The sequence below is a fragment of the Astyanax mexicanus genome, chromosome 6 (genome assembly GCF_023375975.1).
Source record: "Astyanax mexicanus isolate ESR-SI-001 chromosome 6, AstMex3_surface, whole genome shotgun sequence".
Lineage (NCBI taxonomy): Eukaryota > Metazoa > Chordata > Actinopteri > Characiformes > Acestrorhamphidae > Astyanax > Astyanax mexicanus.
Window position 1 is genome coordinate 22,969,390 of NC_064413.1, and position 72,089 is coordinate 23,041,478.

General features: G+C 38.3%; 3 protein-coding genes across 7 annotated transcripts; 1 reads left to right on the plus strand and 2 right to left on the minus strand.

Moving 5' to 3' along the window:
• Positions 1-908: 908 nt before the first annotated feature.
• On the minus strand, positions 909-31,043 carry ppp4r1 (protein phosphatase 4, regulatory subunit 1). Of its 4 annotated transcripts, none has more exons than XM_049480029.1 (20): positions 30,995-31,043; positions 25,378-25,422; positions 23,542-23,626; positions 22,917-23,023; positions 21,958-22,100; positions 21,222-21,368; positions 21,011-21,118; positions 20,630-20,695; positions 19,982-20,140; positions 19,528-19,658; positions 18,670-19,424; positions 10,657-10,799; positions 9,796-9,891; positions 9,341-9,526; positions 6,527-6,688; positions 6,217-6,317; positions 5,243-5,363; positions 3,908-4,036; positions 3,275-3,416; positions 909-2,047 (listed from the first exon to the last, which is right to left on the minus strand). In XM_049480029.1, exons 1-20 carry the CDS (start codon positions 31,026-31,028, stop codon positions 1,884-1,886), a joined length of 3,024 nt encoding a protein of 1,007 aa, XP_049335986.1. In that variant the 5' UTR covers positions 31,029-31,043; the 3' UTR covers positions 909-1,883. The 4 variants fall into 4 exon arrangements, with proteins under 4 accessions (XP_049335986.1, XP_049335985.1, XP_007236052.3 ...); XM_049480028.1 differs by having other exon boundaries at positions 23,542-23,677; XM_007235990.4 differs by lacking the exon at positions 30,995-31,043 and adding an exon at positions 25,612-25,816.
• On the plus strand, positions 30,071-43,394 carry vapa (VAMP (vesicle-associated membrane protein)-associated protein A). 2 transcript variants are annotated; one of them, XM_022673910.2, is made up of 7 exons: positions 30,103-30,299; positions 35,561-35,713; positions 36,464-36,567; positions 37,140-37,220; positions 40,891-41,061; positions 41,976-42,155; positions 42,324-43,394. In XM_022673910.2, the coding sequence occupies exons 1-7, from the start codon at positions 30,242-30,244 to the stop codon at positions 42,483-42,485; spliced, it is 909 nt and encodes a 302-aa protein (XP_022529631.1). In that variant the 5' UTR covers positions 30,103-30,241; the 3' UTR covers positions 42,486-43,394. The 2 variants fall into 2 exon arrangements, with proteins under 2 accessions (XP_007236049.1, XP_022529631.1); XM_007235987.4 differs by lacking the exon at positions 40,891-41,061 and having other exon boundaries at positions 30,071-30,299.
• LOC103040072 (protein APCDD1-like) lies at positions 43,153-56,155 on the minus strand. The gene is made up of 5 exons (XM_007235991.4): positions 55,525-56,155; positions 54,015-54,192; positions 52,692-53,220; positions 46,392-46,713; positions 43,153-44,527 (listed from the first exon to the last, which is right to left on the minus strand). Exons 1-5 carry the CDS (start codon positions 55,580-55,582, stop codon positions 44,088-44,090), a joined length of 1,527 nt encoding a protein of 508 aa, XP_007236053.3. The 5' UTR covers positions 55,583-56,155; the 3' UTR covers positions 43,153-44,087.
• Positions 56,156-72,089: the final 15,934 nt, after the last annotated feature.

The following is a 72,089-nucleotide window of genomic DNA, read 5'->3' on the forward strand; positions in this document are numbered from 1 at the left end:
CTAATGATTATTTTTGTAGTTAACTAATCTAATGATCATATTTCGATTAGCGATTGTCAGTGATTATTTCTGCCACCCCCTTAATTACTGCAACCTGTGAGATTGGCTCCTGTTTAAATGCAAGTTTCACCTCACCTGCTCAGGTCTGCACACTTGTGAACGTCACCCTTTTCACTAGTCTTAAAATAAAATATAGGAAATTAGGTTTAAATTGGAATATAAAAGGTAAGCTAATTGCTATTCGAATATCTGTGTGTAAGCTAAGTAAGTGAGCAGCTCTTGCTCCTCTGCCATTGTATTTGTTTCCAGCACGTTGTGTGGTGAAGTGCTGTTACAAACAATTACTCGACACTGAAATTTGTAGTATACAAAATGTTAATAATCGACATTGTCGCATGTATCAACGAATTTTGCAGACCTCCTCATAGGTGCCAGGTAGTACAGCAACAGTTACATTTGTTATATTTTATTATTCCTGAACCTCACCAGGAAGTGAAGCTCTCAGTATTTCGTTAACTAATTAAAGAGATTGTAGTTTAATTTTCTCAGGTCTGGCTCCTTCATGCGTCCCTTTTGAGTTCCCTTCTAATGTGTGGGGCATTCTAGTCTCAGGTAGTTTGTTTTTTTTAGCAAATGCATGTTGTAGAGATAGTAAAAGCCATTCTGATATTGTTAGCTTTGAGCTGATTCAGCTTTGCCAATTGTATCAGCCTTACACACAGACACAGCCTGTTTAGGGGACTAAAAAATGTGGAAAATTTTGACATTTTTCAGTACATGAAATTGCAGTAACTAAAAATAAGAAGCAATATTAAAAAACAACAACAATGTAATAATTCTACTCATCAATGTGGATTCCACAAAACCACTGGCCAAAGGTAAGAAAGCACCAGTTAAAAGCAAGAAACTGCATCTTAACTTTTATTGTGGACAGGTTAGAAGAACATTATATCACAATTCTATTCATGATCACTGATCAAAATGAAAAAAAAGCTGATAAGGATATGTACAGTACAGGTGATGTGTAGCATAGGTCATGATCAAGCATTTCATTTTCACGTTAAAATACCCCAGGGTTACAAGCGATGTGTGACAACCACACCATTTCAATACAGAATTTCCACATACTAGGCAAAATGGACCGCTTGTGATTTTGGTTTAAAAAAACAGTTTCTTATCCATTGAGACATGGACCCCTTTGTGCTGGGGGAGCTCCGTGTCCACGGGTACAACAATGTGCTGCACTAGACTTTAAAACAATGGCGGCTCGAGCCCTTTGAGAAGAAAAACCTTGCTTTGTCATTCGGCAGCTCCCAGACTGAGCTGAGAGGGGAAGGCTGAGGCGGTTTCACACTCTCCACTTTGAATAAATCTGCAGCATATGAGTCGCTCACTCTGTACAGTATCAAAACAGAAGAGAAAGAAGATAAAATGAGGGGAAACGCTCTGTGCTACAGTCTTTCCCGCTGATGTTGTTTTGTGAAGCTGAGAGTTACTGGCATCCTGCTACAGATGAGAAATGATGAAGGTCCATCAGTACGAGAGAGTAAAGGAAAGAGAAAAATCAAGGTCACCCACTGTATGATTTGAGATATGTTGACATTTTGACTGCTTCACTGTAGGCCGTAGATGTTTTTGACAGCTCCAGATATTCAAGTATTCTCTGGTTTTAAGGAAGACACTTTTAAGGCTTCTGTGGCAAAAGAACGCACGTAAAAACTTTTATTGTAGTGAGTTGCTCTCAGAGGAATTAGGGCTGGTTGACGCTTTTCCCCAAGCAGATATTTCTCAGTCTTTGTGCCCTTAGTAGAGGCCAGTCCATGCCCCTCAACCACCACCAAGTATGAAGCTGGGGGTGATGTGCCTGTGGGTGCGCATATCACTCAGTAGGTGGAGGAAGTGGTGCTCATGGCATCCTCGTTGATGCGTGTGCTTCCTGGGTGCACGCTGGCAAAATATTTGACGTCCTTATCCAAATCCATCTGCAGAGCCACTAGTGTCTGCTCCAGGGCCTCTTGGTGCGAGTTGGCTGAGTGTAGAAAATATTCTAAAAGGACAGAAAATAAGGTTTGAAGTTTTTACCAAACCTAGCAATATAATAGTGTTTTTTCAAGCATAGGATCAGCAGTCATGGGTTTAAAGCTCACCTTCCGTCGTTTTTTCTTTCATTTTAAAATGTCTAGTTGTGGTCTCTAGTATGAATGAATGACATGTGAGCCGTTTTTGTAAAAAAAAAGTGCTCAGGTGTCTCTGTATAGCTCTTTTTTAATGGACTGTTTTAGGGATGTGTCCAAAATGACCGGATTCCAGCTTTGCTCATGAATATTCATACATGCAAACAGCATGCAAATATCTCTCCTCTGATTGGCTAGGAGCACTGCGACGCCCCTCCACCGCTCTGCCGCTCACTGCCTCCCACCTCCTAACTGATGAGCGGTGATGTTGCGTCGCTTCAGCTCCGCCTCTGGGAGTTTCTCGAGCCAAGGTGGGCTGGTCTGTGAGTTTCTGCCTACGTAGGCAGAAAGATAATTCAAAATTCACCCGTTTTTCGGAGGGGGGGAGGGGGGATTTCTTTGCTTAGCTCCTGCAGACAATGGGGGCTGCAAAACAGTTTAATGTGCAGGTGTACACATTCAATTCGGAGAGACCTACTGTATTCCACAAAAAACAAGAAAAATCGGATTTTCGCGGAAGGTGAGCTTTAACTGAGTACCACAAAAAAGCCACTTTTTAGTCCAAGGCCCAATCCCATTTCTCAAACAATCCCTTATTTTTGAGTGTCACTCTTCTCTTAGGAACAGAGTTACAAAACAAGTGGGACAAACATATGCCACAAGTTTTGTCAGCATTTCCAGTATCAGCTACCTGCAGCTTGCTGTTTGGAGTGTCCCTTTTAAAAATATCAGTTTGGAAGGCCATGTAACCCTACCTGTCTATCCCTACAAGAATGAGGACACCCTCCCTCTAAAGCCCAATTTATATTTCTATTTCAAACCTACGCTGTAGCCTACGTGTATCCATGCGTATGGGACGGGTCGCGAGGCCTGGAGACCAATCACAGCTGCGCCGGACGCATAGTTACATTTCCAGAGAGGTGCACGTCAAGGTACGGCGTAGGTTCGATGCTGTATTAAAAATTAGGCTTAATTTAGACCACATTCACACATGTTCAGCTACATTTAGCACTAAATAATCTCCCTCCTTTCGCTTCTTCAAGTTCATGGTTAATACAAACAACTTCCCCTTTGAAACTACTGAATTGACTGGGACTAACCTCGCTCCACCAGGCTCTGGCGCAAGGTCTTGGCCAGCAGCACGCGGACATTGGGCACAGGGTCAGATGCCAGCTGCAGCAGAGGAGCCAGCAGGTGCTCAGAGAACTGCTCCAATGCAACACAGTCCTCCTCTATAGCAAGCTAGAGAGAGAAAACCGAAAGAAAGGGAACAATTGTAAGAGAACAAAGTAGAGCATAAAATAACACTCAGGCAGCAGCACACCACAGACACCACAGAAGGAGACACACACTTGCAGCAACATTTCATTTCATGTGGCTGTTTTTACAAACAAAGGCTCTCATTTTTGTTCTAATAACCTGAGCTTCTGACAGGCTGCTGTTCGGAGACACAATACTCCCTCCAACACACTGATGACACACACTGGAGCAAAACTCCCCAGCACTGACCATATGGCAGCAATGCTCCAGTTTCAACCATTGTTAACTGGTAATTTGTCAATAAGGGGTGTGTGTGTCTTAGTGTGTAACAGAGCACATTTAAAACACAACGTGCTAGTCATATAGGTCAAAAAAAAAAAAAAAAAAGATTTCATGAGAAAACTCTTATCTGCTGTGTAACTGCAGCTATAGACTGTTTAAGAGAGTGGGGTTGTGCAGCAGTTTAACCTTACCTGACATACAAAGGCGAAAGCTTGGCGTCCTGACCATTTTGGAGAGTGACAGAATTTATCCACCAACTCGCCAAGGAAATCCGCTAGCAGCGCAGGGCATGTGGAAAGCTTTCTAATAATCTCACTGACCTGAAAAAAGAAACAAACACAAATACAAATATAACAATTATTTTTTTCACACATAACTTGTGAACGAATCTTAAGAACTGATGTAAATAAGAGCAATATATTATGCCCCAATTTAAAGAAATTCAAAAATAGATGAGAAAACAATGTCATTGACTTCTATCAGTCTGGAAAAATTTACAAAGGCTTTGGGCGTCCAGCGGACCAAAGTCAGAGATATTATTCACCATGGAATAAAATTGAATGCTGGAACACTGTCAAACCTTCCCAGGGGTGACCAGCCTACAGAAATTATTATTCACCATGGAAAAACATGGAACGCTGGTGAACCTTCCTAGGAGTGACCAGAATACCGAAACAACAATACCGAACAACATTTAAGAACTGCAGGTCTCACTTGCCACAGTTGAGGTCAGTGTTAATTATGCAATAATAAGAAAGTGACTGGGCGAAAATGGTATTCATGGTAGAGTTCCAAAGCAGAAAAAACTGCTGACCAAAAAGAAACATCAGAACATCATACTGAATGTAAAACTGAAAACCTTGCTGTGATAGATAGACAGAAATTCTGCTGTCTACCAAAAAAATCCTGAAGAAGAATGTCCGGCTATCTGTTCATGACCTCAAGCTCAGATGTACTTGGGTTTCATGCTGAAATGGTGACAATTCAAAGCACACAAACATGTCCACCTCTTTAAAAAAATTAAGGTTTTGGAGTGGCCTAGTTAAAGTTTGATTGAAATGATGTGTCATGATCTTAAAAAAACAGTTCATGTTAAAAAAAAACCCTTAATGCATCCGCACTAAAACAATTCTGCCAAGAAGAGAGGACCGATATTCCTCCACAGAGATGTGAAAGACTCACTGCCAGTTATCGTTAAAGCTAGATTGCAGCCGCCAAAAGTGGCACATCAAAGTTATTGGGTTTTGGGGCAAACACTATTTCACACAGGACAAGTTTGGTTTGGATTGTTTTTTTTATTTTTAATAAATTAAATTATACTTTTAAAAGTGCTTTTTATATTCACTCAGGTTATCTTTGTCTAATATTCAAATTTGTTCGATAATCAGAAAAAATATCAGTATGAGGGAAAAAAAAATCAAAAACAAAAGAAATCTGTAGGGGGCAAATACTTTTTTCACCCCGCTGTGTATACATCTGATTTAAATACAAACGGAGAATGACTTGCATGTCTGTGCCATACTTACCAGTCTGTACGAAGTCCACCGCACAGAGGAGACTCTGTCTGTGCATAAGCAGAACGCCAGAGGCCTCAGGTAATCATACACATCCTGCCCACTATAAAGCTCTAACAACAGAACTAGCTGCCTGTCAGACACAAAACACACACACATTTATAACTTAAACAACTTATACCATAGTGCTACAAATAGAATCAACATTAAATTTCAACACTGTATACACCATACCATTGGTCAAGACATCTGTTTGGTTTATATGTTTATGTGCTCTGTTTAATCAAACACCCAGTGTTTGTCTTTAGGTCCTAGTTTTGTATATATCTGTAAACCATTTAGTCTTTAACTGGATATTTAAATACAGTGGTACAAGTGGTAAAATTAGTGAAACGGTAGATTATACTGTTAATGCTAACAAAATAGTTTCTCAGCTTCGGATACAAGTCATTTCGGAGTGTCATTTTGTGTGTTAAGCTAACAATTACAGTTCGAAAGCATATTCTACTTAAATAAGGGTGTTTTTACACATTAAATGACCTGTCCAGAGTGTGCACAAAAGGTTCATGTTTGCCATGTATAGATTTAGTCCAGTTACATTTGATTTCACAATGCAGTTTAGTAAGCAGACTAAAGAGCGGTGCTATATCCTGTCATTATCACATTAGTGGGCTGTAAGTCCCTATACTGGACACTGATTGATTTGTAAAAAGTTAGGGAATAAACCTTTGCACAAACAGAAATTATATTTTCTGATATAAGGGTTATTATATGACTGCCTTGTGCCTTCATTTTATATAAATGCCTAAAAAAAAAAAGTATGTACACCACAGTTGACGCATCATTATAAACATAAAAAGGTATTGACTGCAGTTACAATTTTTCTTGACAACAAGAGGAACAATCAAATAAATTTGAGACAATCCTGTCCTAATGATAGAAACTCTGATATAAAACTAAATCAACATCATATAAAAAGGTCATACTCTGCTAGCTCTGATCTGAATCTCCAGTTCCGGCTGTTGTCTGTGACCAGGAACTCCTGCAGTTGGTACAGGTACTTCCGCCTAGTTTCCTGATGCAGCAGCTAAAAAGAGGAAGAGAATGAAATGTGCTGAGTTAATACCTGTGCACTTTGTCTGTGACAGCACTCGGAGAAGCGAAACTGATCCAAGCACACCAGAACAAATCTGCAGAATAAACCTTTACACAACAGAAGTGATACTGTACTGAGCAGACAATACTAATGCAAAGCCTGGCAGCTCCAACGTTCCCAACAACAGCGTATTGACTGACCTTTAGAAAGTCGTAGAGATGTCGGAGGACTCCTATGCGCACCTCATCCAGGTCTTTTAGAAAGCCATTAAAGATGGGCACCAGGTCTTCAGCAGTCAGTTGGTCGCCCAAAATCAGTGCCAACTCGTGTATGGAGAACGCAAGTGTTCTCCTCACCTTCCACTGAAAGGAAAAAAGTAGGGCAAAAGCGAACATAAGGATAAGAGGAAAGGAAGGCAAGAGAAAGAGAGAGATGAAAATTGTCAGTGGACACAGGGCAAAGTATTCTGTAGATAAAATTCAAACTTAACAAAATAAGATTGCAGTATATAGCATTTACTGAAAAATCTAATTGCAATGTATGACTGTTGCTTTTTCCCCACAAAAAATGCAATCTAAGACATATGTCTCTAATTAGATGATTTTGATCAGATATCATTCATTGGTTAAATATTACAGCAGCTCTGTGCAAGGCTCACTGTAAGGGCTTTCTCTAGCTGGCACTTGGTTGCAGATGCCAGTATCATTGTCTACTTTGTGTGGTGGCATTTTGCAATACTATACCTGACACTCGTTTTTGTAGACTGTATAAACGTAGGAAGTAAAAACCACGCCTTTTAACGCAATCAGAGTAAAGACCCTTAACACCACTAACTGGATAGTCCACTCGAGAGTACATCACTCAACTTACACAATGTTTTAAGTGTTCAAAGTGATGGGGTTTTTAGTGTTAAATAGGCAGCCCAGTTGTGTTTCCACTTTTGGCCCCACAGTGCAGTTCCACATGTAAATTCCCAGGCTGGTGCTCAGGGTTCTACAGTGTTTTAAATGTGCCTGATTACAAAAAGTAAAGAACATTTCATCATGAGAGACAACACACAGAATTACACAGCAGCCCTGCACAAAGGTACTGTGCCATCATGGCTCACCCTCTGTTTTGGTTCAAAATGAATTGCTTTATCACCAAACGTTTGTTTTCATAACTGCATATCCTGGGAGAAAAGTAATATGAATTATCATCAAAGATAAAGACTTTCGGTTTTGATTCATTACACTTCTTGTCAAAATGCTTTAGCAAGCAAGTTTAAAAAAAGGATCCAACTACTTTCAGTTCAAAATGTTCTCTTACTGCCACAAGAACTAGGCTTTAAGCCATGCATTAGCAACATATTATACAATGCCCCTTTGCTATTCACACTTCCCTATCACACAGAGTGCAAGAAATTACGCAAAATATCAATAGCATTTCTTACAAGCTCTCAAAAGAAACATGAATATATGTTTTGTAACAGACAACATGAACTGTTGCTAATACATTTCTTCAATGTCAGCAGGACCAACATAAGCCTCAAATCGATTAAGGCTTCCAGTGAGATCGCCTAAAAAGCTTATAGATGGGATTATAACAGAAGCTCCCAGTCTAGAAATGCAGAACACATTGGCCTTGCAAATGTCAGCAGGAGACCAGATAGTGACGTTAAAGCATAACAAGAAGTGAAGATTAACCTAATATAACCTGAGTCACTGTACAGCCTCCCTCTGTGAAACCAGACCCTTCTTCTACAGCTGCAAGAACAACAGGTACATACAGCAGTGTTCAAAATCATTCAGCCCTCACAGCAGTAAAGTGTTTTAGCAAGTTTAAAGCTGATATCTGTGAGCTTGGGGATTGGGGGATTTAGGGCCCTCTCTGGTGAGAATGGGAAATTGCATGAGCATGTGGACGAATCATTTTAAACTTGGCCGGTGTGATGCGGTCTTCCAGGTCCAATTGCAGGTTATGTTCAGTCAGAGAGTGAAACTGCGCAAGTCAAAAACTACTCTTCTTTCGTTTCTTTGTTTTTACTATGGGTGAATAAGATACTGAGCTCTGAGTTTCCCCTTCTGAAGTCTCCATTGCTCCAGGAGTCACTCGTGTTCAGTAAAACTGAGCTGAATCCTCATTTAGAGGCCTTAATGTGATGTCGGTACGTAAAGAAGCGTGTCGTGGCCGGAAGAACTCCCACAAAAAGAGACCTGACACCCTAGTTTTCAGAATTAATATATAATAAGGCTTAGCATGGATGGTCATTCCAGCATACTGGTACCATTAATACAATATTTTGTCCCTTCTCCACTCAGAAATGCTTCTGCTTTCAGTTTAGAAACAAAATGATATGAACTGGGACTTTTTCTCTCAAATTTTTTATCGAAATCACAAAAAAGAACATTTTTGGTATGTCAGAAAATAAAATTGTAATTTAATGTTTCATTGTGAACAAAATAAAACACGAAATGTTAAACTTGCTAAAACACTTTGCTGCAGTGGGGGTTGAATACATTTGAACACAACTGTACAGCAATACTAATACACTTACATGTATAATGTGGCCTATAAAGCCAAGATCAGAGCAGAAGGGCAGCACAACTGAGCAAAAGGGCTAAGCGACAAATTCGGAAGTCAGAAACAACCACACCATTTGATCTTTAACCCAATGGGTATCAAACCCACAACCCAATCATCAGTAAACCAGTGCTCCAACCACTCCACCCCCCCGGCCACACAGCTTAACGGATGTGGGACCTGAACCCACACAACTGTGTGCTCCACCCACTGACCCTGAAAGATGGAAGTCATAACAATTTTTCACTAATTTAATGCTCTTCAATCTAGTGTATTTTTGGCTACGCAGTTAAAATGTGTGTACAGACATAACAGCAAGCATGCTTGAAAAAAAAGAGACTAAAACAATGTACAAAATAAAAGCAAAAAACTATGACCGAATTACTGATATACTGTGACAATTAAGATGTGCAATTAAATTGCATTAGAAGGGTTTTTATGATGAAGCTTACCTGCATATCAGAGGCCAATGTCTCAAAGGTGTCTCTAAGGCAGTGCCAGTTCTGGCGGCCTAGTGTGAGAGCCACACCAGGCAGGCTGTAGGCACAGTGCTTGGCAATCTCCATATCCACAGTCTGAGCTCGTGAAGGGTCCGTCATAGACAGGTACTGATCCAATAGTGCTTGAGGGACCACATCCTACAGCATGCCACAGAGACAAGACACTTGCTTTTACATATTACCAGTAATATCTTGTTAAATCAAGCACAGGACATCCTAAATTAATCACAAGTTCTTGATGAGACGTTATGTAATAGCACATGTCTGATGTGTGCTATTAGAATACGAATTACAAAATGGGCTCAGAGCACATGCATAGCATTTATTTCACTGATCAAAAAGATGGTTGTAGCTGAAAGCTTTGCCTGGAGTAATCTCTAAATTATGCATCTGTGTGAATGTGTTACCTGATGCTTTGATTTTTTTTCCTCTTCTGCACTCATGCTGCCATCACTTAACTCTGATTCGTCACCGTGACTCACTTGTAGAGCAGAATCTTGGCCCTGGAATAGAAATTACCTTTTAATTACAGGCACGACACAGAAGACTAAGGGCATGCTACCTAGCTTTACAGAAAAAGAGGGTTTTTAAGTAATATTCTAAGGAATCCTGGAGTATTTTTATATTTAGTAATAGTTTAATAGTTTCATTAACAGGCCTGATACAAAAATTAAGTTATTTACTTCTTGTAAAACATGTACATGACCTCAATCATGTTTGCCGTCCTCGATATTGTCCATTGTGTTTTTCTAAGCAGGGTCAGTCTATTGTTTTAAAAGGTTGGTTGGCTGGTTGGTTGTTGGGGTTTTATTCCAACTTCTGCACATATTTGGCGATTTGTGGCATACACTTGGTTTTATATGTCCAAAAAGAGCAAAGTTGTTCAAAGGTTATAGCATAATAAGGAAAATATTTTTCACTACATATGTTAAGATGCGATAAGAATTTTAGGATCTTCCCTGGTTTTTTTTTTTTTCCCCAAAAAAAAAGTCTTTTATGTTATTTTCTTGGTAGTAAGATTGTCTTACATGGTTATAGGCAGGACAGTCGATGAGGATGTGTTTCATTGTTATTGGGAAGTTTATTTTAAAGGGATTAATTGCATTTTTGCTATCTACATTATTCAAAATTGTATAAAACCAACAAGATGATGTTTTAAAAAAAAAGATATATCCATTAGTTATGAACCCTCTACACAATATGAAAGACAACAGAGTCAAATCAGGTCAAAAAATGAAAACAGCTATAAGAGAGAATGCTTTATGTACCTCTATATCAGAAGAGTCAATGAGAGGGACGTGGTGTGAGCTGAAGGGGTTGTCGTGGGCCTGCCGAGGCTCCAGGAAAGCATCATCAACGTGAGTGTCCAACGAAGTGGCTCTCAGAGCAGCAGTCAACACATCTACTTGTGCTGTCAAACACACATTTGAATAGCAGAAGATTAGGCCAAACTGAATTAAATTCTGTACATATATATTACACCATACTTCAAAAGATCTAAGCAAGAAAGTCTGCAGAACATGTTTGAAAACTACATTTTCTATAAAATAAAATCAGATTTTTACAGTACATCCCAATAAAAATAAATACACTGCTGATATTGAATTCTGTGTTCAGGAAACCCCAGTCAAATTGTGCGGAGTTATGGGCTGAGGTTGTGCTGCTGATTGCAGGTCTGAACATGACCTGGCTACCTATGGGAGTGGAAAGAAACCTGTGATTAACACAGATGCCTTCTTGTTATGTCACATACAGGTATGCAATGTATGTGTTGTGTAACACAATGCTACGACATTCAGCTACACACAGATAAATGTCTGTCTGTGTAATATATTTCAGCACAGTCAATGTGGCAATACATATTACTAAAGATGTTTGCTGCAAAAAGAAGAAACAAAATAAATAAATAAATAGATTAAGCACTGTGATCCAACCGATGCTAGGAAAGGTGAGTAATCAGTTGCAGCAGGTGAATGCAAGTGTGACTGTATTCTAGTTTAAACGTAATCTACTTTCAAGTGTCCTATTGGTGGCACATGACAAACTCATTGCCATCAACAGTAAGTGTACATATATAAAATAAAAATAAATAAATACATATTACTAAGGTAGCCAGTCCTATTCAACTATATTTGCAGGAAAACTAAATACACCTCAGTTTATTTTGGCAAAGGCAAAATAACACAGGCTACACACTTTTGATCAGTCTATCAATTACTTGTGGTTTTTATATAAATCACTTAAAATGACCATGAAATCAGTTTTGCTGCAATTATGAACAAAAACATATTTCCTTTCATACAGCAGTCCCCTTGAATAAATTAATTTCTTTGAAATACATTTGTTATGCTAATGCTATCTATAAAATGAAAATGGAGACTTAAGGTCCTATTAGATAAGAATAATGAACACAAAAATGTATTTGTCTTCTGATTAAAACACAAGGACATAATACACAACAACTCTACATAGTCTGCGTGCATTGCCATGTGTTTTTATTATTATTGTCTATATATTTATGCAATTATATGTATTGTATGTATTTGCCTGCTAGATTGCCAAAACATTTTTCCATTTATTTAAAGACAACTTTCCATTTCATAAAGTAAATTTATGGACAATATTGATAGATATGTCTCTAAACTAAAATAACTACAAGTGAAGTAACTAAACTTGTTTTCTTTTAAAACTGCTCTTGACCAATATCTGGGTTATATATTAGGCAATAACTAAACATTGGGTCGTCAATGTCAACACTGAATGGCCTAATCACTGGATGACTGGCACAAAGCATCTGAACAGACAGCATCATCAGAGGCTGAACCATCAGAAAGGCAACTAAAAATATTTTGAGAGTTTTGATGATGATAAAATTTACAACGAAACATTAAATTTTTAAAGTGTTTACAAAACAGTATACTGTAGCCCACTCCTAAGGGACCCAAAATGTCTCAAAAAATGTCCCAAATGTGAAAAGCACATTATTTTTTTCTAGAGGAGAGATACAAAACCATCAATGAAAGTGAAAGAATAACACAGATTGAGGGAATAGAGAAATACTACCAGAACTTAAACAAACTAACAAGATTAATCACTAGCCTTTTTTTCCAGATATAGGAACGCTTCATCCATTAGTTCTGCATGTTTGAAAAGCTGTTTTTGAGCCCTAGGGCGGTCCATAGCACCAGTTGGGCCTCCTGAAATGGCTGGTCTGGCGTTTGGTTCAAATGGATGGCAGGTATAGAGGCTATCAACTTCTGGTGCCACTTGTGGGGTTGCAGGATTGGCTAATTTTGTAACGTGACTGATTTAGCTTACTGCATTACCTTCTCTTTTCAAAAAAATTCTGCCTACTAAAACCTCACTTTCATAAGACTGCTGGCATGAATGAAAATCTTTTTTCTTTTGTATGAAAGCAAACCAGTGATAATGAGCCTCTTCCCCATATGAGCCCAGAATCAGTCCTGGGTGTGAAAACGCAGACTACTAGGTTATGAAGCATTATGCTCTTTGAAGGTCTTGTAGAATGGGCTGTTTCTGTGGCACTACATTTATATCAAGCACTCTATTACCTTCAAAGCCTCATGGATTAAGGAAGGCGCAAATGTGAATCTACTTTATACAGGAGATGACTTCATGACAAAACATGTGAGAATATTTGTACCACAAATCCCATTTTACAACCATTGTATGACCGCAGGACTATTACACAATCAAACCACTCTTTAAGGGCCGGGACAGATTAAAAATCTCTTAACCCTCTGGTTTCCAAATCCTGATCCTACTCTAGCCATGCACATTTTGGTGTTTAACCCTGGTACCAACACCTGACCCAAATATCCTGATTAATAAGCCCTTTTTGAGCTGTTGTGTGCATGAATGATCAGAAGAAACTCAAATGTGCAGGACAGGGAACTGCAAAGAATCAGGAACCCTGCCCCAACCAATTAACGTATTAGTAAGTGGTTAAGTAAGTGGTCCACATTTTAGTTTCTCACTTTCAGTTTATCGTTTCTGTTCACATAACTCAAATATTCACTTCACAATGCTTCCTGAATAATTCATAAGAATTGTTAACTAATTCTCAAGACCAATAACAGAATAATAAGCTTCAGGATCAATAAAATAACACAACGGGGAACCCCACAGGGCACGGTGAGAACGCTTGAGTGGGGGTGGGGGCTGTAGTCATTAGATCCATGGCAGAGAAACGTATTAGCCCAGCTGCAGCAAGGAGCTGATGACCTCGTGCTGTTTGCGACTCAGCAGAGATAAAGCAGCACTGTTGGATAAGAGAAAAAAAGAAGCACAGAACATGGTCTTCCTTCATCACTAACAGCAGCAGTGTGGGGAAGCTCCACGGAGTTTAAATGTATTTACATTTCTCTGCACGTTCCCCCTCCTTTCTTTTTGCCTCCAAACTTCACCTTTAATATATATATAGTAAAAAGCATTTCTTATACCATTTATGGGCATTTGTACACAACAAAAATAGATTTTTATTAACTACAATAAACTACATTACTCTAATTTATCTTTTGTTCCAGCTGTGGTATGTCAACCCATTGTCAAACAGTTTCTAACACACCCTCTTCTATTCACTGTTTGCCCAATTTCCCAAGTTCATTTCCTTCCACCAGAAACAAAAACACGTCAGTGCCTGACTGCCTCAGCCATTTTAAGTCCCTGATCAGGAACTGCTTCTGAAATCCATTTCACAGGCTGAGGAGCATAAGTTGCATCTGACTGCAGCAAACATGTAAAGCCTACACAAGTTTTAAGTAACACATTTTGGTGATTTTCTAAAGAGAAACTAAGTAATTCCTTGACAGAACACTCTCATGCATGATTATGCACTCTTATTAAAAAACAATTTAAAAAATCCAAAACGAAACAGCTGCATATAATACAAGACTTTAAATAGAGTGGGTACAGAAAGTATTCAGAACCCTTTATAAATTTCACTTTGTTTCATTTCATATTCCATAAAATAAAAAATCATTTTATTTCTCATTCTCTAATAGGCCTGTCACAACTGCAATATGGAGTTAGCGTACAATAAATGCACATGACTTCAATAATTTTTGATAATTGTGATATCATCTATTGTGTTTATTTGTATGTTTGTTCACATAAATAAGAGTTAATAGGATTTTAGCCAGTCATGCTTCAATAACTTTGACTGTATAAACAAAGACTGAACTAAAGTAGGTGAAGAAATAAGTATATCATTTCCAAACAAATTATAATAAATGATTAATTCAAGTTTTGTTCTCTTAAAAAGGTGTATAATTGCTTTTCTGTTGTTTTTTTATTATTTAGTTGTATACTATTCTGTTCTTATTATGTCACTGGCATTTAATAGTCTTAAAATTACAAAAATATTGAGTATTGCAATAATTTCTGGGACAATAGATTGTCCACAAAAAAATCATATTGTGACAGGCCTACTCATTAATGTACACTCAGCACCCCATCTTGACAGGAAAAAAAAACAGATGTAGAAATGTTTGCAAATGTATATATATAAAAAAAATATATATATCAATATGAAGTATTCAGACCCTTTGGTCAGTACTGAGTTGAAGCACCCTTTCAGCTAGTACAGCTATGAGTCTTCTTGGGAATGATGCAACAGGTTTTCAACCCTGGATTTGGGAGATGCTATTCTTCCTTGCAGATTCTCTCAAGTTCCGTCAGGTTGGACGGTGAATGTTGGTGGACAGCCATTTTCATGTCTCTTCAGAGATGCTCAATTGGGTTTAGGTCAGGACTCTGGCTGAGCCAGTAAAGAATGGTCACAGGGTTGTTCCTAAGCCACTCCTTTCTTGCTGGTAGGTTAACCTCCGGCCCAGTCTGAGGTCCAGAGCACTCTGGAATAGGTTTTCTTCCAGGATATCTCTGTACTTGAATCTTATTTCTCTGGTCTGTGTCCTTTTATGTCTTGTTTTGAGAAAAGGCCTCTGTCAGGCCACTCTACCATAAAGCCCCAACTGGTGGAGGGCTGCAGTGATGGTTGACTTTGTGAAACTTTCTCTCATCTCCCTACTGCATCTCTGGAGCTCAGCCACAGTAATCTTTTGGTTCTTCTTTACTTCTCTCACAAAGGCTCTTCTCCCATGATTGCTCAGTTTGGCTGGACAGCCAGGTCTATGAAGAGCTTTGGTCGCCCCAAACTTCTTTAATTTAAGGATTATGGAAGATACTGTGCTCTTAGAAACAGTGAGTGCTGCAGAAATTCTTTTGTAACCTTGGCCAGATCAGTGTCTTGCCAAAATTCTGTCTCTGAGCTCTTTGGGCAGGTCCTTTCAACCTCATGATTCTTGCTCTGATTGCTCTGACACGCACTGTGAGCTGTGAGCTCTTATATAGACAGGTGTGTGCATTTCCTAATCAAGTCCAGTCAGTTTAATAAAACACAGCTGGACTCCAGTAAAGACGTAGAACCATCCCAAGGAGGATCAGAAGAAATGGACAGTAGGGGTAAATCGAGTTACTCGATGAAAAAAAAAATCAAGTAATTTTCTGTGCCTCGAGTAATTGTTAATTTAAAAACTCAGATCGCAGAATTTTGCGGGGAAGCAGGTGGAGGCAGCAGAGGAGTTTTTTTTTTTTAATCGAATTGATTTTGCAGTAGAGTACTCGATTACTAAAATAATCGATAGCTGAAGCACTAACGGACTAATGAGTGTCACAGCAAAGGGTCTGAATACTTACGATCATGTGATATTTCTTTTTTTTATTATTCTTTTTTTTTTATATACATCTGCAAACCTTTCTACATGTATGTATTTTTCCATCAAGATGGGGTGCTAAGTGTACATTAATGAGAAATAAAAAGAACTTTTTTAATTTTACACAAATTTTGATTTTTGGCTGCAATGAAACAAAGAGTGAAAATACTTTCCATACCCACTGTTTATGTGCTACTGATAAGCACACAATCACTACCGGAGTTGGTGAAAATTATAACTGATATATAAACCACATACCTATACCAAATCAACTTCTAGACACACCAAATATCTTGTGATCCTGCATGTGCATGCAAACATGGACGTGGAATCTTTTCATTTGGGATTTTAAATCTGAAAATTTAAATCTAAAATGGCCAAGAATTTTAATAATAAATAAATATTTACAAAATCTAGTATTATAATCTTTAATACTTGCATCATTATAATTATATGTGTAAGATATATAAATCTCTGCCCAGCTTATGTCTTTGCTTGTCCTGTTACAGCTTTTTTTGTTTAGAACACTGCATAACCTGAGATACTTGACTCTACAACTGTAACTTTCATTTCTTGAGTCCATCACACTTGGGAAGCATTTGCTCTCTGCTCAACTAATCTGCTATTGGCCGAAGCATATCCACTCACAGATTGTGTTACAGATTATGTCACAGAAGGAGTCCCTCACAGTTTTAGTAGTTCAGTAGTATCACAGGGCCTGCAATAAGCTCAGGAACTCAATCAGAAGGTTCAGAATTGACTCACTATTGCTCTTACACTACCAGATTATCCACGCAACAAATACTTCCCGTCCACCTTCCAGCCAGGAAACCGTTTTAGATTGACCCTTTGTCAAAAGAGCTACTGCCAGCATGAATTCGGAATGTGCATTTGGTAGGTGTTCTTGTGAACACAAAGGGAATGCAAAGAACTTCATTAGTGGTCAAATCAACTGTGTAAGATCACAGAAATGATGTGTGCTGTGTGAAGCTGAATGCAGAAAACTCTCTTTCAATGGGATGTACGGACGTACAGATCACATTGTCACCACAAGCAAACAGACCGAGACCACATAATCTAGCGGCATCGGTATAATTGTTTTGGGCCGAACTCCAGTGTGATTACTGGTTTTACACTTGCTGAAATGAACAACACCAAAAGTGCAAAAGAAATATTGACCAAATATTGCTGGTGTGAAAACGCCCATAGAGTATACAAGAAGCATTGAGACCAGCTGATAGCATTCAATACGTGGCAGAGTAGCTAATTTAAAACCAGTTTAAAAACTATAAGGGACCCAGACCCATTTCTAATAACCAATACAAAATTCTGAATGAAATCAGTTAAATTACTGGAGCAGATGGTTCAAGTTCCTTTCTTATTGAAATAATGAGGGCACATGCATGGCTGCAAATATTGAAATTTTTATCTTTAGCAATAACCCAGCATACCTACTGTCCATAAATAAGGACACAATCACACTCCTGTAAGGATGTTTCCACATGTTTTAAAGGGTTGGTCATGGGCTTTCTCTGCTAGATACAGTAAGGGGACTAACACTTCCAGGAGGACAACAATATAGCTTGCCTGAAGAGTAAAACACACGGTACAAGGATTTGATTGTTTCCGAGCATGGACAGCCAGCTTTGAATCACACCACAGATTTCCAATAATATTCAGTTCCAGAATGCTGTACATGTTCTTCTACACTGGCTACACAGCATGAAGGAACCGCTTCCAAATTTTTACTGTAGGTAGCAAGTATTTGTCTTGGAATTTGTGTCGTGTGCGCAGAAAAAGCTTCAACTGCATTACTTTCCCATACAGCCTCTCCTTGTGCAAAGTGCTCTGAATAGTTGAACGATGCACAGTGACTATCTGCAGCAAGATGATGTAGGTCTTTCAAGTTGGTCTGTGGTTGACTATGACTGTTCTCACCATCCTTCGCCCCCGCTTATCTGAGATTTTTCATGGCCTGCCACTTTTCATTTCCTCCCTATGTTTATCACAATGGAAACTGACAGCTGAAATCGCTATAGCTTTTTGTATCCTTCCCCTAAACCATGATGTTGAACAAACCTTGTTTTCAGGTCATTTGAGAGTTATGTTTTGAGGCTCCCATGTTGCCACTCTTCAGAGAAGATGCAAAGAGGAGAAAAACTTGCAACTGGCCACCTTAACCCTTTGTGATATTTATGTAGGTCAAGGACAATGAGCTTCCCAACAAATGTTGTGTTCCAATAATTAGTGCTAAAGATATTCAAGCAATAAAACGACAAGGGTGGCCAAATATATGCACCTGCCTAATTTTGTTAAAATAATTATTTAACACTTTCTGTTAATCCTATAAACCCAATTTCACTTCTCAAATATCACTATATTAATCTGCTATATAATATATTTAACTGAAACTGCTGATCCAAACAACCAATGATTTATAAAGGAAAATCATGAGAACTATTAGAGGTGACCAAACTTTTTAATACCACTGTACTAAAGAAATTATAAAATCCAATGAAACGTAAGAAAATATAAAGTCCTGCTCACCTTTGACATCAGGATCATCAATGTGGGGCTCCAAGTTTTCAATAAGCTCCTCCAGTTGCTTCCTACCCAGAGCAGATGTGGAGGAGGCCTGGGAAGAGGGGCTGTTATTACAGATCTCACCGCTGTTGCACTTCTTCTCCAAAAGCTCCAGGTCAAGGTCTATCTGTGGGATTGGCGTCCTCCAGTAGTGGAACGAGTTAAATAGCTCCTGCTCCGGAATGTCCACTTTCTCCAAGACTGGGCTTGATAGTGAAGGGGAGTTATCCTGCGAACTGGGAAGTTCCACAGAAGCAGAGACCTTTTCTTGTGAGTCGTCCTCTGGCTGGGTGGCTGGGGCTGTGGGATCCTCTACAGCATCAGTAGAGTTTGATGGGTTTTCCTGTACTGTAGGGCTAGCTTCCGGCACAGACTGAGGTTCCTCTGCCACTGGACCTGGGTCTGGCTCACTTGACCCAGGAAGGCACATTGGGTTGGAGCTCTCAGAGTCAACATCGCAAAAGGACTCGTCCACAGGCAGAGCTTCAGCAACCTGTTCTCCTCCGCCCTCCACAGCTACATCCACACCCTCCTGCTCCGACCTGCACAGCTGACCCTCACAGTGCTCTTGAATACATGGAGGATTCTGTGAAACGCAGTCCTGCAGTGGGAAGACTACAGTTTTCTCTTGTGTGAGGTTCTGGGTGCTGTCCTTTGTGGCAGAAGATGTGGATGAGCCTGCAGAAGGGGTGTTAGTGTTTGGGGTTTTCTCACCAGCGCTGGAGAATCAATTATTGAAAAATTAGGTGAAAAAGAAACTGAGTCAATGTGGAATTAACAATAATATCTAAAATTATATAAAAATAAAATAAAGGTTTCTACCGCTTGTTCGATTGCTGGCCACTCCACTCAGCCTCCTCTGCCCCTTCTCTGAAGTACTGACCTACGTCAGTGTTTGGGCTGGCAAACGTGGAGATGAACTGGCCCAGAGACTGAAAAGCAGCCTGGCGCACCTGATGGGAGTAATTATGAGAGTAATTATCAATTAATTTAATGCAGCCAAATATTGATGCTCATCATATAAGGTATTGTGCATAGAGTCTTCATGAATAAAGCAATTTAGAAGAATAAAGTAACAACTTTACATTTAATCAAACCATGTAAAAACAAATAAACAAACAATTAAATGTAACCAGTTGAAGATCTGTCCGGATTCCAGCTAATAAGATCATATTTATCTAAACAAAACAAACCAACCAACCAGTTTGCCTGTTCCCATTCAAACCCAAACAAACATCCTGAAAGGAGTAGCCCAGGGGAGCAGGAAGTCACGCACCCAGCGGGAGGGATCACTGATGAGGTTGATGAAAAGAGTCGAGAGTTTGGTCCTGCGCACTTCCTGAGAGGTTGCTGAGGACACAGTCATGAAACACTCTGCACAGGCCTTCCTCACTCCCCACACGTTATCCGAGCAGAGCTGGAAAAACCGCGGCAGCTGCACAGGAAGACAGACATCCAGGAAAAACACAACAATGAGGTTACACTTACAAAATATTCTTTTATTTGCCATTTTTTTATTTCTAAAATACATTTCCATTCATATGCAGCAAAACTGTATTTTGAGAAAAAACAAATCCTAGAAAGCTAGTACAGACACTTGGGAATAGCAAACCGTAAAGATTTATTCAACTTTGGAGGTCTGACTGAATCTAGTGTGCATTCCCCCCCCCCCCCCCCCCCCCATTTATTTTCTGCAAACCATCGCAGGACACTAGTATTCACATGCGAGATTAAACCTTTTGGCAGATATGATGCCCAAAAATTGAGTCTGTTTGATACAGTAATCTCCCATAGTACAAAAAGGTTCTGTCACCAATCCAGTGACAGTTATGCAAATTGAACCTGCTTTAGCTACACTACCAAATTTAGAGTACAACCCAAATATTAACAAGAACATATACATATGACAAGAAGACATACATACCAGTAATTCTTCTGTTGCTTCTGATCCAACAACACTACAAATATCACCAAAGTTTGCTGCACACACCTATGAAGTGAAAAACAAACCAGATTACATTACTTGCACAAGTCAGCAGGCTTATAAGGACTTGCATTCATTTTAAGCATACAAAGAAAGAACAAATCATAGATAGTCACCAAAATAAATGCTACCTATTTGTTCATTTTGTTCATTTCAGGAAACAAAATAAAAACAACTTAAATCAAGAGAACAGCTTTTTGCATTGCCCCTAAAAAAGCTTTAACTATTTTTCAACTATAATGTTATGTAAATGGGATATGCAACCATTATCATGTATCATTAATGTATCTGTCAATTTGTTGCTGCAGCCCTAAAACCCACCTTGCGCACATGGAACATCCGGCAGTCACAGCACATCTCACAAAAGCGTGGGAGGAAGAGGCGCTCTGTGATGTCCTTTCCCACCATGGGAGCCATTTTACAAATAATCTGTTTTCAAAACATTAAAAAAGGTTTAAAAAAAATAAAAACATTTTTATTTAAATGCCTAAAAGCTGACAGACAGCATTCAAATCATCTTCTGGACACTTACTGCCATAGCCTCTGTCTTAACATCATCATTACTGTCTGGAGCGGTAAGGTCCACGAGGACAGGACAGACAAGATTCTCAATGTCTATTCGTTCTATCAGCTCCTGCTCTAGAAGCATCAGAAGGGCTGCCTGGCTCGTCTTCCTGACCTGCAAAGCAATAAGGAAAATAAAAAAAACACTTTCTTTTAAGAATATAGCTTGGCATGCCTGACTGCAGTAGCTGTGTAGCAGTACTTAGCTAAACTAACAGCTTATGCATCTACCTTTCAAATATTATAGTTCTTAGCTTACTGTGTCACAAGGCATCCACCTTCAGAGTGCCAACATGCCAGAAAAAGTCTCTTATCTGAAGCAGATACATTCAGTTATCTTGTATTTACCTCATATTTTCTGTAAACAAGCTTTATTTAGTGATCCCTTTGTTCAGACATTCTGCACTGAAGTAAGAGATTTGCAAACATCCTTTAAATGCAAGTGTATTTAGTGTATAATTAAACAGAAAAAAATCAGCTTTTTTATAGAAAATGTCCAAGTGTGTAATTAAACAAACTGAAGCTTTAAGAATGAAGTATGAAAAATAACATCAAAAACTATTTTTTTTTTTATCCAGCCTCTGATCCAGCAGCAGTGACCACAAACAGATAAACTTATTATTTGTTTATTCTTATTACAATGCATGTATGTGTAATGAAGAGCACACAAGAGACATAACTTCAAATGATGATTAGAAACTTACCAGGTTGTTCTGGTCGGCTAAGTATCTTACTACAATGGGCAGCAAATACTTTGAAAATGCGAATGGAATGGAAGGCCTGTTCTCTTGGCAGAATATGGCAATATGAGGAATTTGTTCCATAAGCTCTGCTCGAACTGTGGGCTCTAAGAGAACATGGAGAGAGTATTAAATATTAACTCAACAACAATTTAACAGTTTCACTCATTACCTAATAATCACAGGGCCAAAATCATGTGTCAAATGTCAATCACAGTACTCAGGGATTCACTGTACAGCAAAGTCCAGTAGGAATGTGCACTTTTCATATCCCTGCAGGTTTGGGTGCATATAATCTGGGAGTAAACTTCAAGGTGCACGAATGGGACATGTAAAGACATGCACAAATGACTGTGCACAAGTGCACTGTAGTGTTGATGTTCTGTCAAAGGTTGACTTAACTTTTTAATTAAACAAACATAATTTTGGCTGCAGTACAGATCTAAATAGAATATTTCTCCAGGCACACACAAAAGCAGCACAATGAACTTGCCCTGCACTCTCCTACAAGGACATCAAGCTATTATATGAGAACTCTCTGGGGCATATCCCAGAGGTAAGTGGATAGGGTCAGATAGCTAACCACATGTGCAAATCCTAAAAGCATGGGTCTTTAGATTTCCCATTTGAAAAATGGCAGCCTAGTGCAAACCCTTTAATAAGTCACACCAGGCTTATCAAACATTAATGGGCCCCCTCAGTCTTGGTGTTCTGCCAAAGGGGGGTGAGGGGTGTTGCACACTGCTTTGTTACACTAAACCCGAAACACAGTAAGGACAGAGGAAACTCTGAATACAATAGCATTTCTTAGGGTGATATACAACTAGTAAAAATCACACAGTTATACTTGTTAGATCAACTTAAGAAAAAAAAACAACAATAAAAGTATAAACTGTTATTTCAGAGTTTAAATCATGTCTCACCCGAGTCATCAGCAAGTCTGCTTACTCTCTCCAGGACTGCAATACAATCCCTCTCATCCTCACTAACTGCTTTTAGCGTATCCAGCAAACTCCGGGCCACCATCTGTCTGTGGATAAAATACTAATGAATGGTTGTATCTCATGGCAAACATCCTTTGCATACTAATGTAAAAATGATTGCAAACACATTATTAAAAATAACTGATTGGGCATTTGTGCAAGAAAATCTGATAATGTGACAGAAATTTAAGCCATGGTTTTCGCTCTCACAGAGCAGTCAGCTGGAAGTCAGCTCCCTTGTTCTATATCATAACAAAAAGTCATCACACAACTGTTGCCTGACGAAGTTCAATGATGTAAATTATCACTGTCATAAAAAAATTTTTAGTCTAAAAACAACTTTACCTGATAACTGATAAGTGAATATAATAAGAATTTAATTCAACACAATTTTGCAACATTTCTATTGGTCTAATCATCATAATATTTAAGCATAATATAATTGACATAATAGTCAACTCACATCAAGAAGTGTAATACAGCAAATATTGAGAAAACAAAAGATGTGCATCAGCAAAGAAATGCACACCAGGACAGTAAAAACAAATCTAGAACATTAGAGTACCTGTTAAATATGTTTTCGCTTGCGACGTATTTATCCAGTCTCCCTAAGGGTGTCAGCATCTCATCTTGCGATACAAAATCCAAGGCTGAAGGTATAATAATGACGTCAGACTCTGAGCTGTAGTCATCCACACCAACTATTAGAAACATTGGAAATATAATGAGCAGAACCCACCACCCAAACACACTGGCAGTGATGAAGCCCTTAAGCCGTGGATAAGAAAAGCGTGCACACCAACTTTAGCAAGAATATTTGGAGAGAGAACAGGCAACCTGGAATTTCTCCATTGCTTAGACTATTTTTAAATGTCTCTATTATTGAGGAAAAAGGCAAAATAGAGATGAGAAAATTCACATTAACTCCAATGTAAAGGCTTTCATGAAAACAGAAGTGGAAGCTGAGACAAGCTGCAGAAAAAGCTTCTTCAATACCATCACTGCATCCATTAGTAGCTAATGCCTTTCAAACAGCCAATTCTCCCCAAGACTAACCACTAGAAGATGCATAGCACCGATTAAAAGAAAGCATGTGTATATCGCCCTTTCACAAAGACGCAACATTAACAAGCAACACTATCCAATGCAAGTCCTGGTGACTCTACACTGCGCAATATATCATTTTCAATTTCAGTACTGCCATCAAAATATGGGCATATGCAATAGTCACAGTCATGCACAAAAAATATACAGTTAAAATGTTCCAACATTTTTGCTGCTTTATGCATTTAGAAAATCAGCACTCGTTTTCTCATGACATCTGCCCAATACAATTTCAATACAAAATTCTGCCCCAATCTTGTAAAGAGAGTGCATTATACAGTTCTTATGTCATGGGTCAAGTGTGTTAAGTGTTTAGAGACAAACACAAAAGAGAGAAGAAAACAACAGCGTGACATTTAGCTAAAGGACTAACTTTGTAAATCAATGCTTTAAATCTGAATAAGAACAGTCACGTTTATATTATAAGTAAATTAACTAACGTTAAAATAACTAGTTATCTAAGTTAACTAGTTAGTTAACGTCTTAAGTCACTGCGAGTTGACAGCTCCGTATTTCTAGGCGTTTAAACAGAGCAGAAACATAAAGAAATAGGAGGTTGTCAGATGTTTATTTGTACATATTAGCTAGTTAGATAGCTAACTATAATTATCTTCAGGTTTTGTTAAAAAAAAAAGTAGCTTGTAACTTACTCTGTAAATACACCAAAGAGCCTGATAATCAAGTTAGCTAGCTCGTCTGTTTAGTTGACTATAACTCAAGTCTCTTGTAGCTTAGCTAACCTAGCTCAATAGCTAGCTAACTATATGATAAACCCCCGAGTAGTAAGCTAGCTAACCTAGCTAGTTGTCTGCCCACGATAACTAAAAAAGACTACTTTAGTAACAACTAGTTTGTTTTAATAAGGTTGTTAGCTAGCAGCTAAACATTAGCTACAAACATTAGTTTTATAGCTTGGAAAAAATCTAGGCTAGCTAGCCGGCTACTTCGGTTGTGGCTGGAGTTTGAGGCGGCTCCAGCTCATTATAGCCAGTCAGTCTAACACTTAACCTAGCTATTAGACACTTAGTAGACATTAGAAAACGGAACGTGTTGGCTATTTAACACAAGACTTTAAACACATACACTCTCCTTCAGCACAGAAGGTTAAAACAGGCTGTTTAACCTGCACTAGTCAGACGGCCATGTGTGCCATTACAGGGCAGCGCTCACAGGCAAAGTTTGCACGGTGTCGCTCTCAGGCTAACGAGTGGAGTCACACGACAGCAGCTACTGAACAACAAGTAACTTATCGTTCACTCAGAGCTTCTTCACACGAACCGAAACACGGCCAACTTACATCCGTCTATCTCCTCCTGGGACTCGTCCTGAAGCAGCGAAATATCTGCAATAAAAACACACCAAACACGACTTTAGTCGCGGCTTCACTGACACACACACAGCGCAAGTCTGCACAAGCTAACCGGTTTAGCGTGTTTTCTTAATAACGCAAACAGTCTGTTTACTGTCTGCACAATTAAATTCTCCGCCGTGTTTAGTGTCGGTTATAACTTCAGTAGGATCTGAAACATACCCGCCATCTTGTCCTGGTCCTACATTTAAAAGTGATGTGTGCCGAAGAGGCAACAACTGGCGAGGGAAAGAGAAAAGCTAGGCTAGGCTAAGCTAAGCTAAGATAAGGTAAGGTAAGCTAGGCTAGGCTAGGCTGGGGTTGAGAGGGACCTGTGCGGCTCGGCAGCTCCGTGTGTTTTTTTACGAATGTTTTTTCGTTCAGTGTCAGTTCGCTCTGCGCATGTGCAGTAAAAGCTGGACATCGGCCCATTCGATGTTTGAACGGAGTATAAAGTTAGAAAAGTAGATTTACTGACTTCCCGCGGTTTTACAATGCGTTTACTCAGTTTAACTAAACCGTTCCTCCTTATTAAACCAAATAAACGCACTACTAACTTGTGTGAAAAGTTGTTGAACTGAGAGAACAATTTAGCTATTAATCTAAGGACAAGGGTGTGCTTACTATACAATGTATATTCAATATTCTACTTAGGACTGAGTGGTCTATTGCTATTTTAAAACATGTCTGTGTATAAATATAACAGGACACAGTCTGGAGCCATTTCTGTTTCATTCTTGCAGAAAGCCAACTTGTAATAAAATAAATTTGTCAAACTGGATTTGTCTCTATATACCAATTCATACATTACTATTGTTGGCCTTCAATTCATGGTAATTTTAAGGTTAAACAAGGCTAGTAAAAAATAATCAAAAATTACCTAAATTAAACGGATTTTAAAGAAGTGTGTCCAGTGTCTGCCAATTGTAGTAGAGTGACCAGCATTGCTTGGTCCTTTTCCAGCATACAAAAAATATGTCAGAAAATATTGGTTTGAAATATTGACTCATCATATGCTGATGATAAAAATAAATTATCCCTGATACTGAAATAATTCTGATATTATTGTGCAACCCTAATGAATTTTGAACTGAATTAACAATGTAACAAAATGTAATACTGAATGAAGGATTTATTCAATTGAAGGAATGAATTGTTAAACTAAGGGAATAATTTATTAAATTGAGCGAACGCATTATTGAACTGAGGAAACAATTTAGCAAATTTAGGTAATTAATTTTTAAATAGAAGGACTTGAGGGAACACATTTTTTAACTGAAGGAAGGATTTAATAAACTGAAAAAACAAATAGTTGAACTGGGGGAACAATTGCGTTACAGAAAGGGAACTGTTTCTGTCTCTAAAATAGTTTTTGATACTTCATTGGCTTTTTTGATACTTTTTGCATACGCATACATAAAATGCAAAACAGGGCAACATTAATCTACAAACTGATTAACAAACAAAGAGAATTACTTATTTTAAAGGGTTACTAAACCCCTAAATTTGAAAAATGCTAAAAAAAAACAAAACAAGAGGGGCAGTTTGGAAGGGACACTGAGTGATGTATGGGTTTAGGGACAGGGCCGGAGGGAGAGCTGATTGGGCTGAGCTGCAGCAGTGTGCCTCTGATAGCAGTGAGATGCAGATGGTTGGGGGCCTCCATGGGGACGGTATTATTTTTTTTTCCTAATTCTTTTTCCCACTCATTTAACTGCTACTCATCTGTATCACTGCCATCTCTTGCCCCAACACAAGGAGGGTGAGGACTAGAACAAGCCTCCTCTGATATATGCAGTGTTGGGAGTAACGGCGTTAAAATAAACGGCGTTACTAACGCCGTTACTTTTTTCAGTAACGAGTAATCTAACTAATTACTCTGACTGTAACTATAACGCCGTTACCATTTTCGACACCCCGTTACTGCACGTTACTTTAGCAGCTGAATGAACTTTTTTAACTTTGCGCATACAGACAAAGAGCCCTATCATACACCCCGAACAAGGCGTGTAGCGTGGCGCTTTGCCACCCGTCAACAGTCTATTTTTAGGCCTTGCACGCGTCCTTAAAATAGCGTTGGACTTTGGAATATATTAACACCGATGGGCGTGGTGGTCTGGAAATGATGTGTGTTGAGGTAAATTTCTGGCGTGTTTTTATCTTGGCGGCGGAAAAAAGCTTAGCGCGATTGCTCACCCTGCGCTCCAAAATACTCCATACCATCACATCTTTACCACATAAAAATAAACCACACCCAGAGCCTTCAGCAATCAACTATGAAAAAATATATATACTTAAAAATCTGCACTGTAACTATAAATTATTATTAGTTATATTTATTTCTGTCAGTTATAAGGATTTATATTTATGTTTAGTACACAGACTAAATAACTGTAACTAGGCATTCTGCTGTTTAAAAATTTCAACAGATGCTTATTCTCACTCAAATGCTGCAGTTTTGAAATGGAAAATTAAAAGAGAAAATAATTTTGACTGAACATAAATTTATTTTAGTTAACTTTGCTATTATTTAACTGAATTTCACTTTTATATCTGAAAAACAAAGCACATTGTCAATCTGGCGCGTGGTGCTGCCCGTCAATTATATAAAAGTTAAAACATTTGAAATACACAGAAATATAATGCTATATGTTAGCATTCGTTTCTTATCACCAGGGCAAATTTATTAAAATATTAAATATATTAATTCATGAATTAAAATCTCGTCCAGCGCTCTGAAATGTCAGGCACGCAAAGTGGTGCTTGGCGCAGCGGCGCGGCATTGCGCGCAGAATAACCTCTGTCTTCTAAAAAAAGTTTTTATAAATAAGATCTGACAAGTATACTAAAATTAATGTTATTAAACTTACTAAAGCCAACAAATGTACTGTTAATTAATAAAGAGAAATCAGGCAAAATGCGCTGCGCCTCTCTCTCTCTCTCTCTCTCTCTCTTTCGCAGCGCGGAGCTGAATTCAACGCGAGGCTATAAATAATTTACAACTCAGTTCAGTTAAATAAAAATAAGTAAGGACCTGTAAGTTAATCAAATATTGTCAAATATAAAGGATAGGTTGAGGTTTTGGTGAGCTGTTTTCATGATTTGAAACTGAAACTAACCGAAACTTTTATTATTCTGTGCAAAAAGCCTGTGATTGTTTTAAATGAGTTTTTTAATGGATTTAAATGAGTTTTTTTTAACGGATTGTTGTTTTTGTCCATTCTTTTGTTTTGTTTATATATACATTTATTTCTTTGAGTGTGGTTTGGTTTGTTTAATTTTTATCCCCAGACGTGTATTTGTTTTTTTCCGTTTTTTTTTTTTCAGTATTACATGTCTTAGTAATTTTCTTTGGTCCTGTGGAGTTTTTCGTTTCTTATTTTTTTTTATTCGTTAGACTATATTTTTGTCAACATTTTGGGTTTATTTTTGTTTGTTATTTTTCTAATAATAATAGTAATTACATCATTTATTTTCTTTATTTATTCTTTATTTATTTATTTTTACAGGGCGAAGTAACGCAATAGTTACTTTTACTGGTAACTAGTTACTTTTATAGTGGAGTAACTCCGTTAGTAACTCAGTTACTTTTTTGGAGAAGTAACTAGTAACTATAACTAATTACTTTTTCAAAGTAACGTGCCCAACACTGGATATATGTGAAGTCAGCCACAACCTCTTTTCAAACTGCTACTTAGTAGCATCACAGCCCCCTTAGAGGAAAGTGCAGCGACTCGGTTCCGATACATCAGCTCACAGACACCTGATCAACATCACCCTAGGAGGAATGAGGGGATAGAGCACCACCTACCCATCCAGAGAGAGCAAGGCCAGTTGTGCTCCCTCAGGGCGCATATTTTGAGTGTCTGCGTACCAAAGAACACAGAAAAATCATCCTTGCCTACAGCACATTTAAACATGTGAGGGTGCTGCAGATGCAGAAATGACCACAATAAAAGCGTTTTTAAACGTTAGTAAATATTTATAAAATGCAAGCAGGACTAGTATGTTTTAATACAAATGGACATATTTCAGCTAATAATGGAAAAAATAGGGTTTAGTGCCTATTTAATTGCCGCCTCCTGGCCAAATAAGTTTGGGGTTTTGTCGCCACCTATAGGCTCATGTCCGAAACTAATCAGGACTAGTAGAAAATCATCAAGATCATTGAAATGGTTTTGATAACTATTAATTAATTGACGTAATTGTGTCAAAATAACTGTTTTTACTTTTTTATTTTTTATTGTAAGGTTATGATCAGCTTCTACGAATTTTACATTTTAGAATATTTTGCTTGCTTCATATTGAATAATTTTCTCTCCCTTGTTTCATATCGTAAAAACAACTCGATTTTATATATATATATATATATATATATATATATATATGTATGACCTGTTGCGATCGTAATATATACATTAACTTAGTAAAAGCGCCTAACTCTTTGCTAAATATGAAAAGTAAAAACACAATAGGAGGTAAAATGTAATATTTGTCATATAGGACAACATAAATAACGTGATATAATATTATATAAAAGTCATGCTTATTATAATAATACACATAATAATACTTTGTTTTGTTTTATTAAAAGGTAACGAATGTGTTTGAAAGCCGTGCTCTCGGGATCGCGCAGAGCGCAGTGCGCGCCGCCGCCGCTGTCGTGCTCGTGTGCGCGCTCACGGCTGTGTGTGACTCAGTGAGATTCAGCGCCGATTAGGCGGACGTACACACACACAGTCAGCCAGCCTGCTACAACAGCGCCGGCTTTCGGCACGGGAACCACTGCTGCTCACCACCACAGCTGGCAGAAATGTCCAAACTGGAGCAAATCCTGATCCTCGACCCGCCGTCTGACCTGAAATTCAGAGGTAAGGCTGCGGACAGCCAGAGTGTGGAAACGGCTAGCCGGCCAGCTAACCTAACTAGCTTTAGCTGCCTGTCAACGGATTATTTCGCGAACTAGCTACGTTAGCTGGCTAAGCTAATCTTCCCTCAGGCTTGGGGCAACTCTTAGCTAGCTAGCAGCTAGCTCAAAACCCTGCGGCAGTAAGCTGGTGCCAAACCGAAGACAGAATTTTGTAAAAAGCCGAATATACAGCGGACTGACTCACACCCTGTTGCGCCATTTTACACCCGGCGGCGCGGCGGTTGTGGACTGTGGGCCTTTTGTAGCTAAAACTGAGAGTTTAGTTAGCATGGACTGGTAACTAGCTACCTAGCAGATTCAAACATACAGCTAGCTAACGCTAGGTAATTCGCAGCGCCAAACTACGCTGGTTTAGCTCACATAGCTAACACTGGCTAATTACATAGCCTAGTTATCACAGTTGGTGACTATAAAGGGCTGTTAACAGTCAACTGTCATTTAATGTAAATCCCCGCCGGTCAATATCCGACAATGTTAGCCTAACGTTAGCTAGATGTGTGGGATCGCAGCGGTGGTAAGGGAAGGCGGAGTGGGACGCCGTGCCCTTCTGCACTTGCCACGCTAGCAAGTGTGATTCGCCAGCTACATTACATCAGTTAACATGACACTGGAGGAAATGCAGCTAACGTTACTCACCTGGCGAGTGTTTTATTTGCTCCAAATCCTTCATTCAACAGCCTTCGTCTTCAGAAATAGCTAGCTTAGTGTTTACAGAGGTGGTCGCAACCACCAGATCCAGCCACATCCATCTCTCCAGTCCTCCTCAATACTGAAACCAACACGGACATGTTAAGCTAGCTAGTGGAGCTACACTCTTACAACGCACATTCATATTAAAACAGCGACAGTGCCTTACATTTACATGAAGCTGGGTAGCCTAGCTAGCTTGCTCTAGTGCTCAGGATAGTCAGGACGATTGAGCCATTTCCCCCAAATTATTGCTCTGTGACTTTGCACTTTCACTGAATAACAGTTGGAGATACACCAATACAACATTTCATGTTTCAGTACTAAACATACTGATTGTATCAGCCATTGTGAAGCCCATATATCTTCTTTTAGCCTCTATGGTACAATGTTGCCCCAGGCAACAAGCCACATTTTGGTTATTACACCATACCGTACATTATTTATTTTTAATAGAATGTTACAAGGCATATTTACGTTCAGAACAATAAGACGTGCAAGTGGGTCATGAATAAAAAGTATGTAACTTATATATGTGTAAGACTATGTAAAGAAGTCTATTTGGCTGTTTATATTTTTTATTTTTTATTATATACTTCTTGTAAACTTTTTATTCGTTGTCTTTAGGCAATGTTATGCAGGTAGAACATTCTTTCCTTCTTTATTGCCCAAAACATCTGAATTAAGTGATCAGTTTGTTATGAAATAGAAATGTATAGTTCATATATCTACAGGGACGTCCAAGCTTTCAGAAAGTATACATCATGTCACAGAAAGCTAAAAAAAAACTATTCAGTATGCTTTTAGTATGGGTTCATCAGGACAGTACCAATCAGAAATGTGGACACTTTCACTAATTGTTTTTCTTTATTTCTTATTTAATTTATCTTCTGCACTGTAGATTAATACCAAAGACATTAAACCATTAAGGGACACAAACAAAAGCGTTGGCCTCTGCAATCCCCTGACCTAAACCCAACTGAGATGGGTGGTACTGTACATTTGCAGTTATGTCATTTAGCACTCTACTCCACACACACAGTATTTTAATCTTGTAGTGCCAAACTAAAATCAAGATGTACAATTCACAACAGCTACATCCATATAACCATATTAGTGGAACAAGCACAAAGACTTTAAAAAGTTCAAGATTATTTATATACCCTCTAAAGTTTAAAGACACCTAGTTAAAGTTCATTCGACCTCAGTTCCATTTCCACACATCTGGAAGAATATTTGGTCAATCTGTGCCATAATTAAAGGCCACTTAGGACTGACCACAGATATGGATTTTGATAGCAATTGACACAGTACTGTGAATGTTGTTGTTTAGTTCGCAATGTACTGTGAATATCAGAGCTTTAACTTGAAGTAGGGCTGGGAAATATAACTTAAAAATGTATATCTTTATATTCTTCAGACAAATGCTGATATGTAATATAATTTGATATACTTTAACAATGTATCAGTATGTATTCGAAACACCAAAAGCAAAGGAAGCTGAGTTTTTTTTAAATGGAAGATTTGTAACTCTGTGTCTAATTAATATTTTTATAGTGAGCATAACTCTGCAAACTGAACTGGTTTATGTTGTCAACTCACTTTACCTTGGACATAATTTTCAGAAGATTGTACCAAACCATTTCCACACAAATGACCCATGCATGTTTTTTTTTCTAGAATAAAAATGCATACACATATTATGAGTATAGTCATTTAAAAAATATATATCTTGTATAAAATAGTTTTTAATGTTTCACCATTAAAATATAGTAAACAGACCTTTCTTGTAGCCTGGTAAATTTTTCTGTGATTCTATGGAAATTCAAGAGAACAAACAGCATATTACAACTTGTATTGCCATGGTTATTAATTTATGATATTTTTTTAGTCTAGATATAGTATTGAAGCACCACCATCTCTAAATATAATGAAATGGAAATAATGGAAATATGATGAATCTTTAAATTCTCATCATGGAGATGTTTTTACTAGATTTACTTACATTTCTTTCATTTAGATTTGTTTTTTTTTTGTGTGGTAGTATAGTATCTGAGCACTCTTGATAGTTATGTTAAACATCACAATAATATCTTAGTGACGTTCAATATTTGTATCAGAAAGAAAAATATTTTCTTTCTCCCCCTACCAAAGGAAAGAGTAGTTCACACTATAAGCACTGTTTATGCATGCATTTCTGGACAAGCTGAATCAGAGAGAAATGTTGCAGGAATTCTGCATATATGTGGTGAAATTTGGTTGTGCTGTGTTGTAGTTCTCACAAGTTGTCCCTGTACACTTTACCATTATATAATGCAGTTAGCAGTCTGCTAAGCCAGAAGTAGCAACAGTAGATGTGCTGCTCTCCCTATTCCGGGTCAGTGAAGCATCAACAGCTTTGAAGCAGTTATTTTAAGGTAAAATGCTACAAAATTTAGTTTTAATAGCTCCACTTATCATTCTGTTTTAAGTATGCTGTAAGAGTTACACAAATAAACCATTTCCTAATTATTCCACTCAATCTGGCCACCTGCTAAGATATAAGCTGTTTGTTTATGGTGTTTTTTATAATGTACTCCTTTGATTCAGTTTGCAGGTGAGGATAGCGTCTCTGTATTGTTACAAATGTAATATCAGTCCAGATGTCAGAGGGGAAAATAACAAATTTGATCCAGTCCTGTAACAGATCTAGCCTGAAATAACGCACACTCACTGTGTGTGTCTTCCTGAGGGGTAGTAGTGAGAGTAGTTTGAGCATGGCAGTCGACATTTGTGCTTATCTGTAGTGAAATCCTCTTGCTTAAATTACTTAAACAATCTTACTAACCACAGGAAAATACACACAGCTAACATTACATCAAAGGTTTCTACCCCATTGTGTGTAATGTCAGGCTAAATGTATTATTCAGATAAAATGTAGTGTACTTCCCCTCAATAATAAGGCTAGGTGATTTTCACAATATACAATATGTCACAATGTCATGCAAACAAAATTCTTTAGTAGTGCCAGATTATAAAACTTGTTGTAGGGCAGTATTCTTTAAGCACTGATTTGCTCCATGATGTGCTCATAAAACCATATTGTGTGTCACCATACAATAAAATATGCTCATATTGCCAGTTTCTACACTTGTCATTTTAATGAAGAAATATCGAACAGGTATCAGTTCATTTCTTTATCAGGATCAGGACAGTAAATATGCTTGTGTGCTGCTGGGTTCATTAAGTGTTTGTAAACGACCACAAATCCAGACCAACAGAGAGCCAATGGCCCACTTTTCCCTTCAGGAGACAACATTAGACACATTGCTCTGTTTACACTAATACTATATTGTTACTTCAAGCTAGAGATGAAAAGGAATGGATTGACTATGTTTCAATATCGTCTGGTTTTATACCAAATATGCGATTAGTGATCAGATAATGTTTCACTAATTATCTGATCCTGAGAGCTGATCAGATCATATTTTGTACTTAAACATTACCTGTCTCTGTGTAAGCCTCACAAGTGCTGCTTGGTCATAGAAAGCTGCAGTTTTTTGTTAATCTGTTGACGGATCTACGGAGCTGGTGCCTGACCGCAGACACTCTTTGACAGCCTCTGCTGTCAAAGGTTTTAACCATGTCTGACTCAAAACTCACATATTTATAGAATGTGTAAAACTAACATGCAGAACAAGCAGAATAGTGAATTTTAACAGCACAGTTCATATACCCCCATTTAAGAGTTTACTATGAAGTCCATTGTCATTAGTAACATAGCAGGGCTAACAAACACCAGTGACCACACAAAACAGCAAACCATGCTGACCACATTTCACCATGACAGCAGCAACAGTTGAAAATGTAATGCTCAAAGTCATTATGTATTTTGCAGTAGATTAGCAACCTTTTTCAGTTGTGTTTACATTATGTTTTAAATTGATTATTTCTAAGTTACCAAGTTTACTTGGAAAGGTTAATGTGACATCCAGCCTTTCCCTCGATCAGTATCTTCAGTCAAGCAAACTGATCTGAAAGAAAATCTGTTATCTTTATTGGCCCCAAAAATTCTGATGAGTGATCTTTTGATCAGAATATGGTCAAAAATCTAAATTCTGTCAATATGTGCACATGGGATTAAGACATATATTTGAGTAGCCTTGGATCTCCTAAAGTTAACAAGTGGCCTGAATGATTATGTCCTATAAACACTAAGATATGTATGATATTTACAGCATCTATAACTGATATGTGGTTTTCATTACAGGGTGCTGCCATCAGTTCATTGCTTTCAAACACAAAGTGCAGAACACCATGCACTTCTATAGCCTGGCAACATTAGTATGTGAAGTGCTGGCTTTTTTAAAATTTTCGATTCTATTGGAAATATATCTTATCGACCAAAAGTAAGAAGTATATCGCAATATACATTTTGCCTAGCATAGTGTGGCGAATCATTGTGAAGTTCTTTGCAATACATAATACATTGTTAAGTCAGTTATTTACTTCATTATGTTTTATGTGTTTCTGCAGGTCCCTTTACAGATGTGGTGACCACCAACTTAAAGCTCCGCAACCCGTCCGACAGAAAAGTATGCTTCAAAGTGAAAACAACAGCCCCGCGTCGCTACTGTGTGCGACCCAACAGTGGGGTCATTGATTCTGGTGCCTCAGTCACTATCTCTGGTGAGATAATAAGCATTATTTATACACACGTCCTGGTTAGCCCATTCCCCTGTCACACACCAGTTCCTAAAGCTTACATAGCTACATCTGTTGCCTAAGATCTTTAAAAAAAAAAAAAAAAAACTTTAGCTGTTCTAAATTGATAATTAAATGTAAATTTGAGGAATTTTGCCTGGTTGACTGATCAAGCAGGAATTGTAAGTCTGGCATTTAAGTCTTCAAAGTATTGAGGTTCTCATGTTTTAAATATATTTTGTGAAGCAAGGTAATGAGATTTTTTTTAAAACTCTCTATTCATTGTTACCACTTAGACACGGTAGGCTGGAATACTTTCCTTTCAGGACAGATGCTTTCTGCAACATCACCAACATATTTACTAATATTTTTGTGTCGCACCAATTATAACACCTAATTTGAGGCACTCAAACAATAAATATGTGGCCTATATGCAGAGGGTATATATGGCTTTGTAGGCTATGTTTGTAGTTTGTGTTTTAGACCTGCGGTTACTAATTCTGAATTAACAATGACTGTAGGATAATGTGTTGGTGTAAAGTGGCTCAATCAGATAAAAACAGCCAGTTTTATTTTCATCAGCCTTCTTCAATTTTAAGTGAATCTAATAGTGAAGCTGATGCTGTAAATTGGTACGTATTTCATTTCTACGAAAGCCTTTCATTTGGAAAAAATACTCTGGTTTTGTCATAAGAATCACTGTTTTATCACATCTGTTTCTCTTTTTAAATCTAGTAATGCTGCAACCTTTTGACTACGACCCGAATGAGAAAAGCAAGCATAAATTCATGGTGCAGACCATTTTTGCACCACCCAATGCAGCCGACTTGGAAGCGATGGTAAGCATTTTCTTTCAGAGCTCTGACTGTTTAAAAGGATGTTCTGTCTCATCTTTTGGCTGTTTCAGTGCATTCTGATGCATTTACCCATGTGTTTCCCATAATGTGACCCTCTGAGACAACACTCTTATAAGTTGAGATTTGTGGTTTTAACCAGCAGATGGCAGTATAGTCCTGCACGCTATTTACATGTTGCAGAAACTGTCCCACAGGTCTTGAGCATAGGAAATATTCTAGTTGGGAAAGGCCATGTTTTGATGTTTTTTTTCTGCTCACTATCCCCCATCTCGCACTCCTCCTCAAACTATTTCATCTTTCTTACCCCCTGCAAATGTTTTGTATCATGTTCAGTGTGTAACAGTTGGTATTGATATCAGGGATAGATTTAGCTGCATGCAGCCTGGAAAGATCACTGTATAGAAAGAAAATCAATTCTGTATCAGCCTGTTTAATCCACCAGCAGTCATGGACTGGAATACCTATAGAAAAAGCCAGTTTGAGATTTCGACTCATGCAGCCAGTTCACATATTTAAAGCGTGCTTACACCCTTTCTTTTCTTCTTCCATTCTAGTGGAAAGATGCAAAACCAGAGGACCTTATGGACTCTAAGCTCAGATGTGTTTTTGAATTGCCTTCAGAAAATGATAAAATGGTAAGTACTCTTGTACGCATTCCTCCTGAAACAGCTTGATAGGGACATGACCTTTAGAATCCTGAATGAGCAGAGGGATTGGTCATGACATGCTGCCTCACTTAAATGTTGTAAATGTAGTTGTACATCTCACAAAGACTCTTTTTGTATTCACTTGTAATATGATGGACACAGCTGTGGGTTGGTTTATACAGTAAATGTCCAAATGTGTCTAAGAAAAACTCACAATCAATGAATGTAAAGCAAAGTTATGTAGCATTTTTTTTACCTTAAAAACAGCTTCCAACTCATAAGAGAAAATGTGATGACCCACTGACCTGTAAATGGGAGGAATAGTGTCACGAGACACTAACTGCACTGCTTTACTGCCAACTTTCACTTTCAGAGGCAGTTCTGTGTCTTATCAGCTTGTTCAGAAATGTATGTGTTTAGTGTGTCCTTTTAAAGTGGCTCAAGTAAATACCAACTATTGTGGTGCTTTAAAGGTGCCTCCAAGTGCATTAATTAAATATTTTGAATACTTTAAGATGTTGAAATAAGTTTAAACAGGAACGGCCCAACAAGTTTGTATTTCCTAGTCAGAAAGACTAGTCCTTGAGTTAGCAGCAAATCAACAATAGTAACAGCAGTGTTATAAATGAATAAAGTGATTATAAACTGTATGTCACATAATTTCAGTCATACACACAGTTCTGTTCAATATCCATCATGGTTTCATGGCGTTTGGATGTGCAAAATTATCTACTGGAATCACCAAATATGAGGACCTGGAACAGTACTAACAATGAGAAACTGGTATATATGTGGGGCATAATTTGGTTAGATTTGCCATAAAACACTCATAGGTTGTTAAAACAGTTGTGTTAAACTTCCAGTCCAGTATAAGTTCTACTTTGATGTGTAAATACTAAATATGTGACTTCAGTGGTTGGGGGAAAAAAGCAGCATATTTACAACCCTGCTATTTCCCTCATAATGAAACATGCCGATTTTCCTTTTAGCTAGGCCTTAGAAAGAAAATGAATTCACAGACCAAACCTAGTCTGGCTTAGTCTTGCTTAGAACTGTACTAAGACCAAATATTAAAGCCAAGAGTCTCAGTAGAGTCAAACTGTTGAGTTCCTGTTAGCACACTGTGTAGTTATGTAGCTATAAAGATGGCAGGGTTAGCTGTTTCAGCTTCTTCAGAGGCTTCTGCTTGCTGGATAGCTGCACCGATACTAGCTTTTTGCTTTTTCAGAGACTTTCGTCCAGCTTTTTAATATTTTTCTAAACTCAAAAAAAGCTTTCTTAAGCTTTTGTGAGGGCTGTGATTGAAGAGCATAGATGACTGTTTCAAGTTCACAATATGTCACTTCTGGGTACAAAACCTTTATTATTAAACTATTTAAAAGTAAATGTAGTTTTTAGTTCTATGGACGTTTTTAAGTGAGCCTGTCTCAATTAATTATTATTTTTGTTTGCACAATGTACTGTCCCAGAACTAACTGCAGTTAAGAGGATTTTTGTCATTTTAAGAAGATTTTGCAGTGTTTACATAATGACAGTATTATAGCATAGAAATGGAAGCACACATAAACAGGTTACTTTTAATTATTAAAAATAATCAGACCACAGAAAAGGTTGAAAATAAATGAAATACAGTTTTTAAACATACTTGGCATTTTTGCTTTTTAATTGTTTTTTTTTTTAATAAGTAGATACTGTGGTCTGTACTGATCATGTCAGCAAAAATGTTTGAGGTCATGTTGATATTTTGTATGGTATGTTAAGTCTAAGTTTTCATTCTGTGTGTATCATGGGAGGCCTGCCTTTAAGGTGTTCAGGTGTGTGTGCACACACCTTCAATAATATCTAAAATAAAACCAGTATAAAAAAGAATGATATGCTCTGTGGAGCAGCTGCACATGTGCCTGAGCTTCCAGTGCACACTGCCAGGCTTCAGATTAAAAAAGAGCTGTATAAACACTTCAGCATTGGGCTGTGGAGCATTGGAACTGTGAGTGATTCAGTTGGAGTGGCATTTGTGATCCAGAACTAATCATCCAGCATCATTAGCTAACCTCACTGATGCTCTTGTAGCTGAATGCAGTGAAATCCTCACAGCACTGTGCCAACTTCAAGTGTAAAGCATTTCTAAAAGAGAACGCTCTATTAAAAGCCCTTGATTGCAGAAGAAATGTGGAGTGAAAAGGTATCTGCAGACTTTTAGACACATATTTGAGGTTTCAACCCATGACATGCTACAGCTTAGATGTGTGTTCCAAGCCTCAGTGTAGGAACTAATGCAAGTGCTGTGTTTTTTTTTTTCCTTTGCACATAAAGCCATGACCAAGGTGATCAGGTAGCAGTGTCGGGGCTCTAAAAGGACATTTCTTTAAAGCTCTATTTTCTCTAATGGTAAACTCTGATGGATTTCTGAAGAGGTCCTGGTTGAGGCTGTGAAATAAAGCAAACTAAAAGACATGGTGTGGGTGAAGTGACTAAGCAGATGTGCTTGAAAGTAGAGGTGTTTTGAAGGTCCGAGTGATTACATCGCTTCTTCTAAAGTAGTGTGTTGCTGCATCATCTGACATGCTCCATTAGGGTGCTTTCACTCCTACCTTGTTTGGTCTGGATTTTTCAAACTAAAATAACAGGTGTGAAAGTCCACAAAACACTGTCCGAAAGGACCACAATTTGGCCCAATCAAAAGAGGTGGTCTGGGTCCAGATCAGTTGGCCCATAGTCTGGTTTGTTTGCATCAATTACTTAAAGTTAAAGCAGGCTGTTATCAAAAGATCTAGTGTTGTGCCGACTCCCCTTTGTGTGCATGGGCATTACACAGCAGTATGGTTAATCTGTTATGTTGTTCCACCTTGACCTCAAGAGAGTTCATACAGCCAACGCAAATTTTTCACAGCAAGAAACGCTAGTAATAAAAATCCAAAGTTACACTTGATAACATCAGCACACTCGGTTGGGGAAAAAAGGTATACCTAGTTATTGTTGTGTAGTACGCAGTTGGGGCATAGCCTGTAACTTGCGTTTGTTGGAGTAATGGTCTAAAAAAAAAGGATTTCTACTAGATTTTAAAGCATTGCTTTGAGGACATGATTGCCTTCAGTGAAAACAGAATTAGCACACTCAGCACAATCATTACAGAGAATCACCCTAGCTCATGTCTGATATTTAATCATGATGCCAATACGTTTATGTTTATCTGCTCTAGAGAGTCCTGTTCTATTGGCAGTACAGTACTACAGAGACTAGACAAGCTGTGTGTGTTCATTTGCATGTGTGTCGTCAATGGGTTCTTAATCCTAACAGTAGCTACATCTCCTTTAGAATGTGTGTCCACAAACATTTAGAGCTTCCGTTTTCCAGACGAGGATTAAGCCTAGTCATAGATTATATTTTCCTTTTAATTGATAAACTCCATTTAAAATGGCTTGTAATCCAAGCCTAGGTTTAATTCCTGTGTGGGGAAACTGCCCTCTAGTGTATTTAGATAGAAAGATACTTCATTGATCCCAAAGGAAATTAAGGCAAGCCTTTACTGCATAGTGGCGACTGTATTGCACAAATTTGACCAATGTGGATTAAATAAAACCCATCTGACAAAAGCGCAGCCTGTCTATGTAATAGTTATGCATGTTGCTGGTATACCCCACCACTCTGCCTTTTAAAGTCAGGTACCATCACTGCAAGACTGACTCCCAGGCTGCGAAGCTATACGGCTGACCATGTGCCTCCCACCCCAGGAAAGTATTTCACCCCTCTAGAGAGAAGGCATCTGAGTGATGGGAACTTGCTTAGGTTCAGGCCAGGCCAGAGACCAGGGAGTGACAGAGAGAGTCAGGTTTGTGAGAGGTAGCTGTATTAGCACATCCATATTAAGACACCTGGTAACATGGGACACCAGTTTTTGTCCTAAGTATTGGGTAATATCCATCCAGTCTTATTTTCATGTTTCTTTAAATGTCCATTAGTCTACTCTTTTTGGCCTTTAAAAGTTTAAAACCAGAGATAGTCTTTTTGTACTCCTGCCTGAAGTAGAATTTGTATACTGCTTTCTTCTAACCAGCCATAATTCTAGATAAAGTAAAGATGTGCAGAGACTGCATTTCACTAAATAGATTTAATAATTCAGAATAACTTTATCTTTTGCACAATTACAACAAACCTGTATTGGTTCGGTGGCATGGCAAGAAACACCACGAAATGTTACGTTTTTAAATTTTACAAATGTAACTACCTGCACTCATCAAACCAATTATTTGTTACTGTCTGGGAGTGCTCCTCACTACACTACCATGGGCTGTGAATAATGAAGCTCGATAGACAACAGTCTATCTGTTAATCAGTGGCTGTTAGAGAGATCAAATCCAAGTAAGTAATGAGAACGTACAGACTTTTTTACTTCCATATAGCAGGATGTAGGCATCATTGGCAGTTAAAATCATACCAGAGATGCTTACAAGTTACTTCATTAAATGTAGTCCAAGACAGTTCTGTGGGGAGAAGATCATTTATTGAGTCTAAGTTGAGTCTGAAGTAAGTCTTAGTGGAGTATTCCGGTTGAGTCTTGGGTCTCAGGGGTACAAATCCAAATCAAGCCTCTGGGGTCCAGGTCTAGTCTTTGGGGTGCAAGTAAAGTCTAGGGTTTTTAGGGTGCAACCCTGTATTTTTATTTCACCTGTCAATCGTGTTCAGTCTCATTTTACTTTGGTCCATTTTGGTTCATAAAATGTTGCTTGTATTCTTCCCTCACAGAATGACATAGACCCAACCAAAGCTGCACCAGTCCTTAACACCTCCAAGGGTGACAGCACATCAGGAGCCAAGCCCAGCAGCCTGTCCCTGGATGACACGGAAATGAGGAAGCTGATGGAGGAGTGCAAGAGGCTGCAGTCAGAAATGGGCAAACTGGCAGATGAGAACCGGCAACTCAAGGTACAGTAAAGAAGAGCAGAGCAAATGTTTCAGACACCACACAAAAAACTTTTATTATTATTATTATACCACTAACAGAAACTAGCCAGAGAATGTGTTTCAGAAACATCTACATGTGGTTTGTTGTACACTCTGGATGTGTTTTTTTTTTCTTAACTTATTTAATAGGATGAAGGTCTGCGGATGAGGAAGGCCCAGCGGTCGGACAACATGACCTCCAACACATCGGCCATCATGAGGAAGGAAACCAGTTCCAAATCACTCCCCTCGCTGCTTGTGGTCATTGCGGCCATCTTTATTGGATTCTTCCTGGGGAAGTTTGTGTTGTAGGATAAACGCATCTGTTTTGCCCAGCTCCTTCCAGTCTCTTCTGGGCTGAGGGGCAAAGCGTGTGTTCTTGTCGTTCAGCGTCGCATCAGTGCTAGTGTGGCCTAAGGCGGCGGGAAAAAATGCGTCTGTGTACAGAATCATTCAAACAGGCCTTGCCTTTTTGCAATCTCACACGGTTAGTACACATACACACCAGAAACGAGAAGAACAGTTTCCCTATTTTTGTTGTTGTTGTTTTCTGTTATATTCTTGTGGTGCTGGGTGTTTTTCTTCTTTTTTCCTTTTTTTTTTTGGTTTTATTTTTGTTTTGTTTGTTTTGGTCCCCCTCCCCCACGGATGGTGTGGATCAGAAACTGTACATTTATCAAAACATCAAAACAACACGGTCAAATCAAGGCCCTGTGTAGAGAGACCTTGATGATAATTGAAAAAAAATAAATAAATAAATAAAAAAAAAGAGTTCTATGGCGAATAAATAAAATGAATTGTTCTCTCTTTCTCTTTGTGGTTTTAATAAGAGTTGAATGAAATGTTTTAACAAATATTTTAAGCACTCTAAAAAGGAGAAACAGACCTTCCTTCACATTGCTGGATTGCCGGTCTCTTTGATCGTGAAAATTGACCTTCAAATGAAAAATGAATTTGTTTTCTTGAATGTTAACTCAGCTGGGAAAAATGTGCCTCCTTCCATGTACATTATTTTCTCCCAGTCACCTGACACAAACGCACACACGCACACATCTTACGGTTATGTCAAGTCTTACTAGATTTTTCTTTATGCAAATTATATACTCATTTGTGAGGCAACTGTCGACTGAATAAAGATCACCACTCTTACAGTCCTGTCCTATGGTATTTAACGTTGAGGATAAGAAAAATGAAAATGAAATAAAATCTTTAACATTCTCATTTCAGTGTTGGTTTGGCATCTCTGTACATTTTCAAGATATTGCACACTTCATCTCCTTCATGAAAATGCATGCAGTGGATGACACACTACAAATGAATGTCTGGACAAATCTTTTCCTCTACGCATAAATAATAAATAATCCACACTTTGCAGTGTGTGTGTGTTCTTTGCCAAAGGTAAAGAACAAGGGGAGCAATGCAAGTCATTTTTCAGTTGATGTAGGACTACATTTTAAAGAGTAGCTGCAATAGTACTGTAAGAGGGAGGGTATGTGATCACGTTTTGTTTGTGTAATCAACATGCACACTTTCCACTGGAGAATTTTATCAGTGAAGATACTTAGGATTGTGCTTTCTTGTCCATGGTCGCTTTGCATTTATGTACAGCCATCTTAAAGTCCCCCAAAAGCTGAACTTCTTCAGGTAAAGCCAAGAATCTGATTTCTTCCTTCAAAAACAAAAATATTTACATATTGTCCCATGTTGCAGAAGTAGTCCCACAGTCTCTTATCAATCTTGCCAATCAATAATCACAATCAATAGTTAGTCCTGTGAGCGCTTAGCCAAAAGCCAAAGTTCTAGACCTGTATCTAGGATCACCTCTTTGTGAGCAGGAGGATGGATGTGAACCTGATCAGCATCTTGAGATACAACACATATGGCACAACAAACAAGATAAAAACAAATTCCTTTCTAATCGACCCAGAAGACAAGTATGACCAAAAGAATGCTGTACATTAGGTTCTCATGTAGTGTCTTGCATCCATTTCCTAGTCTGAAGTGTTGGTCTCCCTCTTTTCCAAAGCTTGTAGCCCCCTTCTGGCTGGACATGCAGCGTATAAGCGGGGGCTGGTAGGACGTGGCCCGCTTGTGTGGCTGGTTTGGGCTTGAGCCATTGGTGGGTCTCTGGCCGTTGAATAGCAGGCTGTGTCCGGCTGAATCTCGTCCCATGCGGAAAAGCTCATACTCAGTGTGCGGTAAACGGATGCCCAGGGCGGCACAGCCTGAGGTGAAAGTCACGTCTTGCTGAACCCCCAGCCTCCAGGAACCCTGCTTTCCACATTCGTTCCCGCTGAAGACATTCAAGAGGGAGGTAGTGGCCATGTCCATTGGAGTGACCTTCATATGGGTCACTGGAACAAAACAGAGAAAACATTCAGTGTTCTAAGGACATCAAGGGCAAACAGACTGGATTCTAACAATAAAGCAGAACAGGGCGCACCAAAATGAACATATTTGGCTGAAACAGAAACGGAACAAAATGAAACGTTTGTCCGAAGGCCGAATACAGACTATTGAACAGTTTTTCTTATTTTCATTAAATTTGGCACCTTTCAAACAAAAAGCAATTTAAAAAAACCTACAATTTAACAATATTTATTGAGCACTGAACATTCTCAAATATGACTTACACAATATGATTTAAATTAGTCATTGTTCAATATAATGACTTGGTCTTTTCACTACTTTGACTGAGTGTTTTTTTGCCAATTTTATATATAAATGCATTTCAGTTTCAGTTTGGACATGCTATACAGAACATTAACAAAATGATTTTATGTGTTACAAATCTGAAATACGCTATTTTAGTGAATCAAAAATATGCAGGTTATAAAGATCTAAAAATTGTTCCTAAATGGTTCTTGGTTTAGACATGGTTCTTGGTTTGATTTGGAACAAAACTTTCTAAAATAACGTCTACAGAATATGAAATCTGGGGTAAAATCTAACGAAAGGCCAACAGGATAAAGCACCGTTCAGAGAAGGGCCAACTGATGGAGATGCTGCAGTGACTACAATCCCACCAGCTTGGAATAGAAGCTCTGAGAAAGCCGCTTAAGATTACGGGTAATACGTAAGTGCTACACTAAAAGCTAACCCCAGACTCAGACCCTACTACAGTCTCTCCAGTTAGCGAACTGCACATCATGCATGTGCTCAAAGAGGACAACATTATTTGGATGGAAAATAATAATAAAAAAAGTTTTTCAGGTTTTCAGAGATGGCTGGGGAGTCAACCAGTGACAGTAAATCGCAGTGCCGCGGGGATAGTGGAGTCGATGCCACAGGTTGGAGGTTATCTGCGCTGCAGCGGGGATAGTGGAGTTGTGGTCGCAGGGGTTATTAGTGCTGCTGTGGTGATAGTGGGCAGTCTCTACATGCACTGCACTGCAAGTTTAAGGGTTAAATTTACCAAGCACTCAGTGCTATATCTTTAGAACTAAGGCTGTATCTCTGAAAACATTTTGTCCTTTGACTTTCAGAGCTGTAAAATTGACTGGGGTTGGGGCTGCTTGGCCTCCTCCGCTGCAGTACTGTTAGCCAATTAGAGGTGATATATTATTTACATGTATGAATATTCATGCCTTCTTTTTTCAGACGTCTAATTCAGTGAAATAAAGCAGGGCAAAATAAAAACACCTGAGCACAAAAAAACAGCTCACATGGCATTCATTCATACTAGACCACAACTTTTTAACATTTTAATATGAATGAAAAAACGATGGAATGAGAGCATTAAAATACTCAATAGATGGCCTTCACATAACTGTTTTTAAAACTGATTTAATAATATAAAATAATAAATAAATAATTTTACTAAAAAAATCACAGGCATGGGCCTTTTATTTTCATTTTAAAATAACTTCTATTTTTAAAAGTCAAGAGCGTCAAAATTTGTTCAAAAGTGCTTGCATGTAAAGAAAATTATGCAAGATCAACACAACTGCTGTCTCCCACTTTCCTTCCTTTGGAATGAAATGTGCTGATGTTACACATTTTATTTGTCTGCAGCTGATTGGAAAATTGTAATTACACATATTTCATTTTATATTTCAGTCTTCTTAAGCATGTGAGGCTGAATGAGATTTTGGTTATGGTCTGTAAAGCTTGTCCAACCTGGCAAAAGAAGCTAAGAAAGAACCATCTGAGAGCTGATTCTAGTAAAATCATCTGAACTCATCCTAGTTACATGGCTTTAATCCACGTTCAGTTTACCTGTGAAGGTAAATTCAGTGCCTCCCATGACTGTAGTGGAGGGGACCCCTTGACTGAAGTGTCCTCTGGCAGAGATGCTAAAAGTGGGGCGTCTGCAGACGGGGTCGGAGAAGTGGTAGTAGTGACCCTCCCAGACGTTGCCGTCCTCGTGGAAAGCAAAATGACGGGTAAGGAAGAGGACCCCGGGCCGGACCTCACAACGCCTGCTAACCCAGTTCCCATAGAGACGCAGTGGGCGGTCATTCTGAGACGGCAGGACAGGTGGATTGTGAAGGTCTGCGGCAGAGATGATTTGACACGTCACACAGCTGTCATCATAGGTCTGAAAAGAGAAAAGAGAGCTTTTTTTTTCTTGAAGAATGACAGATTTGAAAGACTTGATCGTGGTGAGAGAGTGTCATTCCGAAGAAGTTCTGAAGATGTAATTAAGGATTCTTTTAGTAAGAAATGTACATTTCAGACAAAAAGAAAGATCACACACAGGGTTTGAAGGCTAACTGCCCAGCTGTGTCTAAATGGCACATGCCCAGATTGGACAGAACATCTAACAGGCGACAGAGAAACCCTGATGTATTTCCCAGCCAGTAAGAGCAAAAGCAGTTGTACTCTCTTGCAGTCATAGCTGACAGATGAAAAGACGAGGATTAGTGGCCATAAGTCATGGCTCTGCAACACAAAGCTGCTCATGAGTAATGGCAGCAATAAAACAATTATCATGAGAAACCACAGCAATTCTTAGTAGTTTGGCAATTTGAAAGGGTCTTTCATCACCACGTCTCAGATTGGGCTGAAGGCAAGTCTTTTGAAGACAGCGGTCTGGGCGACAGATACTTGAGTTTCATTATATCCGCTTCCCTTAGATTTTGGTGCAAGCACCAGACCTGTTTTTCGTACATACAGATTGCCTCTCCTGGTTTAAATATGATTCTGCAGTGAAGAACCTGCATTAACTGTATAATTCATCCAAGGACAAGAAGTAATCCATATCAGCGAGAACTATTAAATCCCAATCCACCAGCTCCTCCTGCTTTAGAGTCCAAGCCTACCTTACACCTGTAGGGCTAAAACTTGGAGCCCTGTTGGTAGTATTATGATTATTGGAAGCAGGGACTCGACTTGTGATAAGTTGCCATTGCTTGACTGCCATGACTCAACATCCTCTCCATAAATTATTCATCTTCAAACTAGAATTCATTAACTTTGCATTACATCTTTCATACCGCCTTTTTGTAGGCATCAGAATGTAGAGAAGCAAGTGTAAGGATGTTGGGTGAGGGGGTAGATGGCAGAGCGCACACATGAAAGGCATTAATCCAGCCGAAAGCCCCTGTTCCACCTCTCAAGTCTGGCTGTAGCTTTCCCTCAGCCCTGCCATAGCGCCTTAGGCACGCACCAAGTCGGAGCTGGAATTCAGAACGATGCCCTTTGCTGCGCTATTTCCCCATTCCCTTTGAAGCAGACAGGGGATAGCAGCGGATCAGCAGCCTGGGTATGCTCTAACACCAGCTGAAATCACACTAAAACGGCAGGGGAAACGCTGATATTTGTTCTGTATCGGCTTTGTTTGAAATAGTTGAGTGGTTGACGTCGGATCATGGTAATGCTAGAGTAAAACTGCATGGCTGGGGAAAGAGCAAGCCAATGAATACATAATGCACTCAGCACGTACAAGGAAGGGCACGGCAGCTACCTGATGCAAGCGCACACAGGAAGATGAGGACAGCCTAATGACATGAATTAATTAAAGGGCAGTGTCACTTCTGACGTCAAGTAAAGTGTTATGTATAATACAGCCTTTTACTTTACACTACACGGCACTTAATCAATTAAACATGCGTCCGTCAAACACTTCATCCATTTTTTAGCTTTTGTGTGCGTTTTTGCCGTCGGACTGAACACACAACGTGATGGAAGTCTACAGCGGAACACCATGACTGCTAACATCTTTCTGCCTCCAAGAATCGTATTAATATTCACGAGCGAGAGGGCCCTTTGCTTTACGGCACTGTTACTCGTCCTCAGTTCCCCGTTTATTACCGGCTTGTAATAGATGGGCATAAAACATGTGCATTGTGAAGACATGAATATGAATCAGTATCTGTTTTCTGGCAGCGCAGCAAGGCTTGTTTATTGTTATTGGAGGATGCGATCTTGCCACTTCTCGCAGGCTGTAGCAAACTGCTGCTCTGTGCTGTTAGTGGGCACGCTTTAGTGGGATGCTGATCTGCATCTCTGCTGCTGATCTGATATTGGTGGGGGGAATTAGGTGGGGGAGAGGATTGACAGAGTGCTGATGCAGCACAGAATGGGGGGTATGTTAATGTCGTATGGGTAGCTGGGGTCGACGGAGCTTTCAGATAAATGCAGAATGTCTCTATTAGTGTGATTTACAGCTAGGTGAGGCTACTTTTCTGGACATGGGAAAGTGAATGTGGTCCTGCCAGCTGGGGACAGGACAAAAACTAGGGACGCATCAATAGGGAATTTATGGATGAATATTAATGACTAACATTTAACAAATAACATAGTTTGACTGAAGATTTAACAATAAAACAAACCAAACCAAAAAAAACGATTCACTGCCAATAAGAAGTGCAACTAGCATGTGGTTGGTGTTGATGCCTTTTTTGGTAGCAGATAATGGTTGAATTTGCTGGCCAGACAAACATTAATACAGTCCCTACTTGTGCAAAATGACCAAATTTGTGACATTCTACAAAAGAGCATCAATAAATTAGCTGTAAAATATAAATTAGGATAACTAATTTTATATAATTGAAAAATGAACATTTACATTATTTATTTAATTTAACTTCACATGTGAAATTCTTACAAGTAAGTTCTTAGGGGACATGGACAGACAAACATTCACATAGACAACCCAAATATGTAAAGTCTCTGGAAAGAACTTGCTGCCATTCTTCAGCCTTTCAGCTCTGCTCCAGGACCAATTTTCTGTAACCTCTGCATTTTTATAGTTTACTGCCACGAACAAGACAAGCTCTTCTGTCACCATCTTGGTCATTTTTTTTTATCTGCAGCAGTGACAATGAAGCTCTGATTGGTCAAACTAATTTGAATGTATGCGTACAAGATAGAAAATAGAGCAGGCTCAGAATGAAAAATGTATGCAGCATTTTTTCAAAACATGTCATGCATTATTTGTCCGCAAAAAGTGGGCTCTAAGTGATTAGGCCTTTATCCAAAAGGAAACAGCCAAGAAAACTTCTCAAGAACAGTAGTGTTCTTTCTGCAGTCAACCATAAGCACAAGCAAGAAATAGGCTGCTAAATTATAGGGATATTAACAGGAGTGTTCCATATTGTATTGTGCTCAATACTATCTCAAAAAATCTGACACAATAAAAATAAATACATATTGTAATGTATTGTGAAATATTATGGAAAGCAGCTTCTTTAGTTTTTTTTTTTTTGCTATTTACTGTGTTTATTTTAAAATTGTTCGTTTGCACTTTAGTTTTGTGTTAGATTTTTTTGTTACATTTCTTTAGCTTTCATTTGGTTACACTTATTATTTTATACAAAATCATTGATAAGTGTTGATAAGTTATTGTTGTCAAACGTTTATAGATTTTTAGGTTTTATTGAATATATGAAACTGTTATAATTATGTACTAAATATAACTTTAATATTTATTTTGTTGTAGTAGTATATTCTTGAATTTAATTGTAATTAAAAATCAATAATTTGTCAACTCACTAAGAATATCATTACTGCAAAAATACCATAAAATACTGTGATATTATTTTGGTGTCATATTATCACTCTATATGTTACAATACAGGGTATATTGTATTGAAATGTACAAGTGTATCACGGCTATCATGTTAAGGCCTATTAAAACTTAGGGTGGGTTTAAAGGGAAACTCTGGTGTAAACCGGACTTAGACATGATAAAAAAGTACTTATCTTTGAAGAATAGGACACCTCCATTCTCCCACAGAGTTCTGAGATCCAGAAATTTTAACAGTTTGTCCAAACACCCTTTAGGCTGGGTGACCCGGGGCATAATTTGCCCTGATAAATCGCTGTTTACATCCCATAAAGTGAGCTTCAGCTCCGACTGCCGCCATTACTTGCCATTACTAATGGCGGCACTCGGAGCTGACATTATGGGATGTAAAGAGATGTTTTTAATAAGCTTCTTGTGCAAACTGTGCACTAAGTTATTAATGCCTCGTTTTAAATGCCAGGGCTCTCTAGATTCTAGCAAGGAGTGGAGCTACTTTAAGCTGGATAACGTTGGAAAAAGCGATTTATTGGGGCAAATTATGCCCCATGTCACCCAGTCTGAAGGGTGTTTGGACAAACTGTTAAAATTTCTGGATCTCGGAACGCTGTGGGAGAACGGAGGTGTGCTACTTGTCAAGACGTTACTAAAGCCTGCTAGACTAATTAAACAAGATTTGTCTGAAAAAGTATGATCTCACTCACATGAACAATTTTTTTTTCCCTTTAACAAAATTGTTTTCCCTTACACCTTCAATTTGGCAGCTCTAGACCAGCCGATTTAATTCATGACATGACAAGCTAATGTTAGAGCCAAGTTTTATTTCTCTTTCACTCAATGTTAATAAAAGCCTGTTAGATTAATTAAACGTAATTAAATGTGTCTCATTTTTACTAATTCGCATTAAGCTAGCAAACAAGTTAGCATTTCAAGTTTTTGGTTCCACCTTAAATGTGGCAGCAGGTACATTCTGGATAAGAAAATCAATCAAAACATTTTTTATAATAAATGCAAAGCCTTTAAAAAGTATTTTCTGATAAGCTGAAAAAAAATTAAACTGTAGAGAATTGAGACTGTATCATTAATACACTAAATACCAAATCGAATTCTGAATTTTGTAAATCAATACATCCCATCACAGCCACTCAAGACAATACCGGTTCTTTCGGTATACCGGTTTTAACTTCACCACTGGTATGCACCTTTTTTGTACCGCCATACCGTAGCATAGCTAAAAAACAGTTGTAAGGCTTCAACAAGCAGCAAATTATATAATATTGTTTGCCACTAGAAGCGCTGCAGAGCCCTGTGTGGCAAAGGCACAGCCAAACAGCATGCTAGCTAGCGTTAGCCTTTAGCTAATAGATGGGAGAGGCTCCCTTGTGTTTTTTTTCTGGACCCAGGTGCGCTTTACCTGCAGGTATGTATATTTAAATTTGAAAGCGGTCTGGAATACTGGTCCCAGGTGCACCTGAAACTGGTGGTCACCATATAACGCTAGATTCGAGGTATGTCTTACCATGGGCAAAAATACTTCCAGTATTTAACTGGAGAACCAAGGGAATTGTGACTGATAAACAACCATTTAAATACAATACTGCCTTGGCTTCAAGAATAACATATTGTAAATTGATTTTAAAATGGTAAATTACTTGTGCAATATAACATTTAAGAAATATATCTTTAAATACTTAAACATTTAAAGTATTTTAGGTGTGTTTATAGAATTTTCGGAAAATACTAAGTTTTGAAAAGGAAACTGTCCTAAAGTTGGCATATCTCTTTCAAGTTCTATTTCAATATGTTGCAGTTTACACAACAAATATTGTGTACATTCTGCAATTTTTCTTCGCTGAATGCTGACTAATTCCTTCATATATTGTGTCATTTTGTGGGACAAAGTAAACCCCTTAGTAACCAAAGCCTTAATTTAAGGCCTTAATGTTTAATATTCTATGTATTCCTTACAGTGGAATAAGATACAAACCTACATAAAAGCCCAGGCATGCAAAAAAAACAACAAAAAAATGAATACTATAAAACATATACTTTTTTGTTCATACTACCCAGCACTACTTGGTACACACTGTGACACTGTGACTCAGGGATTGTTACATGTGTCCAACAACTTTGTAAACAAAATGTCCTATCCATCTCATACCCAGTATCAGGCCCCAGGCTCTCTCCTGAGGTAAAACTTCCAAATAAGTTTACTTACCCTGAGTTTCGGCATGTCAGAGTATAGCCCTACAAACTATAGTCCACAGAATTGATTAAAATATTTAGAGATTTAAAGATAATACTGTGGTTCTTATCCCACTCAAAATTCAGAAAACCTTTCTCTGCAGCTCTGCTGGGATACAAAATGCATAATGGATCACTGTTCCATCGCTCAACCATTTTCGAGAAGTGAACCTCTAATTACCCCCCACTGCACCCTCACTTCAGGTTGCCTTCAATACGGCAAAGATCAAGCTTTAGGAAACGCACAGTGCCTACACGACAGCCTTTACCCATCCCCGCAGCGCACACAGAGGCGAGGCACTGACCTTGACGCTCTGCAGGGGGGGCTGGTAGCCGGAGGGCCTGTGGAGTCTCCTCTGAGCACGCTCCGTGTGCACGTCCCCCAAGAACAACTCCTCTGCTTCCAAGGTGGGGTCGCCATGGCGATGGCGCTTCTCCATGCGCAGCAGCCGCAGCTCCTGCATGCTGAAGTCTAAGCCGCGGCTGCAGTCACGACCTGAGTGCTCAAAGTCATCGGCCAACAGTTCGTAGCTCAGCCCAGGTTCCATGTGCTTCTGCAAATCGCAGCTCTGCTCCAGCTTCTCCTGGAGCTCCTTGGCCACCGCAGGGTTGTGACTGATCAGATGGACGCGGCTCAGCTGATAGTCTGCCTCTGTGCCTCCACGGACGACCCACGAGGCCTGGCGTGGGTGTACGCTGCCCTGGACGAGCAGACTGTAGATGGGCTCGGTGCAGTGGTTGTCCCGGTAGTAGAACTGAAGGGCCTGGAAGGTGTGGTTGGAGTAGAAGTGGTAGGATCGGGTGAGGAATTCTGGTCCAGATCTGACCTCACAGCTTTGAAGAAAATTATAAAACAAAAATTAAATTACATTTACTGTATCTCTACTAATTATTACAGCTTACTGATTTTTATTATAGCTGGAATTAGGGATGAGTTGTACAGGTATTAATTAAGGATACATTAAGTTTTGGTCAAACTCTGGTCAAAATCACTGGATCAAATATTGGAAGAAAAATAGTATAATCACATAATTATAATCACATAATCACATAATTGGTTTACACTATTTAAAAAATGCTTATCTTTAGAGCTAGGGCTGCACAATATATTGTGTCGGCATCATCATCGGAAAATAGTCACATCATACAACAAAGTAATGTCATGTAAGGCAAATCAAACCATACATGTCATATTACAACTTGCTTAAGACAAACAGAAATACTGCACTGTTCTTATTTTACATTACATATCAACCATATGCAAATAATCTGCCAATATATATTTATATCAAAATACTACTACTAATACAGACTGCAAATACACAACAGAAAAACACAGGAGGCACAATGTGTGTGATAGGCTGCTAAACCCTAAACCTGGAGAAAACCCTAGCAGAAAAAGATTCTTTTTAACAGTTAGAGTGTATCTGATTTAACAAAAATGTATCAATATAACACCTGTTTTGGAGCTCTGAGGAAAACCATGTTTGACATTTTAGCAGAACAGCAGAAAAGTTATTCTGGATACACATATTCAGACCCGCAAAATATGGTGCAAAGATATGACACTTGGTTAGGGCTGTACCTCCTGCCAGGGGAAAATGCTTTTTGACAGAAGTAGGAATTACCTGTCGGACACCCAGTGACCTGCGATATCAGGAGGCATGTGCACACTGATCTGATCTCCATCCTGAAGATGTTTGAGCATGAAATGACACTGGTTATGTCGGGAGTGCTTCCCGTAGCTCTTCTCCAGCAGGACTGGGCTGGACCTCACCAAGTGAGGAGGCAACCTCTCACACCAGCCTGCAGAGAGGAGTAAAAGGGGTGAGAGGGGTAGAGAAGGGAAGGGGGCAAATCCTCAGCTCAACTGCAAATCACATAAGCTCCACAGTTCGGTTGAGTTATCTGCTTATCGGACGAGTTGGTAAAGAAACAGAGGAGCAGATTGTGGAGAGTTCTGAATGATTTTTAGCTATGTAGCTCCAAAATCCAAAATGACACGGGCTTTGGCATAAATAGCTTTTACTTATGTTCAGCTACCCTTCATATTAAGTAAATCATGAGAGGAATTTCTCACACACGTTATTTCTAGCTATAAATGTGTGAGAACCACAGTTAAATATGAGCATTGTTCTAATCAACATTCAGCCCTCAGACAAATGGACGAGTTACAGTGAGGGGCTTGTGTATTAATCAGAGTTTAATAATGGAATTAACACACCCCTCAGTCTTCTAATTACCGCCCAAAGTGTTCAGCACTCACTAATCACTAATGTGGAGATCTGAAACACACAGCATAATCGTTTATCCCGTTAATGTAATACAGGGAAATTAAACTCATTAGAGTATGTCTGAGGGGAAAGCCTGAGAGAGAAAAAGAGAGAGAGAGAGAAACAGATGGATAGAGATACAGGTGGAGAGAGAGAGAAGATGAGAGAGAGACAAATGAAAAGAGATGGAGAGAGAGACAGATTAAGAGAGAGGGAGAGAGAATATAAGATGGAGAGAGAGCTAGAGAGGGAGAGAGAGACTGAGAAAGATAAGAGAAAGTAAGGGAGAGAGAGAGATGGAAAGAGAGAGAAAGATTGAGAGAGGAGAGATGAAGATATAGAAAGCAATGGAGAGAAAGATGGACAGGAAGAGAGAGGGGGGAGAAAGATGGAGAGAGATTAAGAGAGAGATGGAGAAAGAAACGGAAAGAAAGAGAGAGGGGGAGAAAGATGGAGAAAGAGAGAGAGAGATTACTTCACTGTCCGAAATTACAAGAGAATTTCATAGACAGGTTAAAAAGCTGATCCAAAAATCCAAAAACTACACACCTTGCTGTATCAGTGTCACCACCTGAGAAATACCTACCTTACCATGATTCACGGTTCTCGAATAGATATAAAAACTCGTTTTTCATATTTTCTTGTAATTTTAAACTTTAAACAGTAAAACATTTTGATATATAAATAAAAGGTATGTGTATATGTTTTATATATTTATCCTTTTTATCCAGAATATTTAATTTAATTGTATCTTTATTAAAGACAGTTATTTACTGTCACTTATTTTGTAATTATTATATAATTTTTGTATATGGTTGAGGACTTTTTACATCCCTCTTTGGAGGATAATTAATGAGAGACTCACCCGCGCTCATGAGGACGATGACCGCCGTAATCGTCGCCGTGTAGAACCACAAGAACATCCTTGTCCTCAGAACAGAAACACCAACAGCACCAAAGTTTACACAAATAACTAACTAGAGATAAAGCCCTGAGGCGAGGAATCCCCGAGACGCTCTGCTCTCTTTCAGCTTTTAAACAAACTTGCTTACTTAGCAGATCTTCCTCCTCACCCCCTGTCTCTCTCTCTCTCTCTCTCTCTCTCCCTCACACACACACACACACACACACCTCTCTCTCTCTCTCTCTCTCTCTCTAAAGTGTGTTTTCTAAGTTAGACATTTTTCCTCCTTATTAAAACAGCAGAGCCTCGTATCCTGTATCCTCACGTGCGGCAGCGCTGCGTCCTCAGAACTGTGGTTCATGTCTGATAGAAGATTGGAGCTAAACTTCACTGTCTTCAGCGTTTCTCAGCTTTTAGAAGAGGCGGAGGAGGATGATGAGCCTCCCTCTCTCTCTCTCCTCTTTACTCCCCTACACACTCTCTCTCTCTCTCTTCTCTCTCTCCACGCCTGGAATAACTCTTACGCCTCATCAAATGCGTTATCTCCCCTCGTTTTCCCGCGTCATCGCCTCCTACTTCAGGTCCTGGAGGAGGGAGCGCCGTCACGATATAGCCAGAGTTTATTTTATTTATTATTATAATTATGTATTACGCCCGTCTTCAGGTAAGCCCCGCCCCTGAACTGTGATTGGCTATCGGGAGTTGGCCGCTTGCACTAAGATTTGCTGCTCTTTCATGACTAGGAGCGAAACAGCGCTCAAGAAAGCTCTATAAATTATTATTGTATTTAAATAATACAACTTATATAATATTACTGTAAGTGTATATCAGTAAAACACAACCACCAGAACTTTCCGGCGTATTACAGCAGCATTTAAACAACCCCCCCCCACCGCCCCGGCGATAAGATTGGTCAATAGTTTATAATTCACCCAATCCGAGAGCAGGAGGCAGGACCCGCCGGAATACAGGTAGAGTACAACACACACACACACACACACACACACACACACACACACACAGAGAAACACGATATGATGCGTTTTCGTTTAGTCAAAACGGACCCAGATACATGACATTTTCCACGGTTTTTGGTTCAGAAGCTGGAGGAAGGTGGGCTATCTGTTATAAAATGAGTCAGTCAGCTATATTGTCATTACACCCGGTTAGTGAAGCTAAGTGTAACTTTTAAAGCGAGGCCAAACCACACAGAAACTGAAGGAGTTAATAATAGCATAGCCGAAATGTAGCTTACCTAACACAATTAGCTCCAGGCTATTATTGTATTAGCCTACATCTATGTCACTTTATTTCCCTTCATGCAGCACAGTTAAGATATTAGAAATCCATCGTTTTCTCTTTGTGCACAGCAGTGTAAATGTGTAATGTTACTTGAATAATTGCAAGTGCTGTTCTTTCATTAATATCAAATTAACTTTATGAGAACGTTCAGTTACAGTCTGCCAGGCTCATGTTTAATTCATATCAAAGTTCTTTTCATAGTCACTCTAAAGTGATTAGTTATTTATTTGGTGAGAGGGGGGAAAAAAGCGAAAAGCAACTCAGGTGTGGAGACAAAATCCATCATCGCAGGGTGAGAAATTTCCTCACACCTCCACCACCTTCTCCACATTTTTAAATGAGCCGAGATTTATGTTCTTGTGTCAGGTGCACTGTAGTGTGTATGAGCCTGGAGCCAAACATCCACCATTTACACTCATCAAACAAGACAAATATAACTTGCATTAAGGAGCTCTCATATTCTACCGGAATACGACTGAGTGCACAGGGCTGCATAGTGGTGTCAGAATTGTATTGGCACTGGACAGACATCCAGACTTGATTAATAATAGAATTAAAATAGTGCTATTTGATTTATGTATTCTACTATAGCAACAGCAGAATTTACATGTCTCTTTAACCCTGGTAGCCTATATGTAGTCTAATTTCAAACAAAATTGGACACACCTTTTCATTATTTTCATTTTTCTCTTTTTTATTATGTTCAGCATTGTAATATACATAAAAACTATAAAGCAACACATATATAACTCTGAAAAAATATAAGAGACCGCTTAAAAATGACGAGTTTCTTTGATTTTAACCAAATTGAAAACCTCTAAAATATAATCAAGAGGAAGATTGATGATCACAAGCCATCAAATCAAGCTAAACTGTTTGAATTTTTGCACCAGGAGTGGCATAAAGCTATCTAAAAGCAGTGTGTAAGACTGGTGGAGGAGAACATGCCAAGACTTATTAAAACTGTGATTAAAACCAGGGTTATTCCACCAAATAATGATTTTTGAACTCCTAAAACTTTATAAATATGAACTTGTTTACTTCGCTTTATTTGAGGTCTGAAAGCTTTACATCTTTTTTGTTATTTCAGCCGTTTCTTATTTTCTGCAAATAAATGCTCTAAATCACATTTTTTTTTTTTGGAATTTGGGAAAATTGTTGTCTGTAGTTTATCTAATAAAACAACAATGTTAATTTTACTAAAATGTATACCTATAAATAACAAAATCAGAGAAACTGATTTAGAAACTGGTGGGTGATTTACGATGAGCTAGAGCACACAATGAAGATAAAGCAGCCAACAAGTGCTCATCACCTCTAAAAACTCTTTCAAAACGGCTGGAAATTTATTTCAGGTTTCTCTACCTCATGAAGCTGACTGAAAAAAACAGCCAAGAATTTGCAAATCTGTCATTGAAACTACAAGCGCTACTCTGAAGAGTCTAAATTATAAAATATATTCTGGTTTGTTTAACACTTTTTGTTTACTATATAATTCTATATGTGTTCCTGTGAGACGGGATGTGTCCAAACCTTTGACTGGTACTGTATTATAAATGTTTTATATCTATTCCAGCAGATATGCACAAAACAAAAGACTGAAAAGCAGCATCAGTCCACCATCCCTATCTGTGAATTTCTAATTAAACTTCAAACACTCTATAGATGGAGTATGGAGGTAAAGTTACATATTTTGCTCTTTTTAAAGTGCAAGCAAACTCTGCAGCAAACTATTTTATGCAATGCCATTTTTTTTTTCAAATGTTGATGTTCTTGGTGTTCCAGATCTTTGACTTCTTTAGTTTCTCTTAACCTCCATGTAAATAATGCTATGTCAATATGAGCCATGTCCTTGCCAAAATAATTATTAAAAACCATTAATGTCAAAAATATTTTGTGCACAAGGTTTTGTGCACTTTATAACATAACATAAACATAATGCGTCATTTGGTGTCAGCCTTTATATATAACATGGAGGGTAAAGGGAACTGTGGAAGTCAAGGCAATATCTGGAACACAAATAATATTCTAACAGAATAAATTTTCATTAAAATTATTCATATGGTGACCAGAAAAGAAAAGCAAATGCCCCGCTGGAAGGTTGGACCACACTGAAATTGTACCTTTTAACTGTGCAGTGTTGCTTGCATAAAGTATTGGTTGGTAGCTTGTCCAACATTCTTGTGCATGCCCTAATACATATTTTATTTTTCAATCTTTTTTAGTTCATAAAATATGAAATAAATGGTGCACTAGAATTGGCAGAAAAAATAAGTGTTAAAAATAGTTCACGTTAAAAATAGTATGCTGCCTAGGTTTGGTTCTTGATTTAAAAATCAACATAATATATCGTTTGGGTTGTCAACTTCGGTATATATATTGCACATACTGCATTATCTGTATTTCAGTAACAGGCTACTGAATGTACGTAAAGTATAAGTTGGCTTAGCTTTTAAACATGATTTATTATTTCTTTTTACCAGGTTTACTTCAAAATAAACTTGTTAAAGGAAATGACAGACACTCCTGACTTTATACACTGGTTTACACACTGACAGATTGTGTGGCATTTCTCTGACGGCCTGTACCATAAATATGCCAGTTCATCTTTTGCCCCTCCATCTTTCACAGCATGGCCGTACCTCTCTTCTCTCATAAGAATCTCAGTGATGCAGGCTTGTCCTAAATGCTCATTCAGTGCTGGCAGATCTCACCTAGGTGAGCGGGTTTGCAGTGCACAGACAGCCGTTCCCCTGCACTGGCTTGGGCGTCTGCCAGCCTGCTCAAGAAGCCTAGTGCTTGCCCGCTAACCCATCTGGGAACCAAAGCATATTTAACAAGACGAAAATATACTTGCAGAGGGCATTTGTGTTGTGTAAGGAAAACATCCAAGCATTTTGCAGCTCTTCAAAAGCTCAAAGGCGAAAATGTTGGAAAATGAACTTTGTAAATAAATGCGCTGCCCTATAAAGGCCTTGGAAGCCTGCTGATGCTGATGTTGGAAAAAAGCAAAGTGAACTTGGGTTTTTTAATGACTTCGCTTGCTCCAACATTTCCTGTTACCAAGCTCGCTAAACATCACAAACGTGTGGCCATTTTGGCAAGGGCGGGGCTAATATTGACATATCATTATTTATATTTCTTCAGGTCACATCATGCCAATCTACACTCTTTAATAGGGCAAGTGTGAAAAACTCAGTCCTGCTTGGCAGCTGCTTAATACTTCGCTCACGGGAAGGAGCAAAAGGCACAGAGAGAGTAGGGGGGAGATGAAAAGAGCAGCAATCCTGTTTTGCCCCTCAATGGGCTCCCTCTTGTACTCAGAGGGGATCTGCTAGTAGATTAAGAGTGAAATCCTGTGGGTCTTTGTCACTGTTCATGACAGCTAGCTGGGGTTAAAGGTTGCAAGGCCCTACTAAGACGACTTAGCTGACCCCCCACGACACAGCATACCAGAGGATGAAAGGAGCGAAAGACGACCTGAATAAATTCAGTTGAACTCCATCGGCCTTGGTATGGGTACAGTGCAACGATTCGATGACGCCAAGTACGACGCTTTTGTGAAAACACAGGACTAGTGGATCTTTTGAGAAACTATGAATAAATGCATGAGCCGAAACTACAGACCGCATCTGCTATTAGGGCAGAATGGATAATTAGCCGGGTACTCCAACAAGTAGGGAGCATACACAGTCACAATATTATAAAAAATGCAGCAAAAAAGAAATTTAGGAGCAAAGCTCAAATTGTGGAACTTCATCAAAGACATGCATTTTTTTCTACTGTACGGCTCACAGACCTCCTTTCGTAGCACTAATCAGATCTCTCTATTAAAAACTCTCTCTATTAAAAAGCGGAAGCATTGATCTTGGTGCTGTTTTAGATTTTACAAACCCTGTCACATTCGGCTGATTACCATGCAGCGCGATTGCTTTCTTTCCTTTTTTTCATGGCGCTCTTTCTCCTGCCAAACTGACAAAGTGAAGATGGCAAGAAGACGGCAAAGACAGCTTTCAAATCTCAGTTGTTAAAACATCTGCAAGCAATGGTGGGCATATGCTACTTTGACAGCTACAGTGGAGAAGTGGAGGACGTGAACAGACGCCAAAGTGTGCGTGTGACACGTCACTCCAGATGTTAGTTTTTAAAGAGACTTTCTCACACAGATGAAGGCCAGGGATGGGTGATACCACTGAATTCAATACTTGGTAACACACTGGTTATACCACTGCAGATACCATTTTTATATTCTTCTTTTTGCAACAGATGTTTTGAAGCAGCTTTGCCAAAATCTGGTAATAAACCAAAATAATCAATAATTCACATGAACAAGCCAAAAGCAATAGTGGCAGAATGGAAAAACATCCTCAAAGATGGAGGAAGAAACCTTGGGATGTACCATCACATAAGTCTGTTGATATGATCAGGGGGATTGATGTAATAATGAAAGTAATGATGTTTATGATAATAATAATTGCAGCTATTACAAAATGAATAGTCAGGAGTCCATGTACACTAGTCAGTAGTGGAGGGTGGGCAACTAGTCCGTAGATTCCTCTCAGAATGTCAGTGATAGACAAAGGAAAAGCTGACATTAGGCAATATAACTACCTCTTTATACTAAATATGTTTCAGAAAATAGCTAATGCTATTCTGATAATAATGTTTCTTGTTTTTGTGTTTTACTATTGGCAAATCTGCACTAATTGCTGCCAAAATAATAATTTAGTGAAGTGAAATCACTCCATATGATCCACATTATGGAAGGAGCATTTCCCCTTGTTTCTGTTTGTGTCTGGAAGTGTTTATAATAAAAGCGGAGAGCGAGAAAGAGAGAGAGATAGGGCAAAATAAGGAAATAAGGAAAATAAGTTCCTATCCTATACATAGACATCTAAAGTCTTGTGTAATTCCATCAGACTCTTTTACACACGGGGCTAAACAAAATGCACCATATGTGAATAATTTGGTCCTGCATGTATTAGCACCCTACAAAAATTACACATTTTGTCAATGTTGTTTTGTTGAGAAACAGTAAATACAGCCTCTGTAGCTAATCAAACTTATAAATGTATTTTCAACCACATTTTAATCCACTGTAATTTGTCTTTCAGTAAATAAAACAGAAGGATGAAGGCAAGAGTACGTTTTCTGTTATTTTTAACTCAAGTTCACAAGTTTTACCATGCAGACAGAAGGATACCTTTCTATCCTTAGTAACTGTATATAGTCACAGAAAGCTACAGTACATCAAGTCAGATGATTATGTAACTGAAATGTAGAGAGAAAGATGTCTTTTAGCATAGCAGATGTATGCTAAGTCGTTTACTTATGCTAACATTAAGCTAGCCTTTTTCAGCTCATATTTTTCAAGTGGTAAACAGTGAGTATGTGTGTTTGAAGATGTAGTTACTAATATCAGTGTGATAAGTGCCGTTAACCGTTGGTACTGCTTTTCTACAAAATGCTAACCATACTGCACTGAGAGAGAGAAATGCTAGAGAGGTGCACCTACCTTAGCTAGGTAGTAAGCATATCATTCCCCAAATAAACATTTCAAACATGAAATGTAGTAGATTTTTGTTATATAGTGACATTTCATTGATAGAATTATCAGTTTGGTGTATGAGTAATATTACTAGATAAATATGTGTGTGGCCTTGATATTGCTAGCTAGCTGTGTTGGTCCACTAGCTAGCTCCATTTGGTTGTCACTTGTCTCTCATTAATCTCTAGCCAGCTTGTATGTTTTTTTTTGCATGCTGAAATGTTTCTTTTTATTACATTTTTTGTATGTTCAAGACAGCAGTGTTGCTGTTTTACAAACTATAATGTTTACAAAATAAAATTACAAGGAAATGTATTAAGTACCTATGCACTTAAGTTTTAAATGTTGAAAGTTATCCATTATCTGCACTGTAATTAAATATAGTATTTAATTTGTATTATGATTAAATGTACAGTATGCATATTGTAATTACTATATATATACACTACCGTTCAAAAGTTTGGGGTCACATTGAAACGTCCTTATTTTTGAAGGAAAAACACTGTACTTTTCAATGAAGATAACTTTAAACTAGTCCTAACTTTAGACAAATACACTCTGTACATTGCTAATGTGGTAAATGACTATTCTAGCTGCAAATGTCTGGTTTTGGTGCAATATCTACATAGGTGTAGAGGCCCATTTCCAGCAACTATCACTCCAGTGTTCTAATGGTACAATGTGTTTGCTCATTGGCTCAGAAGGCTAATTGATGATTAGAAAACCCTTGTGCAATCATGTTCACGCACCTGAAAACAGTCTAGCTCATTACAGAAGCTACAAAACTGACCTTCCTTTGAGCAGATTGAGTTTCTGGAGCATCACATTTGTGGGGTCAATTAAACGCTCAAAATGGCCAGAAAAAGAGAACTTTCATCTGAAACCCGACAGTCTATTCTTGTTCTTAGAAAATTAGAAATTCCATGCGAGAAATTGCTAAGAAATTGAAGATTTCCTACAACAGTGTGTACTATTCCCTTCAGAGGACAGCACAAACAGGCTCTAACCAGAGTAGAAAAAGAAGTGGGAGGCCGCATTGCACAACTAAGCAAGAAGATAAGTACATTAAGTCTCTAGTTTGAGAAACAGATGCCTCACAGGTCTCCAACTGGCATGTTCATTAAATAGTACCCGCAAAACACCAGTGTCAACATCTACAGAGAAGAGGCGGCTGCGGGATTTTGGGCTTCAGGGCAGAGTGGCAAAGAAAAAGCCATATCTGAGACTGGCTAATAAAAGAAAAAGATTAAGATGGGCAAAAGAACACAGACATTGGACAGAGGAAGACTGGAAAAAAGTGTTGTGGACGGATGAATCCAAGTTTGAGGTGTTTGGATCACAAAGAAGAACGTTTTGAGACGCAGAACAAATGAAAAGATGCTGGAAGAATGCCTGACGCCATCTGTTAAGCATGGTGGAGGTAATGTGATGGTCTGGGGTTGCTTTGGTGCTGGTACGGTGGGAGATTTTTACAGGGTAAAAGGGATTCTGAATAAGGAAGGCTATCACTCCATTTTGCAACGCCATGCCATACCCAGTGGACAGCGCCTGATCGGAGCCAATTTCGTCCAACAACAGGACAATGACCCTAAACACACCTCCAAATTGTGCAAGAACTATTTACAGCAGAAGCAGGCAGCTGGTATTCTATTGGTAATGGAGTGGCCAGCGCAGTCACCAGATCTGAACCCCATTGAGCTGTTGTGGGAGCAGCTTGACCGTATGGTACGCCAGAAGTGCCCATCCAACCAATCCAACTTGTGGGAGCTGCTTCTAGAAGCGTGGGGTGCAATTTCTCCAGCTTACCTCAACAAATTAACAGCTAGAATGCCAAAGGTGTGCAATGCTGTAATTGCTGCAAATGGAGGATTCTTTGATGAAAGCAAAGTTTGATGTAAAAACAATGTTATTTCAAATACAAATCATTATTTCTAACCTTGTCAATGTCTTGACTCTATTTTCTATTCATTTCACAACATATGGTGGTGAATAAGTGTGACTTTTCATGGAAAACACAAAATTGTTTGAGTGACCCCAAACTTTTGAACGGTAGTGTATATATACTACTATATATATACTACTATATTACTACAGCTAATTAACAGCTAATTGCTGCCTTCTAGTTACTTTACTTTAAAAGTGTGTGACATTTTTTAACACAAGGTCACAGATCCTCTCAAATACTTGGTTTCCTTTTTCTTTGTCTTCTTATTTTTTTTTTTACCTACACAGTTCTCCTGAACAGCTATTTTGTTCAACATGTTGAAATCTAACAGCTTTCTCCTGCTTTGGAGTTATCAATGAATTTAGATGTTTGATTTTAGATACAGCAAGTGCAGCAGGTGGACTGTAAAAACACTGATAGGAATTTAGTTAAGATAATATAAAGGTCAGCTATTTTATACAATATAAATAGTGGTTTTGATAAATGCATGAAAGCATTTAGTTTACTGTCAACATTTCTTTGTTGTTCTGTTTCTCTGCAGTATTGTGTGTGTGTGTGTGTGTGTGTGTGTGTAGCAGAGGAAATACAGTTAATCTGGCCTGGGCTGGACTGAATTGTGTAAACTCCAAGTCTGAAAACAAATCTCACATCAGCTCTGCAAGTAAAAATCTAGTATTATTTTAACACTCTTATATAACAATACCGGCTATTTTACCAACACCAGAGTCACAGTACATATCACTTTTGAGAAAGGTTGCAGGTTTGCATGGGGTATTGTGGTGAGATTTCCAGTCTTATGATGTCATCGTTTTAATGTACAGGAGTGTTAAGGTTAATGACCTCCTGATTCAGAGGATCCAGTGACATCTGGGGGAAGAACGTGTGTTGCATAAAATGCATTGGCTTTGGAACACTGATATTCACCACAGGGGCCACTAGTGGCTTTTCTTTTCTTTTTTTCCCGCAAACAACAAACCTCTCATACAGAGAAACTGCACACACCTGTGGTTTTTATTTGGCGACGGAACTGAATACAAAACAACTAAAGGTCTTATCTCCTGCAATTATTTTATTTAGGTTTTGACAGTTTATTATTACTTAAAAGATGGATTTGAAGTTTATTAATGAGGATCTATATGTAAGAACTGATTAAAAAAGAAACAGAAGTATCAATAAATTGTATATTGTATAATTCTGCCTGTGCCTAAGGAAGGTAGAGCAGATTCCTACAGCAGTGAGCAGTAAGGTGTTCCACTGAATACTATGTGCTGCTGCTGCAGTATTCAGTAAAGGATTTAGTAAAACAAGAGGCAAAAAAACTCTGAACAAGTCAAATCTACAGGCCTTGTGGGTTTGAACTAAGTTTCATATACTTTCTTACTCATATATGTGCATTTGCATTCGCTCACTCACGCACACACACACCCTCGTTCTTGCCTCAGGGTGTCAAGGAGCTGCAATTCCATTCTCCTTCCTGTAATTCCACACTTCAAACAACGGCATCAAACAATGCAGTGGTCCGGCCGGCCTCTTTCTCTCATACGGGCTGAAAAAACAGCTAGTGCAATAACAGCCATGAGACTATGATTATTGGCTGCCTCCTTAGCAAGCAGCTGTGAGGAATATCCTCAAAAACAATGCCAGAAGGCAACGAAAAAGCTTTGATCAAAATGAAATCACCCCCGTTCTTTCTTCTAATGGAGGAAATCCTGAGTCGAGTACACACACTTCTCCAAGGACAAACCCCCAATTTACACAATGACACACACGACGGAGGACACAGAAATACAGAAATGTATTTCCCCCCTCAAGTTTAAAGGCATCAGATTTGGATCTCAGGTGTTAGCTTGTTGTAGCTGCGTAACCCCAGTTGCTAATCCTTAGGGCAAACAGAGAGGGAAAAAAATCCTTGTTAAAAAAGCCGGTGGAGCAGCTAAGACTACTGATTAGGATCAGAGTGACTTTGTAGACTGCAGAAATACAAAAGCATGGATGAAGGGCTTTACCAAGCTGGAGGAGAATTAGACTAGCGAGAGATCTGAGACTGCGGTATGAGATGCAGATTTGACATTACATGGAAGGTCAAGCTGTTTTCCATGTATTTATGCCAAAGTGAAGCTTACGACTATCTATTCCTTTTTTACTTAAGCCTCTACCCCCCTGTATGTTCCTTGTAGGCTATAGGCCGAAAAATTAAGCTTGGCGTTCAAGACTTACTATGCACACTCTAACCCGCTGCAAGATCTTCGGCCTGTGCAGACACTCATAGTATACAGTGGGACTCCAATATGGTTTGATATCCCATAGAGAGCAAAAAATAAGCCTTGTATGTTAATGAGATTTTTTCTATTGCCAAAACTCATCTGTAACATCAAACAGGAACGACTGGTTGCAGGTGTCTGAGGATTAGATTTGTGTGAACTCAAAAGATTCCATCATGCACACGCTGATTTGATTCTTTTCTTTTTTTTTTGTTTGCACAGAAAAGGACAAAGATTTTGTGAAGGCTCTACTAGAGAATTCGCCAGGGCCTTCGTTTCCCAGTGTCCGAAAGACTTTCGACTCCAAGGGCTTTAAGTATGTTCTTTAAGAAAAGAAAAGAAAAAAAGAAGCAGAAACCACATTAAAAGGTAAGGAGGGGTTCCATAACCAAGAGCCCACAGTCTTCCAGTCACTTTCTTTATAGCTGGAAAACAAAGTGGCACTCAGGCCGTGTGCGGCTGGGCTGTGGAGGGAAGTGGACTTTGTTCCAGATTTGCTCTTATTCTTCAGGAGGGGCTGTGTGTGGCTTTGATGTGGTGCTGGGGAGTACACTAACCCGAGCCCGTCCAGATGGGGCCTCGCTTCACTGGCGCTGGAGGAATATTTATGAAGATTCAAGGCATTCGCAGACACAGCACTGCTGTACAATTCAGCAGTTTACCAACAAAGGAAGCCCCCCTAATAAGCACAAACACGCAAAAAAGGAAAGACAAAACCCGCAGGATCGAAAACATTCTGCAGGAAAAGCACTCGGAAAACGAAGATCCTTGTTAGCCGGAACGACACAAGGCATCTGAAGAGCATTCAGCCTCTTCAAGGTCATGCACAATGCGCAATTGTTCAGACTGAATGATTGGCAACATCTTAACCTTCCCTCTTTTGTCATGTCTTTACCTACAAACTAGAGAGTCCAGAGCTGATCTGTGCGCGTTCTTCACCACACTACTCTTATTAATTCAGTCCTTGTAGCAGTCATGAAAAAAGTAGCAAGAAAGGACGCTGCAGGACATGGTCAGCTATTCAAATGCGGTGAATACACTTTTGAGGCCTGCATGCATTTGTGGATAGCTTCAAAATCCGCACATAACCTTTAGCTGTAGAAAGGCTATAACTAAAAAAGGAGACAGCTGTGTTGAAACATTTATAAAAATATCTGCCACTTGGAACAGCTTCCTACCCTAAAAAAAATATATCTGCGTATAGCTGATACTTTCCCATTGATACTGCAGTACTCTACATGTTCAGTTCTTTTTTTGACTCCTTTAATTAATAGTTGCTGAAATTCTGGAGCAATTTAGGTTGGTCCTATAAAGATTCATCACTGAGCCAAATTGTCTCCAATTGCAGATAATGGCTCTAATTGCTCTTCAATAACTCACTTTCTCATCTTGTTCAGAATATTTACTGTGCCACTTGCTGCTGAGATCTTTTAACCTAGTTCACACTGCTGAAAATGATCAATATAAATGTTTGGATTAATCAAGACTGTCAGTAACTAAAACTGACTGTGTCTAGTTTTTACTGATCCCAATCAATGTCTGTTAAAAGTAAAAACACCACAGGTCTAAGGCCTCTACTGACTGGAACTGCAGTATGATTTCTATCTCCACCCATCCCCATAGGATTCAATTGTAAAGTTTTAAAATCAATAAAACAGAGAGCAAATGGTTTTCACACATCACTCTTAAGAACTGTTTGGAAGATGTGTTTTTTAGAAGAGTGCAGATCAAACTATAATCTTCTAAGAACATAATGCAATCCAAGTCTAATGCAATCCAGACTAAAAAAAAGACCAAAGAGGACACACAGTTCCTACCAAGACTCAAATAAGACAAGATGTGGTTGCATTTGTTGGGCCTGTGTCCAACGCAGCGTTATAATTCTAAGACATTATTCTCAATAGCAGCTGAGCACCCCCAGCCTCCATCCCCTCAGCATGGCTCTAATCCTGCTGCATTCCTGCCGCTTGAGCCGGGATACTGCGGAACGGTGGGCAAATATTCGCCTCATTCAGCTCCACTCCAGCATGATGTCAGAGCCTGAAACCGTCCCCTGTTCACCACACTGAATTAATTTCAACCCAACTAAAGTGTATCTTTAATTTTGTGCTCCTGGATATTTTGACTAGAAGTTCATGGTTGGTTTACAGTTATTGTCTTAACCCTCAGAGGCTCTCTGTTGCAATAACCAAATGTTTAACTGTGTAAAGCTCTTTATTAATGCCTACTTCTGACTAAACATCACTGCAGGTATATGAAGTGTTCATTAGCAAAAACAGATAAAGATGTGTTTAAAGGATAGCAAAAAAATGTTTTCAAATTAAAACTCGTCATATGCTGACAGTGCACATTCTAAAATACGTCATAGCATAAAGAATTCTCTACTTTTTTTCCCCAAGCACACTGTAAGCCTGGATAAGCTGAATTTACTTAAATAATTGGTAACCTTGAGTTAATTAGACTTAAATCTTTTAGATATGATGCCTAAATTGTTCATTTAAGTTAGTTAATTAATTAATTTAATCAATGTTTGGGTCTGAAAATAAATTTGAATGAAATAGATTTGTATTTGTCTTTCTTCATGTTTCATTTATGTACAATAAGTATTTTAAATACTCAAAGAAAATAACACAGTGTTAGCAATTCAGCTGGATTTTTAACCTACAACATCAAGCCCAGGTATTTAATCATAATATATTATCTACAAGTTTACCAAAGGTAGCCTAGGGGTAAAACATATCTACATACAGTTAGAAGAAAAGTGAGGGTCAGAAAGTATTATTATTATAGGTTGATTTAGCTCAAAGATATCTATATGTGGCCACAAATGTTCACCTAACTCAAAGTAGCTGAGTAATGTTTGAAATTATGCAATTTTACATACAACATAAAAAGACCTAATTTATTTTAGTTCAAACAAAGTGTGGGTTTATAGTTCAACATGCCTGACATGAGCTGCACAATATATTGATTTAGAGACATCTTTGCAATGTGTGCATGCTCACTAGTCACATCTAGATGTGCAATGTAATGTTAAATCAAACACATCATGCTACAGCTTCCTTAACTCAATAGGAACATTTTCCATGACATATTATGATAATACATGCCCAATATAATTTATACTATATTTATACAAAATACAATATCTTTACTTGTTTTTCAAAATTATGGAAGGATTTAGAGCTTAACAAAAAAAAAAACAGCATATCGAGACAAAATATAAAACCACAAGTGTATGTAATGTTCTTAATTCACTTTGTGTTCCGTTACACTGCATTCATGTCGAAGTCTTTTGTAGTGTTCCTCTTTAGGCTAAGTATATTATATCATATCGAAAGTAAAAATTATTCAATTCACAGTCAGCAAAGCTACCCCTTTTAAAGAACATTCAGGAAAACGTAACATATATTTAAAATTATTTTTATTTGACTCTTAATAAAATTATTTAATACATTAATTTGTTCCATTAAATTACTTTTAACTACTCTTTTCCACTGTGATAGACCAGTGGATTGTCCTATAACAGATTTGGCTTCAAGGATTCATCATTTAATATAGGAGGATTAATTAATATTTGGTTAGTAGAATGTTTTCTGAATGTTACAGTTAATGTTCTTAGAACACTCAATCTGGCAAGTTTTCTGGATGTTCTTAGATTAGATTAGATTAGTTGGTAAATGCGCTGCAACATCACTTGTGTCAAGGTTTTAATTTTAGTTGCAGGAATGTTTCCACAATGTTTGTATTTATCTAGCTGGGAATGTCATGTGAGAAATATGTTAATAACGTTGTAAAGCAAACCATTATTATGTCACACATTTTCTGAACATTCTTGGAACACTATTTCTGTAATGTTACAGGCTAACCTTACTGGATCCTTTTTTAAAACATTGCCAAACATTCTTATAACATTCTCATTGGGGTTTAAGTTCATTTAAGAATATATGACAAATGAGTTTGAGACTAAAAGGAACATTCTTGTTGATAACCAGGGACACTATGTGTATTACCGTTTCAGAAATCCTGTATCATAGAGCATTCTCACATAGAGTGGAACAGTGTACCTTGACTTACCTTTGCATTTAATAAAATATCTGAAATATTTGAGATAAAGTAGTGTAGTCTGGATGGTTTAATGTACAATGTAAGTTAAGTAGTAGAATTAGAAAACATTTCTTCCTTTACGTCATTCTTCCAGTACAGAGAGCTTTATTAATATCATGGTATGTTGGATCATGGACTTTTGAGAAACCTGTATTTTTAAATTTTACAATACATCTCACAGAACAAAAAAAATATCACAATAGAAGTTTTTTTCTTTGCAAGTAGTGGTCACATAAACTTGCCATATTTGATTATTATTTATGTCACCAATCCTATCCATAAGGGGATAAATGTTTGTTTAGTCTCACTCTTCAAACAGTTGATCACAGGTGCTCTCTGGCTTGTTTAGAATGAAAATCTGCAGCCACACAGAACCTTCTACGGATCAGTTCTAACACCCTGTTTTAAACAATGGTCCCATCAGTTGAATAGAGAGTGTGCCAAACTGTAGAGAACCTCTTGTCCTCCACATTCTCAACTATTCCCAACACTGACACACTTGATTCAGTTCATAAGCTAATTATCGGAGCTCTTGGGAGAGCCGGATCAGCAGCAGGCTATGCAGGATTTTATGCAGGTATTCTCTGCTGTATTGATAACAAGATAAAACAAACTTTTACAGCTTCAATTACAAAAAATGTTAGGATGCTGATACTAATGAAAAAAGGTGTAATAGGAGCCATTTGCAACAAACTCATTTACTATTTAAAATCACATGACTGCATGACATGGCAACAAAAAGATCATTTAAAGAGGCAGAATCTCTCAGAAGCAAAGGTGGGCAAAAGTAAAAAAAAAACTAAAAAAAAACATGTCCATAAATAAAAAAAAAAAGACTGCAAATGTAAAATTGACTTTGAATATCTTGCTATCTTCAGATTCAGAGAATAAACAGAAATCATGTGCACAACGTTTTTGGGAATCATTATTGATGAAAATTTAAGTTGGAAAGAGCAAATAGACGGGGTAGTAAAAAAAATAAAAAATATATTAGTATAAAAAGGAGAGTTAGTTATCTGGTTAACACAAAATGTCTTCTTATTCTATATTATAGTCTTATTTATTCATAACTGTCATATTGTAACATAGTTTGGGGGAGGACATTTTCTACTAGTCTTAATAAAATTCTGGTTCTTCAGAAATGTTTTGTTCGTATTGCAACACTATCAATTTCATACACAACATCTGCTCCTCTATTTCAAATTTTCTCTATTTATTATAATAACTCTATTTTTAAAATATGTATTTTTATTTATAAAATGTATTCAAATTATGGAAATATCCCAGAGCAATTCATAAATTACTTTATTACAAATGCAGAGATTTATAAATATTTAACTCGTCCATCTTTAGATCTTCATCT

What these genes read in the sequence shown, in the direction of transcription:
- LOC103040072 (XM_007235991.4), bottom strand. Translation starts at nt 55,582, where the DNA reads ATGTTCTTGTGGTTCTACACGGCGACGATTACGGCGGTCATCGTCCTC. An exon ending in CCCCCCTGCAGAGCGTCAAG is followed by an intron (nt 46,714 to 52,691) that starts GTCAGTGCCTCG and finishes TTCTCTTTTCAG; the next exon opens with ACCTATGATGACAGCTGTGT. An exon ending in CACTGAATTTACCTTCACAG is followed by an intron (nt 44,528 to 46,391) that starts GTAAACTGAACG and finishes GTTTTGTTCCAG; the next exon opens with TGACCCATATGAAGGTCACT.
- vapa (XM_022673910.2), top strand. Translation starts at nt 30,242, where the DNA reads ATGTCCAAACTGGAGCAAATCCTGATCCTCGACCCGCCGTCTGACCTG. An exon ending in CTTCAGAAAATGATAAAATG is followed by an intron (nt 37,221 to 40,890) that starts GTAAGTACTCTT and finishes TGCCTTTTAAAG; the next exon opens with TCAGGTACCATCACTGCAAG. An exon ending in ATGAGAACCGGCAACTCAAG is followed by an intron (nt 42,156 to 42,323) that starts GTACAGTAAAGA and finishes CTTATTTAATAG; the next exon opens with GATGAAGGTCTGCGGATGAG.
- ppp4r1 (XM_049480028.1), bottom strand. Translation starts at nt 31,028, where the DNA reads ATGAAGGATTTGGAGCAAATAAAACACTCGCCAG. An exon ending in GCAAATAAAACACTCGCCAG is followed by an intron (nt 25,423 to 30,994) that starts GTGAGTAACGTT and finishes TTTTTATTGCAG; the next exon opens with ATATTTCGCTGCTTCAGGAC. An exon ending in CCAGGAGGAGATAGACGGAT is followed by an intron (nt 23,678 to 25,377) that starts GTAAGTTGGCCG and finishes TGTTTCTAATAG; the next exon opens with TTGGTGTGGATGACTACAGC.